The sequence below is a fragment of the Amblyomma mixtum genome, chromosome 9 (genome assembly GCF_055824585.1).
Source record: "Amblyomma mixtum isolate Tamu chromosome 9, ASM5582458v1, whole genome shotgun sequence".
Taxonomy (NCBI): domain Eukaryota; kingdom Metazoa; phylum Arthropoda; class Arachnida; order Ixodida; family Ixodidae; genus Amblyomma; species Amblyomma mixtum.
Genome location: NC_143020.1, coordinates 55,427,902 through 55,499,990, shown reverse-complemented (window position 1 = coordinate 55,499,990; position 72,089 = coordinate 55,427,902). Strand labels below are relative to the sequence as shown.

The following is a 72,089-nucleotide window of genomic DNA, read 5'->3' as shown; positions in this document are numbered from 1 at the left end:
CGTCACTATACAATGTAGTCGTGTGATGATAGTCACACAGGTCGTCGAAAAAATGCTCTGCGTTAAATGTATGGGCGTCAGAAGCCTTAAAGACGATCATGCTTCCGTGAACAGAATTATGTCAACTTTGAGAGAAAAGTTATTTTCCCTGGGTTTTCGTTCAAACAAGAGGTCAGTGCTTTGAATTTGAAAATTAGGAAGGATTCTCGAACCTCTCTGTCATAGTGAGATTTGAAGCCAGATTCAAGTATTGTGGCTGTGATGTTATCAAATAAGTGGCCGGGAGTCGCGACACATCTTGAGAGCGGAATATTAGGAAGGGTATTGGCATGTGGTCGGTGGTTATTGAGTCGCAACCTGAAGGGTAGTTCAGTCTGTTCGATGTACTGCAGCTTACACACACCACATTCGAGCAGATAGACAACATTGGTACTGCCGCAAGCGAAATTCCCTTTTCCCAACTCGAGCACAACACGTGTCATTTCGTAGTATATTGGCATACTGTATCACCTATGCCCCGTGTACTCTTTTGTGTTTAATGTTATTGTTTATAAGTTGACGAAGGGACCAGCCACGTATTTCTGGGCCATGCCTTTAACTCCGCAATGCGTGTTGATTATTGCTTTCTGCATGCCCCAACGCTAATTCTGTATGATATTTTTACTTGCGAAGAGCACGTGTCAACTCCGAAAGTGTGCAAGCCTCGTCGCTGTGCGTCGCTTACGACGTCACGCGCATTTTTTTACGTTGTCTTTAGATATTAGTGGCTGGTAACATGTATTTTCGCAGTACAGGTATTTAAGGAGCAAGCACGGCGCCCTTTCCCCGCACATTGCTTGCTTGGGGACGCCAGGAAAGGCAGATAGCAATGTGAAGCCGAAAGATAGGTGCCGTGTAGAATTAAGTGTAGACAAAATCATGAATGACAGAGGCATTTCAGTGGTCCCGATGACAACAAATTACGCCGTCGAAGGTTGAAGACTTTCACTTTCACCTTAGCATGTATAATCTCCGACCACATGATTTAAAAGTGTACTTTGTAAAAAATATTCCATAACTTCTTTTCATATATTGTAGTTTGTGTATGTATCGGTGTCCTTTTCCCATTTGTCATCAACACACCAATGTATAACTTTCAAATGCATTTGTTCAGTTGTAACCTTTTTCTACTTTCAAAACTAATTATCTGTGTAGCAATCCGTTCAACCGCAAATATTATAATTTGTTTCTATAGTGTGCTCGTATGTGATCTGCCACCATTGTATGTATGTGTTTATTTTATTTATTATTTTGTAATGGCTCTTAGATGAGCCACAGGCATTTTCAAGCTATTTTCTTTAGCTTTTGGCCTGTGGCTCATTCTAAAGACTGTATGCACATTTGTGAAATAAAGTGAACGTTACTACTACTTACTACTACAACTACTTACTTGCAGGCTATATTTTGAGTCTGAAAGTTATAAAACAGCTCAAACTAATGCGCACGGAGTAACACTTTGGATGATAAGTATGGAGCTCTTCAAGAATAGCGCATCATATAGATTTGGAATTCCGCAGTCCATTGAAGCGGTTGCCGCATTCAGGGCGGATGAATGGGGGGAAGTTTGATGATGGACGCAACTCGCTTTGTTCGTAGGGTGTGCCAAACCAGTGCCAGCAGCGCGCAAGGGAGGACCACGTTAATCGGATGTGAGTCTCCTACGTACGCAATCGCTACCATTTGCAATTTTGTATCTGATGAAGAGTGCGAACTACCAGACGCTCATACACGGGAATCTTCATGAAACCAGATGTTCCTAACTTTAGGTCGTTGAGCCCTCTCCCCGTCCTGGACACTGGTACAGTCGGATATAACTGAAGAATGAAGGGAAAGATGTCCCTCGAAGAAGGCCTTCCAGACAATGGCGTCGACCGATTTTCATGACGCCGGGGTTAATCCATTTAAGTCATAGTTAATCTTCCTTCATCTGTCACTCGTGCGGTTTCACTCTAGCAAGTTCAAAGGGATCGGTCGAGGGGGAGGAGCGGCCGACGCCATTGGCTGGAGGGGCTCCTTGGAGGGGCATGTGCCGCTTCGTTCTTGAGTTGTATGCGACGATAGCAGGTCCAAAGGGATTGGTTGAGGGGAAAAGGGGGCAATCAGTCTAGGAGGCGAATCGGTCGACGCCATTGGCTGGAGGGGCTCCTTTGATGGGCGTGTGCCGCTTCGTTCTTGAGTTGTATGCGACGATAGCAGGTCCAAAGGGATTGGTTGAGGGGAAAAGGGGGCAATCAGTCTAGGAGGCGAATCGGTCGACGCCATTGGCTGGAGGGGCTCCTTTGAGGGGCATCTGCCGCTTCGCTCTTGAGTTGTATCCGACGATAGCAGGTCCAAGGGGATTGGTAAGGGGGAGAGGGGGCAATCAGTCTAGGAGGCGAATCGGTCGACGCCATTGGCTGGAGGGGCTCCTTTGAGGGGCATCTGCCGCTTCGCTCTTGAGTTGTATCCGACGATAGCAGGTCCAAGGGGATTGGTAAGGGGGAGAGGGGGCAATCAGTCTAGGAGGCGAATCGGTCGACGCCATTGACTGGAGGGGCTCCTTTGAGGGGCATCTGCCGCTTCGCTCTTGAGTTGTATCCGACGATAGCAGGTCCAAGGGAATTGGTAAGGAGGAGAGGGGGCAATCAGTCTAGGAGGCGAATCGGTCGACGCCATTGACTGGAGGGGCTCCTTTGAGGGGCATCTGCCGCTTCGCTCTTGAGTTGTATCCGACGATAGCAGGTCCAAGGGGATTGGTAAGGGGGAGAGGGGGCAATCAGTCTAGGAGGCGAATCGGTCGACGCCATTGACTGGAGGGGCTCCTTTGAGGGGCATCTGCCGCTTCGCTCTTGAGTTGTATCCGACGATAGCAGGTCCAAGGGAATTGGTAAGGAGGAGAGGGGGCAATCAGTCTAGGAGGCGAATCGGTCGACGCCATTGACTGGAGGGGCTCCTTTGAGGGGCATCTGCCGCTTCGCTCTTGAGTTGTATCCGACGATAGCAGGTCCAAGGGGATTGGTAAGGGGGAGAGGGGGCAATCAGTCTAGGAGGCGAATCGGTCGACGCCATTGGCTGGAGGGGCTCCTTTGAGGGGCATCTGCCGCTTCGCTCTTGAGTTGTATCCGACGATAGCAGGTCCAAGGGGATTGGTAAGGGGGAGAGGGGGCAATCAGTCTAGGAGGCGAATCGGTCGACGCCATTGGCTGGAGGGTCTCTTTTGAGGGGCATCTGCCGCTTCGTTCTTGAGTTGTATGCGACGATAGCAGGTCCAAGGGGATTGGTAAGGGGGAGAGGGGGCAATCAGTCTAGGAGGCGAATCGGTCGACGCCATTGTCTGGAGGGGCTCCTTTGAGGGGCATCTGCCGCTTCGCTCTTGAGTTGTATCCGACGATAGCAGGTCCAAGGGGATTGGTAAGGGGGAGAGGGGGCAATCAGTCTAGGAGGCGAATCGGTCGACGCCATTGGCTGGAGGGTCTCTTTTGAGGGGCATCTGCCGCTTCGCTCTTGAGTTGTATCCGACGATAGCAGGCCCAAGGGGATTGCTTGAGGGGGAGTGAGGCAATCGGTCTAGGAGGCGAATAGGTCGACGCCATTGGCTGGAGGGGCTCTTTTGAGGGGCATCTGCCGCTTCGCTCTTGAGTTGTATGCGACGATAGCAGGTCCAAGGGGATTGGTAAGGGGGAGAGGGGGCAATCAGTCTAGGAGGCGAATCGGTCGACGCCATTGGCTGGAGGGGCTCCTTGGAGGGGCATTTGCTGCTTCGTTCTTGTGTTGCATCTGACGATAGCAGGTAAAGTTTTTATCTGCGGGAAAACATTTGGTCCTGATTATTTCGATTAAATTAGTTAAAAAAATTGACTTTGCAAACAGTTCCTGCTCTCCACCACCGCCTCCTCGCCGCCAAATAGTAACCCCTAGTAGGTGCTTATAATCCACTCCTCCTGTACTAATGTTCCCATTCTTCCAATCGCTGTATCTTCCTGTCTCCACCGCATATGAAGCAAGAGGTAGAGCACCCTGTAATTATATATGTACCAATGTAAATGGGCGAATAAATCTGTCGTCTCTTTTGCCTTCGAGAAGCACTGCTCTTCGCAAAGTTTTCCCCCTTTCTTTGCGAAGAAACAGAAAACATTTGAGTCGGATGTAGGAAAAGCGAGAGATTGAAAGCACAACTCAACGAAGGGAACCTAGTTATTTCGGAGCACTTGTAACGCAATGACGTTATAAGAGACCGCTTATGCGCAAGCAAGCCGATCGCAAACACAGCACAGCAATTTCCAGGTCAATCACTGTCTACCCCACACCGAGTGCGATGAAATACAACCAGCGCTTCAGTGCCTTCTTTGTATGTCTCTCTTATGTCGTTCCGTTCCGCGGCACTGCCTCCTGTTTACTTGTATCGAGCTCGCATCTGGTGCACGTTGCACGTAAGAGGTTGGTGATATAAGCACTGCATAGTCATTCTATACCATAAGCCATCGTATTAATCTCGCGCATGTAATTGAACGGCATATACAGTTACACCACCGCTTCCTATTCTTTTCCATTAAAAAATTTGAGACATTTTTGGCTCATCGTGGTCGCGATGCGAGATATCATTGAAGCCTTTAGAGATTAATATCCGACGGTAAAGTGTTGTGTCTTAACGTTTCTTCCCCGAATCCCATCGCTTCCTGCTGGACATTGCAATGTAATCCTGTCTCGTTAATGCGGACACATTGGTTCCCAAGCAGAACTGTCTATAAAGGGAACGATCCACAATGTCAAATCGTGAAGAAAAAAAAACTTTCGAATTAGAAGTTAGCGATTAATGTCTGCTTACGTGTATAGCTGTGTGCAGTGGAGTTGGAATTTGCGAATAATATGGGAGCTCCAAGTGTATTATCCTAAAATCGAACATGCTGGGGCCATTTGAGACCCTGAACAAGCCTACGGTATCACCAACATCGAATCCTTGCAGAACCGTGCTGTTCGCTCCATATTTTCAGACTACTCACCCTTCACAAGCGTTACAGCATTAAAAAAAAAAGAAAAACGTGCCGAACTGAAAGATTTGTCACATCGCCGTAAACTTGCTCGTTTAACACTTTTCCACGTTGTCACCACCCATCTCTTCGTAGTGATTTGTTTCAGTCACCTCATGCCACCTTTCCACACCATGATCATTCTTTCAAAATTAAACGCGTAAGGTGTCATTCATCGTCTTACGCCAATTCATTCATTCTCCGTACTTCCAATGAATGGAATAGTTTGTCATCAATCATCGCCACAGAAACTGACAAAATTTTCCAAGAGCTTCTTTGCTGTGATAGAAAAGTGTAAAATTTGCTGTTTTTGTGTTCATTTTTCCTTTTTGTGTTATGCCTTATGTTTTAGCGTTTTTTTGTTGATTGCTCTTATTGCTGAAATGTATCGCGTTTATTAATAATTGTATCCCCCCCGATGTCATACCCTCCTCGGGAGGGTCTTCAGGGGTAATGTAAATAAATAAATAGAGGCGCGTCGGCCAGGCATATTTGCACTATAAAGCATGAAGCGAGAAAAAGAAACTCGGCATCCATTTTTGTAAGTGTGGGTTGGGATAGCACAAGGAGCCCATCGAGGTGGTTGTCGTCACTTCCGGTTTGGTGACGTGACTTCCGGTTGTCACTTCCGGCCTGAAGGCCCCACGACGCAGGACTGCACCGCAGTGTCAAGCAGGAAGCGATGGGATTCGGTAAAGAAACGTTAAACTACGACACTTTTCCGCCGAATATTAATTTCCAAAGACTTAAAATTTTTAAATGAAAACGAATAGGAAGCGCAAGCATCACTCGATATGCCCTCCAATTATCTGCGCCAAATTGAAAACATTGCTTATGCTGGACAATGCCTAAGCAGTGCTTACATCACCAACCTCTTACGCGCAGCCAATTTCTCCCGACGCGGACTCAACGCAAAACAACCAGGAGCGTATGCCTCAGGAACGGAACGACACAAGAGAGAGACTTAAGCATCGGTTGCGTTACACCGCGAGCAGTGTGCGGTATGCTGGGACGGGCATCGATGTTGTACTGGCGTGTGGGCGATCGGCTTGCCTGCATGTAATCGGTCTCTTATAACGTCGTTGCGTTACAAGTGCTCAGAAAGACCAAGATACTCTTCGTTTCGTTGTACTTTCGATGTCTGGCTTTTCCGACATCCTATCCAAGTGTTTATGTCTCCTGGCAAAGAAAGCGAGACGATTTTGCATTGCGAAGGCCAAAGAGACGAACCATTTATTCGTCCATTTCCCGCGGTATATCTATATTTAAAGCCTGCTCTGCCTTTTGCTCCACATACGCAGCAGGTACCATGATACAGCGAATGGAAGAGGGGGAAAAAGTATACAGAAGTGGATTACAAGCAGCTTTTAATTAGCGGGTATTAATTGAGAGGGGGGGGGGGAGGTGAAACTGTTTGCAAATTCAATTTCTTGAACTCGTTTCGTCGAAACAGTCTGAACCAAATGTTTGCCCGCAGAAAAAAAAATTTCACTCGCAAAGGGGCAGGGCCGGTCGACCACCCCTTTTAGTACCACGAAATGCAGTAAAGAGGAGTTTAATTCGGTGAAACAGGCTGATTTAGATGGTATTGAAATCTGTTGGGTGGTGGACTAATTTGTGTGGACATAGGAGCTATAGCGGGATAGAGCTCACGAACGAAGCTGCAGATGCTCCTCAAAGAAGCCCCTCCAGCCAGTGATGTCGACCGATTCTTCCCCTTGACCGATTCTTTCCCCTCTCCACCTTGACCGATCCCCTTGGACCTGGTATCGTCGGATACAACTCGAAAATGAAGCGGCAAATGTCTTTCAGACGAGCCCGTCTAGGCAATGGCATGGACAGATTCTTCTTCTTGAGCGATTCTACCCTGCTCGGCTGCCACGACTTACAGGCCCAACAAGCCTTAGTCGGGCGCGCCCGGGCGGCGGCCACCGCCACTGGGGTCCCAAACTAGTGACCTCCACCTATTGTTTATAAGGATCGGTCCCTTACGGACTGATCCAAACATATCTCCTGTCCCTTCTTAGCTGTAGCTTTTTGCTCCTACCCTAGCATTTCTTTTCTGTTCTTCAGGACAAAAAATGCTGAATAAAGTTGGTTGAATAAATGTTTTCACCACCGCCACCACCCCCTGTTCTTCATGATCGATCCCTTTTGACCTGCTATCGTCATTATCCTCATCAGCCGGAATACACCCACTCCAGGACAAAGGCCTCTCCGATTAGCCCTCTCCTGCGCCAGCTGCGGCAACCCTATTCCACCAAACTTCTTAATCTCATCCGCCCACTTAACGTTCTGCCGCCCTCTGCCGCCCTCTGCTGCGCTTGCCTTCTCTTGGAATCCAGTCTATAACGCTTAAGGGACAACTTTTATTTTGCCTTGTTTTTGAAGTACGCGGCACCGCGCTGCGTTCCGCCTACCGCGGCACGCTCAGTGCCTTCGTGCGCGTCGTTGGCGTACCAGTGAACATTGCCATCGCTGACCTGCGCGCTGATTTGGGGTGGTATGACCATGCCGAGAGCATCGTGGACGAGTGCGTTCCAGGTTTTGAGGGCGCGCCGAGCGAGACCTGGCACGTAAGCATGGAGATGAAGACGACCCTGCCGAACTTCCTGCAGACGGAAGTTCACTGTGCACGAGGGTGTCGCACGCGTCTGCCGTCACTGTGGTCTACGTAACCAAATGCGGGTGGTGTGCGACGTGCCCTTGTGCGCACGCTACGGAGCGTTCGGCCACCCCACGTGCTCACCTTCGCGTAGGTTGCAAAGCACGCGATACCACCTGCGGCAGAGCCAGCGGCCACCGCGACAAATGCTCCCGCGACAAATGAAGATGATTACTAGAGACCGGATTTTAGGCAAATGCCTATTTTTTTTTCAACGCTTCGTAGGCGCACCATTTTTACTTATGAGCACGAATTAGGTGTTGACAATATGTTTAATACTCTTTTTATGGTGCCTATAAATGCCTACTTTGGGTGTAAGTGCCTGTAAATGCCTATTTTCGACGTCGGTGCCTAAAAATGCCCTTATTTACAGAAAAGGGGCCTGAAATACACTGCGGTATTGCTGTCAGATTCTGTTTGCTTTCGAATCCATTTCGGTTTTGAGTAGAGCACACACGTGGCAACATTATATAGATGACCTCGTCAGTTGGCTGTGGTGAAAACTGCACCTACGCCGGCTGTGTACACAATACAAACCACGTCAGCTGAAAATATCGAAGCAACCTTTTTCCCATTTTTGCCATTTTATCGTGGCAGCTTGTTGATGACTTTGGCTGTTAAAGAGGTAGTGCACCAGATGGCACTACATTAGGGAAAGTATACGGAGTAAGTTATATGTTCGTCCAAATAATTACAGTTGGTTCCAATTGAAACCAACTGCAAAATGTTCCATAAACCTGCTGGAAACAGTTTAACTGATTAAAATTTCCACCTGAGTAACCTGCCTTATTTTCGTTCCTTGTGCCCCAGATGGTGCTTGTCTGCTACTGCTTCCATTGCTTTAACAGTGATTTCTAGATGCATGATGTTTATTTTACCATGCATCCTCGTGGATGTACGTAGGCCCGTGCAGAACTATGATTCTTTTTGGCATATTCCGCATCAAGCACCACTGTGTGTAACATTTTCTAGCATGTCGTATTTATGGTTTCCAGGCCCTTCTAATGGCAAGCACCAATTGATAGTCGCGTGGCTCCAGACACGTGAAGCCACAAACTATAAAACACTGTTTATTCAAAGGACAACATATTTATTAATGTTGAAGCATCGTGTATGCCTGCAATAAATAAGTTCAATTCCTGTGTGAGCGAAGACTGAACTCATTTGTCAGATGCTTTGAATTGACAATGTTTTTATCAATTTCTAAATACATGGCCTCCTGTTAAGGCGCTCATGGTTTCTACTTTTGTACACGACAAGCGAATTATTTGTTTCAAGGTATACCAAAGTGTTTTAAAAGGGTTGGTAACCGTCCTTTTTGCTCTGCTGAAGCATGTGTATTGCACGAAAAGTTGCGCGACAGCCTTAAAAAAAGCGGCTTCTAATGTTCACACCTTGCTTAAGGTCCCAAATCATTCCTGCTGTGTTTTTGTTTTATTTTACGGCAGATATTGCGCGCTGACGTTCGGAACTGTGTGCACTTTTGATAAAGTTTATAGTGCCTATTTTACTCCGTTAGGTGCCTAAAATGCAATTTTATCCGCCTATTTATGGCGCCTAAAACGTGCTTTTTAGTGCCTAAAAATCTGGTCTCTAATGATTACGTATGTACATAGGAGACTCACCGTCGTTGAACGTGGTCCTCCATTCCACGCTGCCGCCACAGGTTTCACACAGCCCACGGGAACCGCGGTTTGCATCCTCAGCTCCCCAGTCATCCGCCTCGAATGGGGCGACGGCTTGATTAGGCTGCACAATGATAATCTATTGTTTAAGCGCTCTGCATTTACCATTCAAAGTATTACTCCATGCGTATTAGCTTGAGCTGCTTTATAACCTTCAGGCTAAAAACTGAACCTGCAAGAACATCGACGCCGTAATTCGTTGTAATCGACATCACTGAAATAGCTTTGTCACTCTTGACTTACGCTGCATTTAACTCGACACGGCCTTCACTTTTGCGCAAAAACCCTGGAGACAACTTCTAAACGAAGTGTTTAGTTTTTGCTCGCGATATGAACGTCCAGTATTTTTGGACAAAAATTTTTAATATTGGAATACTTTAAGGTATCCTTATGAAAATACTGAAGGTAATGTTTCATTCTTCCGAAGCGCATCAAAATATTTCTTTTAAAGCTTTTTTTCATGGCTCGCTTCGATGAATTAAGACTGGCATAGAAACAGCGGGAACGTTTTTGACGAAACAAAAACGTTAATTACCGAAAAATTCAAGCTTGTAAATGGGAGGTCAGCAGATAAATTGATTATTATAGTGAAATCTTACAATTTATATAAAAAAAACTGTGTTCATAAACTTCTGCCTATTAAAAAAGGCTTTCGCCTACAATTTCTGGGTATAGATTCCGAAGTGTAATGCTTGCATCTTCTTACATGCTGTATCCGTAGTGACAGGGGCTAAATAATTAGTGACATTCTTTGTCAGAAATGAAGAAAAAATAAAAAGAGGCGAGATAAGGATCTTGCGCGGCCGTTTCCTGACCAGACGACTTTCTGGACGCACATAAGCCATTATGTAAGCCATGGGCCATCGCTGCTGACGCAAACGTTACGCAAACGCGGCGGAATCGTTTAACCTCGCTTGCCAACAGAGGATACAGACAAAGGGGCCATTATCGTTCATACGGCGGCGGTCGAGAAAGCAGCTCCAGCGCGGGAAGGGCAGAGCAGCGGCGTTACGCAGCGTAGCCTACAGAGGAACGAGTGTCGCAACGAAATGCGAACAGCTGTTGAACGTCAGTGACCAGACAGGCTGTAGGCATAGTTTCTTAGTCAATGTGGGTCTCTTACGGAATACGCTTGAGTCACTAGTCCGTGCTCTGGTGGGCGTTTAGGACCTCAGGCAAAACGTTAACTTGCCACGCGTAACACCAAACTTATCTTGACGTCGAAATGCAGAAGTTACGACGTCAAGTTCAATGGTAGAGTTTGACGACCCCCACTGCAGGAAAACTGCACTTAATAGGGCCATTTTTTTTTACCTACACTGGCTACACTAGTGTAGCCAGTGTACACTGCCAGTGTACACTAGCCAGTGTATTAGCCAGTGTACACTGACTACACTAGTGTAGTGTACACTGGGTATACACTAGTGTAGCCGGTGTAGACAAAAAAATGGCCCTAGTGTTATTGGTGCGTGAGCCGTTATAGCCAGATTGCATGTAGCCCTCTTGCGAACTTAATTCGTTTTTTTTTCATGACGTGTGGCGCCCTCTTGGGAGCATGCAGAAATTCATCTGGTACACAGAAAACTGGTTGAAAACACATGCACGTGAACACCGCAGGCTTGATCCGATTCCATGAGGGGCCAACTCTGCATGCCTACTATTAAATGTGCGCGCGTAGCCGCTACTTGTGCCTGTCTCCAACACGAGCTGCGCATGCGCAGTTCAAGCTTGTGCTTTGAATTGAACCACCAAAAGGTGGGAGAGGGCGGACTAGGATAGCAGGGCATGTGCAGAGCTGGTGTAGGAAAAAGCGGGATCCAGCCTATGGTCTCGACGGCCATAACGGTGGGGACGGAGTTTTCGCCCAAGATATGCATCTGAACTGCCCGTTCTGTGACTTCTAATACGACGTGGTCCAAGTGAAAGATTCACTCCTTACCCTTATCCTCCTGCAGCCACTCCGTTCTAACGCTGGGCACTCAAAGCCTTCGAGTACTATACAAACGTTCATTCCGCTTGACTGAAACGTTAAAATTTGGAGCTACGTCACTAGACAGAGCGGCAGCACTATCCTAAATTTGCAATTTTATTTTTGACACAAGAAACAGATTGCCGCTCTTAGTCCTAGAGGGTGTTTTATATTCTTCGATGCAGATCATTGACAAAAATGATGTAAGAGCAGCAGAGCACCGCTTATATATGTCAAGAGCATACGTTGCTGAAACATGTAAATATAACTGATTATTTATTTTGAATTTTTAATTAATTTATTTATTTATACAAAATACCTACTGCGCCCCCATTGGGGCATTGTTGTAGGGGGAAACATCCTAAAAGCAACAGATGAAATACAGTAATTGAAGCAAATGATGCAATATGCTGAGAAAACCCATGGACTATAGGGGGAAAGGCAAAAATGAAAAGAACGTTGCAGAAATAAAAACACACCCGCGACAGACGCCTAGAAAATGACATTCAAAATACAGCACGGTTTTAGCAACACAAAACTAGATCACACACTAGGATAAGAGCTGTTGCTACACTGATATTATCAGTGATGCTAACAGTCATTTTAATTTAGTACAATCATATTAGCAGGTGGTTTTGCAAAGCGTTTTAAAAAGATGTGGGAGGTGAAGCAGCAATTTGTGCAGGCAAACGGTTCCAATCGTGTATTACACATCTTTTACACATAATTTGTATCCAATAAAAAAAGCACCATGTATAATTTATACTGACGGCTCCACCCTTACAAAAATGTATTCGACAGTCTATAGAGTGTCTATATACTTCTGTCTATAAAGTATATAGACTGTCTATAGACAAAAGTCTATAGGCAATACAAATGCCATAGACAGTCTATAGACAATCTATAGATTTATGGCCATACACTTTTAGTAGACTTTGGTCTATAGACAGTCTATAGACTATGAATAGGCAGAACGCAATATCTATAGGAAGTCAATAGAGCCTTAAGAAGTCTATAGACTGTCTATAGATCATTTTTATAAGGGCATATCACGCAGGACCACTCATCGGGAGCACGGAGTACAATGGAAGACTACTCGATGCGGGGATATCTGTTACCTACTTAGTGCAAACTGCGGTAACTTCCTATGTTCTTTATTTATCTCTATTCTGCCGCGCGCAGTGCTGAGTTTATGGGCGTTCGTACACACAAAAAGAAGGGCTGTTGCTACCTGCGATTACGTTTGAAGGGGCGCTACGCAATCGCCTCAAGATTGCCGCTGAGAAAGGCCCGAAAATGGCGTAGCACTTGCCTTTATTTTTAGGACGGCAGGTGGAGCTAGATCATCCAACTGCACACCGTCTCCACCCAATCTTGCGACTGCGGAGTGGCGGACAGACGGTGGCCAGGAAATTGATCTGGAAGCGACGGCCCGATACGTAATTGTTTAGGACGTCGGTTTCTTTTCATTTTCAGTCCAACAGCCAAGTAGAGATTCTTTATTGACCGCTACTGATACGGGCTGTGGTCGACGCTGTCGGATATACATCGTTACGTAATCTCTTATTTCGGACAGTTACGTCAGTAGCGATTTTCCGTTACATCAGCAGCGATTTCCCGTTGACCAATTCGCCTTGGCTCTGCCACATGCTAGTCGTCCTGGTTAGCTTAGTTAGTAGAGCGACTGCTCCGTTGAGACGTCGGCTCCGGATTGAAACCCAGGACCAGGACGAGTTTTTATTCGCATTTGAGAAAGCTGCTACTGCGAATGAATTCGGCGCAACGCCTTATGCCTTGTTGTTAATATCACTATTCACGTCCCATGTCATGCAATTTAGGTTATAATCGTATTGTTGCGTGGGCCATATTCATCTATGATCTCTGAAATAATATGCCGCTCTGAAACTTTTTCTTGAATATTGGTTCTTTAGGAAAGGAAATGACGCATTAACTGCCTCACGTACCTCCGTGGACACCCGAACCGTGCTTTAAGAGAAGGGATAAAGGAGGGGATGAGAGAATATATGTCACGTGACTGCCACAGCTCCACCTCTCCTTGAAGGTCAAATTGTGGCACCGTTGACCTTCGCTTGACTACGCCAGCAAAGCTCTCGCTTTAATAAATAAATCAATGATGCGCTGCAAGGGGCCGAGCTTTTCTTTTGACTCTTAAATCCACCTCGTTTTTCGCAAGTGCATTCGGATAACCTTATAGCATTAGCGCTCATGTAAGAACATGAACCATGTTGATTTAATGTGCACTTCGCCATTAATCAATTAGCGAGCATATTTCCCAAAGAACACAAACTTGAGTGCTCAGTTTCTATGCCAATTTATGAAATCAGTAGGCACAAAATTACATCTTAGCTACTTTTATCACTCGTCTGCTGCTTCTTTACCACCGGTCACAAAACCCACTCCCACAGTAAAGAAAATATGTTCCATTTCCGGACAAAGAGATGAGTGAATACTGAGGAAAGGGTCTTACAGCGTAAGAAGACCTTGGGAGCAAATTGGATGTTTAAAGGTTAAAAGTAAATGAAGTCTGTTTCGGTGGCAGGAAATGAAGAGTCTTTGGCATACGTGAACGCCGTTGTACAAAAAGGGGAAAAAAGTAGCGATTAAAATATAAACATACGGAAAAAACAGACAGCCCCACAACTTCGTATTGCTTCGACGCAAGGCTATTAGGCCGAAACAAAGTTTAAAACAAAACGTTAACGAAAACAAGCGACAGAACAAGAAACTCCTTAGTCGGTGTCCGCTTGGTCGCGACCGAAATAACCCGAATTTCGTCGTTCCTCCGTGACTCGCCGGTGTCTCAAAGCGTGATGATGCAACTCCTGCAACTCCGCTCCAACAATCGGCGACTGTTCAATTTGGGCGAAATTGAGACACGGACACGCGTTGGCCGTCGTCCGAGGAGACTCGGTCAGCATCTTGTGTACGGGCCAAATATAAACACCGTCCCCAGTGAAGCTCTTCATTCTTCGCCTCGCTCATCTGTCTTCCCCCTTCTTTCGCTGCGAGAGCCAAGACGCCCACACGCGGCTTCTTCTACGGGTGCAACGCTTCTCGAGCCAGAGTTTCTAAAAATAGCTCGCCGCCCGGCGACCTCGCCGGCCGGCAGCGCATGGTTCCGACGATCGATCGCAGCGCCACCGTCAAGAGCTTCGATTGGTCGCCGCGGCGGCAGTGCGAGACGGCCGTGACGTCATTAGCAGCCGTTGCGTAGAGAGGAGGAAACGGGAAATGGGGGAGAAGTAAAAGGGAAGGATTTGTGAGGAGAGTAATGCAGTGAACGGGATTGGCGCGGCGGCCACTGAGAGAGGTAGTAGGAGTGAAAGGGCTAAGGAGGAGGCAGTACAGGGTGAGGCGAGTGAAATAGGGATGGCTGTAGGGAGAAACAGAATAAGTATGTTCGTAGATGGGGAAGAACATTAGGATGAAAGGGAAGAAAAGAAAGATAATTGCCGAAAGGAGGCTGTAGCGAAAGAGAGACATGAGTCGCTGTTGGGGAACAAGGGGTTGGGAGGGGAGAAGTATTGGCAAGGCTGACGTTCGGGAGTAAGTTAGGGAGGAAATGGGAAGAGAAAAAGGCAGTTCGCATGCGTGCGTGTGTTGGGCGAGGAGGATGGCCGCGGGAAGGAGGAGGAGGAAAACGGAGCGGTCCAGCCGCGTACGCCGCCTTCCCGTTCATGCGGGACACCGTTCCCGAGCTGCACCGCGCGCGTGACATTTTCGCCGGGTGGTATTTAAGTGGCTGGCGCGGGCGGCGGCCACTCAAAGCGCTGTGTTCTCTCCCCTGTGCGGATCTGGAGAAGCGTTCCTTGTTTTCGTCGCGGTTCTCCTACTTTGCTCTCAGTGTGCGGCCTCCCACGCGGTGTGGTACGGGATCTTCACTGCGACGCTTTCCTACGAGGTCGTCAACACCTAATCTTCGACACAGTAGTTTTGGTGAGTGCCCCTCCTTATTTGGAAGCTCAGAAAATTTACCGGGGAAAACTTTACAGATGATGCAAAATTCTGTTTCTTAAGTGACCGACAAAAACAATACAGTGCCTATCCCTAGCATTTGTGAGATAAAGTTTTTGAGGGAGAAGATCCCTAATCTTTGGGCCCGTGTCGCTCGGCGCTCGCGCCAGGACCGCCGCTGAAGCAACAGGTTCCCGTCCGAGGCGCTCTTGTTGGTTACACAACGCCACTAGAGAATAGGCTGTTTTATGAAAAGCCTACTATTTTAAGCCGTTTGAGCTGTAATAGTGCTTTATTACGATGTGGGTTTGTAAGCCAACTTGATTCCTAGGCTTCGGGCGATGCCGCGAAGTTGTTCAGCTTTAGGGATTAATTGCCGTCGTGCCGTTATGTTATAGTAACATCGTAATGCTCCACCCCAACATTGGAATGTAAATTACGGTGCAAGTTGTACGTAAGCGAAACGCAATTTTTGAAGAGAAAAATGTGGAAGCCATGTGAAGACTAATATAGAAATGCGCTAAGGTCTTTTTTAAAAACTTCACGGTTCACGGTTAGACAAGAGTCTTCGTAAGTTACTACGGTAATCCAATTTCTTAGCCATCGTTGCTTCTTCGGAGGAATCTGGTCACTTGTAGAGATTATAAATGATTCACGTATTTAAATTCAGAATGGTAAACTAACGCAATACCCTCTAAATATCTTCTCTTCTTTTTTTACGAATGAAATGCAGCTAACCATGTGGTGCTTGTTCTCTTCTAAAGACAAAAATCATTAATACTCTAGATGATTTGAATGCAGTGAGATTAATGTCGTGGCTTAACGTCGCTTACGGTTGGTAAATTTTGAATTTGAGACTGCCCTTTAGAAATTTCTACTTCGGCTGGGTAGACACGCATGCTGTGGGCTTGTCTGGCCTTGTCCTATATAACCAGGTCCCGATAAGATTGTATATTTGTTTAAGTAAGGTTCTGGCTGTAATGTGATCTGTCTCGCACAAATACAAACGAAGCCTTGCTACGGTTGTCTTCAGAAACAATTCACTGGTAAATACCATCTTTATGAAAGTTTTATGCACGGACATGAGTTCTGTTTTTTAATCGTTTTCGTTTCATTTCTTCATGATGTATTTCTTCTTTTTAGTTATGGAAGCCTTACGAAACGCATAATCGTAGGCTTACTGGTCACAACACACACAGACGTACAATCGTCCCTATTGGCTTGAGAACCACTATCACGAATGTTTTAATGCAGCGTATTAAGTGGTTTACTGATCAACAAAAAATCCACTACAGAGAGAAACACTGAGACCATGAGTTTCCCGATCACAGGACTGCACTGCGCAGTCATCTAATCTGTGAACACATGACACCTCTTTGGGGAGAGCGCGACTTTAAAATTCGCTACCGGCGTCCCCGAGTGCGCCCAGGAATCCCTGTTATCCGGGGATGGCCGTTGCCTTGGCGACGCTTGGCGCTACCGGCCAATGAACGTCGAGGACGTGAACTTTGCGGCGGGCCGGCGGCATCGCGAGCTTTGTTTCTTTGTTATGCAGCCCCTTGCGGCTTTCTGCTGTTGCGCCGAGTTCGAGAGGGGACGATGCCGTTGCTTGGCACAGACGCTCGCATTCAGGGCTCGAGCTGCAACAATGTGTCTCCACTGAGATCGCCCCCCCCTTCTTTTCATTGCGGCGGTGCAGTGAACTGCGCTTGGCGCCTTGTGAAGGCTTGACAGCGCCTGTTAAGCTCAGTGGCTTTGTAATATGGTAGCAGAGCAGAGAGAGCCTTTTGCTTGTGAAAGAAAAGGACTCAAAACACCACATGCCACGAATGACGCAGAATGTTTGTGTTTTATTCAAGAAGAAAGAAGGCTTCAGCTAGCTTACTGAGGAGAAGTGAAGTATTGTAAGGGACCTTGGAATATTGTGGGCATGGTTTCGTACTGAAAGACAGTCATATAACTTATATTAACAGATTTCCGCAAATCGTGTAGCTTAAAAGCTCTGAAGATAATGGCTAAAAACCTAGCTTAAATGTGAAGCCATTGCTCTTTCCTCCAGGCTTAAATGAAGACAAAGAAATAAATGAAGAAAGAAAGATAGCAGAAAAAGAAGAAAGAAAAACAAGGTTCTTTTATGATATTTATAACTATGAAGTAATATTCTGGCAGTTTCAAAGGGTATGGACTTGCCCGATTTCAATTTCTTGTCTAGTTCCCGCTCAGAGAAGAAGGCATTGTAGTTATGTTATAAAAGCCAAAATACAAATAAACAACAAACACTGCCGCATGTAGACAAAATAAATGTAAGCCTTTATGATTTGCTAGTCTATAAGCTCTTACAATGTTTCGAATTGCTTAAGCTTGAGACTGCTAAGTATTTCGATCAACCTCTGAAGCCCACAGGAGCGTCACAGCTTTAGCAGCCGCCTGCAGTAGCACCGCATGTTCTTCGGCAATGATGAACCCCAGTAACGTGCATTTCGTGTCAGAAATGTGCAGCCCACCAGGATTTGCTTAGGGGTCGTCTACTGTGGCTTTTTTTTTATATCGTCAGCGTTCTGGATCTCTCGGCACTGGCAGGAACTCTCGTTCATATCCCTGGAGAGCTCAGGACCATATCAGATTTTATAGAGAGTTTCGCTACACAACTTGAAAGCAATCTGTTTGGGCTGTACATTTCTGACAATGACTTGAAATTCATGCTCCTGCGCCGCTGACTGCAATGGAGGGTCATGAGCTGCAGATGCACACTGTCGGGCGTACGCTGCATTTTCTCAGTGAGCTTAGCTTTCACCTTCACCTGGGGCAACAAATGACAATTCCCTCATCGCGTTCCCCCTCAGCAGATGTTCCCTCTCCTAGGCACACCGGTACCACGTGACCACAGATGGCACAATCTACAGAGGGCGCTGCTCCCCGTCCGACATGTTTTTCGTGGTTCGCTTTCACCAAGGCAACTTAGCCTTTAGGCAGCAGTGAGTGTTAGAGTTTTTAGTCATGACGTACAACAAGCAGCTTACCTGGTAGAGATTCTCTCATGTAGCTATCATTGCACGAAAAATAATACGGAAGATGTCAAACATGAGCACAGATGGCTGCTAGATAAGCTGGCATGGCTTCACTATTATTGCCTCAGAGGGGAACAGAGCAAGTGCGGTTTAAAGCCAGCGTAAACAACGTAAAAGAAAGAACACAAATATATCGTACGCCACGAAATACCGAAGTGTGCATGTTCCCACTGGACGCACATTTTTATGTAACATGCACGACAGTTAAGGCTTCTTTTTGAATGCTTATCGAATGTGTGACGTCCAGTAAGTATACTCGTGACTGGCGACATCTTGCCTGAGTGATTACGCCGGTTGATCTTTGATTTATTGATCTGCGCCAAGGCTTCATGCCTTCGGCATTGACGTAGCTGTTCATTGAGCCCTTTACTTCCAGTTTTAAAACGATTTTGGCTCGCACTGTGAGCTTACCTGAGTGCTTTTTTCTACCTGTGGTTTTCCAATACGTAGAAGAACACATAAATAGCAGTACACTGCTATGTTCTTAACAAGCACCCGTCTCCCGGACAAAGCCTCGCATTTTCCAAAACAAATAGGAACGCCCACGTGAGTCAGCCTACGTAATTGTGCTTACACTGTTCGTTTCTTTCTCCGCCTATTGCAGTGACAGGTGTCCATCGTAGGGCCGCCATGTTGTCGTCTACCGACGCCATCTTGGCCCTGGTCGGCATCGTCTTGCTCGCGCTGGCTGGAGGGGTGTCGTCCTTCCCATCTAGTCCTGTCTACGGTCGGCTCCAGCGAAACGCCGTCTCGTACCCCGAAGGCCGGTACCCACACTCTGACCCCAACTACTACGCGCTGCTCCGAGGCGACGTACCCTTGGGCGGCCCTGCGTCGTCTCCCGACTGGGGACAGTTCCTGCCAGCACCCTGGACCGGCGCCGACGCGTACGGTGGAGGAGCAGGATCCATGGTCGTGCCAGCGGTCGCTCCACAGTACGACGACTACGCCGACGAGTACGACGCCAGCAGCAGTGCTGGTGGAGTCCAGTTCCCACCGTCGTCTAACTTCGGCTACGATTGGTACGAAGCCCAGGGACAGCCCCAACAGTCGCAACAGCAGGAGCAGCAAGAAATCCAGGAAGCCGCAGTCTTCAAGGACCTCCTCGCCAACTACCTGTCGAAAAAGTCCAACGGTGCTCCTGTGGCGAGGGACGCCGAGAAGAGGTCCGAGACGGCCAAGAAGTACACGGCTGCTGGCGTCGCTCGGGGGATGAGCACCACTGCTAGGCCTAACGTGGCGGTCCTCACGGCGCCCCGCGGGAAGGGAGCAGCTGCGTCGGCGCAGGGGGCGCTGTCGTCGCCTCCGGCGGCACAGTCTACGGCTCCTCCGAAGTCTGCGGCTTCTTCATCCTCGTCAGCGACTGCTTCGGAAGCGTTTCCGGTTCCGGTCAGCCAGGAAGGCGGGCAGAAAGAGTACGCCATGTTCCGACCCGTAGGGACGGCTGAGAGCAGACGGCCCACGTTTTGGCGAGGAGGAGCCAAGCAGGCCAGCGGAGGAGCTGCCACTGCGGTGAGTGTCTCTTTACCGTTACTAGAACTACAAAGTCAAGAATGTGAGGTAATTAGTCCGTTCCTACATGTACTAAAATAAACGACAAAGAATTGATATCATAAATATTTACAACATGTTACTCATACCATTTACAAACTACTACCCCGACCACCATTTTCGCCAAATATATATGAGTATTCACTCTTCCTATTGGAGTTTACTACATCTTCATGTGGCACGTATGCGTTTTGTTGCCAGAAGGTAAGGTAGCAGGTTTATTTGAAAAACTAAATGCTCGCATCAATATAGATCGACCCCGAAGGACTAGATGAGCGCAGAAAACTGGAATGGTGAGGTCTGCCGATTATACATGTATAGTAGCTGGTAGGCTGACAGCAAGGAGATACCAGGACGCCAGAATGCGTCACTAATGTGCGTTCAGCTTGAGTAAACATTCATTTTGTCTTATTAGCGAAAAAGGCTTCTGTTTAAGAGGAGCAAACAACAAGAAACGCGCTAATCGACTGTCATCCTATAAAGGCTTAAAAAAATTCACGCTAAGCTTTAGTCATGTGGTGGGAAGTGCAGAATAGTTTTAACTTCTTAGTGTTCGCATACTTTATTAGTATTGTTAATTCATCCAAACATAAACCCAGTTTTGCACCGCTAATTTTAGGGGCTTGAACCCCGGGAGTTTTGTTCACGGCGCACGTTTTTACCCTGATCGTACTAAATAATCGAAGATGAATAATTCCAGACAGTATGCGCTGAAACATTGACTTATAGAGAAAAAGGCAGCATTATTTGAAAGAATGGAAGACTTAAGGCAATACATTTTTTGTTTACAGTAATAAACAAGCTGAGGAGCGATCTAGATAGTAAATAACTTCACTTGAATAGATGGTAGAAAAGACGAAATTTGTCAGCAATGTAACCGCACCAACGACCTTTGCATGTCACTCGCGAGCTCTACCTTACAACAAGTCGAGAAATCTACTTTTGACTTCAGGGACCAGTTTTGAGATTGTTCATAAGCGCCGCACGTAACACAACAATGATTTTGGCTTTGTTTTTGTTAGTTTGGCTTCACCTCAATAAGCGCAATATTGTGGGTGAGTACTTTTTCCAGGCAGAACGAGAGCAACAAGCGGAAGCCTCTTCGGGCCATAGGAGTAAAAGTTTCAGACGGTTGCCTACAGTACAGCATTCAGTGTTTCTAATATAGCAAATATTACAGGATGATTTACTGCAGTTATTTCACTAAAACAACGATCGTGATCTTTTTAAATTCACGTTAAATATTCATTCGAAGAGGAAAGAAAGATAAGATACGAATCCTTAACGAAGGTTCGTGTGCTCGGCATACGAACAAGCTTGTCCCAACTATCTAGCACCTGAAAAAAGAGATGAACAAGGTAACTTGCGCACCCATCTTGACTGCTATTTCAGAGTCAACAGCAATCGAACGGAGCCCATTACGTAAGCAGGCTTCGCTATTTCGCCATTTAAGACGTCACCGTAATATGTCGTCAGCAGTCTTGTTGCAATGGACGTCGCTAAAGAGATGCCAATAAAGTTTTCTAGATACGGGACGCAACAGACACTAAAAAAAAGAGCGTCGCTCTGTGTCAGTTCGATAAACACAATGAGACCAAACCAGGAGGATCAGATCAGAATCACGGGGTGCAAGAGGACTACAGACTTCTCAGGGTACCATTTCCAACATTCTGGGCTAAAAATTCTGAAAATTTTAACACTGCCAGATAATGTCAGAAAAATATTGAAGGTACTGATCCGTTCTTCTGATATGTAGCAACATTTTTCTTTTAAAGTGTTTCCATCGATCGCATCGAATAGTTGAGACTGCCTAAGAAAACCAATAGGGAATGCTTGTGACGACAACAAAAATGTTAATTGAAAAAGAAAATAGAAGACTGCCATCGGGTGATCTGTGGATATATTGATTGTGATAGGGAAGTCTTACATTAGATTAAAAATGACGTTCATAAGCAGGTTCCTGTTCGAAAATGCTTTTGTCCAGAATTGTTGGGTATGGTTGGCGATTACATATGGCGAGGGCGGCTTGAAGGAAGCTGGAGCGTAGTCTCTAACACTGTGCCAGGTAATCAACTAACGCCATGTACTAGAAAACGCCGAACGTATACATAGTGGTAGTGTGTGCATCGCAGTTTTGCGCAGAGATGAAAGATTAGATACTAATCTGCAGGCATCGAGGATGGTGTCGAGCCTTCACGTAGTTTTCTGGCTTGTTGTCTGCGCTTAAGTGCGTACTTAGGTTGTGGGAAGGCAGAAGTTTCACATGACTTATAGGCATCTTAATAAGTACAGTACTGCCATTAACGTCACGAGAAAAGTTACCGCTGTTTTGTGGCATTTATTATTTAACTACCTCGCCCCTCGTACCTACGCTGCCCCTCTTTCCTGAACGTAATCTGTAGCCAAATGTCTTCCTCACATTCCAGCAGTCTTTCCATATATATATGAACACCCATAATCTTATAAGAAACAGCCTACAAAACGGACTCTTCACTACAGGCAAGCCTGGAATGACAGAAGCTAGAAAACATGCACTACTACAAGGACACAAAAATCCTAGATCAGTTACAGCACGATAACTGAAGAGCTCAGCAAAATACAAAGGAAGGGAGGCCCAACCCTTTTACCTCACGTCCGGACTTGGTTCAGGACCATCGACATTTTCCTAGAGGCGAATACATATATAATAATTCGCGTTACTTCACGCGCTTCTAATTTTTTTCCCACAGAACACGGACTAAAACGTCTCGCTGTTTTAAGTTTCAGACTCTGTCGAAACTAGCACAAGCGATCGTCGACATTTGCGTCATCGCAAATTTTCTCCCTAGAAATGCCCATTTAGGGACAAATGAGAAGAATAAAGAAAAAAATTTCTCAGTGACGGCGGGGTGGCGCAGTACGCAATAGAATCCCACCAGAGTTGCGTCCTTTAAGACGTAGGAGGAGCAGTACCATTAAAAATAGGCGTGGGCGACTGGAACGCGGGAAGGGGCTTCCCGAAAAAAATCCCACGGTTACTGCGTTTCGGGTATAAAAAGGGGGCGCACGACGAGTGGGTGGGAGAACTTTATGAAAGAGACCGATACGAGAGGAAAAAAGAAGAAATCTTTACAGCCGCCGTCATGGCCGGCTGCTGCAGCCGACGCGGGTGACGTCAGAGGCGAAGGGTATCGTGCGTCAGCGGCGACGTCACCGCTGCGCCGACCAATGAGCGCGCGGCTCCATTCATGCTTTCTCGCTGCCATCCCCATCCTCCCTCAGCCCTTCGCGTCCCTGACAGAGAATACGAGCGGTTCCTTTCCCTCCATAAAAAAAAGGTCGTACGACGGCGAGCGTTCAATGGACGGCGCCCAGCCTGTGTGGCCCGCCGTGGAGGTTGGGAAGACAGGGAGCCTTGGATGGGGAAATAGGGATAAAGGCAGAAAAAAAAAGAGCAGGGAAGAGTTGAGGCTCGTGGTCTCGGGATGGAGAGCGTGGTTTTCTTGTTTCTTTGTTCATTCGGATGGAAGGTTGAATGTTCTAACGAGAGGCGATCTATTTCGTGTTTCCTTACACGTTATCCTTGTCGTAAACGCCGTCCAGTTTGGAACCAAAATGGCACCACACCCACCTACACTGCACCCCCTCCCCGCCTTCCCCAAAGTTTCCTTCTGACTCCCTCGCGCTCCGAGATATCGACGTGGAGAGGCTATTTTTAGAAAGCGGTTGCGCGCCGTGCACATTCGCCGCCCCTTCTCAGAAAAGTGCGACGCTCACTACGTTGCTGAGGTTATCTGCCTGCAGTCTCAGTTCGACGCTTTCGCATCCTTTAAATTTTCTTCAACGCACAATGCGACAGGCGACCGCGGGATAGCGAACAAGAGAGCTGTCTGATGTTGGGACGAGACCGAGACGTCAAGCTGATAACCTCACCAGCACCCCGCGCTCTTCTCTCTGCTTCTTTCAACCCTCTGCCTTCTCTCTTGATCTGTGTACGCCTCTCGTAACTCTGGTTATGTGACAGCGCTTGAAGAGCTGCTTTTCTCTTTTGGATCTTTCGCTGCAGACGCGTTGATTTCAGGCGCACCGCCGCGCTCTTCACAAAGGAGATGACAAAGACGATAGCGATTTGGAAGAAGCGGCGCGTCGAGGCGTCTTCTAATAGCGTTCCTTTGTTCGCACCAGTGAAGGAAGCGCGCAGACACGTCGGGGGGAGAGGGGGGGGGGGACGATGAATGGAGGTTCGAACTGCGCCCGCTGCGACGAATTGCACTTGCCCTTTCCACAGGAGGCCGGGGACGAGACACTTTTAGGGAAGGTGGAGGAGGGAAAAAAAAGAGACCACTTTTAGCGATTTGACGAGTTCGATCCGAACAGCATTGTGGGGCCGCCCCTGGAGACAAGGTGGGAGGTCTGTGGGCGGCGTCTCTGAAGTGGTCGTTCATTGTGCACGACTAAAAAAAGGCAAGCGCGTTATTCGGAGCGGCGACAACGAACGACGCTATTTCCTGTCTTCCCGGCGGGCTCGTTCGATATACGGTGTGACTGGAGGGTCTATCTATGGAATCGCGTCGCCGCATTAGGACTCGCGTCGGGTTCTAAAGATAGCATATAGCGTCGGAGTTGTTCCACGTGGCGGTGATTTCGCCATGAGGCAGTGGCCGCGGCATTGTCAAGGCCGCGGGTGGAAGGCAACAGCGGCAGTTCGATCCGATTATATGTGCACGTCAAAGGCCGCCGGAGACCGGTTCATGCGCACTTTTAGCCTCGCTGTTGTTTTAATCAAGAATAGCGCCGAGGTTAGGTTGAAAGATACCGGTGACATTGCTATCAGCATGACCCTTGCATGTCTTATGTAGCTATTGTGGAGGTATATGTATCTGTGCACAATAGAGCTCGAAAGCCTAAGTTAATTACTGTAGAGAGGTTGAACATTCAATAGCACGTATGTTTTATTAAAATCCTTGCCGGCACTCTATTGTGTGAAATACATAGCTACTACGTGCAAACATTAAGGTGCTCAGAGATACTGACTTAGTCTTTGAATCACGAGCTGTTTGCTTACGGCTTTGTAATTCTTTCCTAAGGTTTTTGTTATTTTTGGTTTAGAATGGAATTAGAAACTATTCAACAAAGGTGCTTAACCTTCTTCAAAATTTGGTCTTCACTACGGCGTTCCTCATAGCCTGAATCGCTCTGGGACGTTAAACCTCCATAAAACCAATAAAAATTTGGTTTTGCTGCATATAATATTTTTTAAACAGAACTATACTAGTTTCGTTTTGCTGCAGTGATTCTTTATGTTTAGGGGTCGGGCAAAATAGCACTTGAAAATGAAACTTAATCTTTGCGAATAGCTAAAATATTTAACACCACACAGTTTATTATAACCTCTGGTGTTACTTTCCTGTGTCAAAATTATATTCAAGACTTCAGGAGGGCAGGAAAGAGTACTTGGGCTCCGTTGTTAGAGCTCTTTGCACATGATTTTGAAATTTTATATCTTAAGGTTTAATTCTAATCCATTCTCGACGTCAGGCAAATTCCTTCAAAATTTTGTTTCTCTACACGCAATATTCTATGAATTCATCAGTAGAATTGTATCTTGCTTCAAACAAGTAATGCGAGAGCCGAGAGCGAAGCCTAACAGCGAACAGCTGCTCATTTTATGTGCAGTTCCTGTTTTGGCTGCGCTCCAAATGATGTCTAATGGAACGTTGGGACACTGTTTCGGGTCATTCGGATGGCGGAAATAAGCGCCTCGCGACAGACGACTCTTTGTACCCGCTCCAGCCACGCGAAAGTTCCCGCTCTGCTCTAAGCCTAACATAAAGGCCGCCATCTTGTCGTCGTTCCTGCCAAAGCGTCAATACCACGCGTGCCAGGCCTCGGCGAGCCTTCGGGCCCCTCATTTAGGAAATGGGCTTCTGCCGTGACTGAGCCTTATATTCCGTGCAGGAAGCCATGTAGCCCCCTCGAGTTTGAGCAGCCGTGCTTGTCTTGTCTTGGCTTGATTGCGGCTCGTCAGCCTCCCTCTCCAGTCCTCGACGGTGGCGTGCGCGGGGACGCGTACTAAGAAAGGAAATGGGCGATGATGGTGGGATGTACCCCGTAGCGGCGTGGGCTCATATAACGAAAGTAATGACCAAGGTTGGCTCTTCTGCTTTTTTTTTCATTTGCTGAGTTGCAGCATTTATCGATAAAACAACGGCTCAAATTGATTGTTTAATTTAGTGGGAGGGGGCAAACCTTGGCCATTTTTCGGATTGCTTCGTGGGTCGAGGGCTGGGAAACACTAAATTAGGGGCAATTTTTCCCCATCGAGAATTGTTATCGAGTGGTTGTGGGCGCCCGTCGCTTGCAGCTCCGTGTTGCCATGCTAATGGCTTTGGGGCACGTGAACGTATAATTTAATGCGTATTGAACAGCCTCGGTCTATTTATAGCACGCAGGCGTACAAAATGAGAAACGTGACGTTGGCTCCAACTTGAGCGTGAGCATCGGGGATAAGCGAGGGCTTACTTTTATTACAAACTAATTGATTACCTGTCAGTGATTAACGATGTTCAAAATGGTTCTTTTTTCATGGTCCCTCTGCATCCTTGTCTCCTAATAGAAACCTTTTGCGGTTCTGCGGGTGAACAGTGTTTGTGCGTCTGGTAACATATTCGATGTCATTTACTAAATTATGATCCTTCACTGAATAATTTGTTATTCTTTACTAATAATAGCCACGCGATTGAAGTACCTGTACTTGAATGCCTTCGTGTGGGCTAGTCGGTAATTCATCATAGAAAATGGCAGCGTTAAGGAAACAGGAACAACATCGAAAAATATTACACCACAGGATCAGCACATATTCTGTGGTGTGTTTCTTCGATGTTGTCCCTGTTTCCTGTGCACTGTCATTTTATATTATACTTATACTTGTTGCAGCCCTACAAAGCCACACTATTGGTTTAGTATTGCCGCTCGTGTCATGATCATGACATTTTGTCTGAATATTGTCTTGTAATCGGCTTGTTTCTGAAGCAAAGTGATCGTCAACAGCACCATAACTTTTATGAAATAGAGTGGAACAGAAAAATAACTGCTTTGTTTTTGGTTCTTATTACAGCACGGGAAGGTGACAAGGTCGAGGTTCGGACGCTTCCCAGACGATACCCTAACGGAGGAGCTGGACCAGCTCAAAGCACAGTAGTCGGATTGCCAGCGTCATCGTCACAAGTATCCGGAGGCGACACCTCGCGGCCCTGCTGGGAAACATGGTCGGCCGCTGAGAAGAACACTTCATGGCAAGCCGTCTAGAACCGAGACAAGCAGCCGACATAATGTGCGCTGTCCCGCAACCAGACTCAATACGCTCGGTGTAATGTCGTTTGCAAGATGATTCGCTGATAGCGTTGTTCCTTGTTCCGATGGTTGTTGCTTGGAAGAAGAATGGACATCTCAGACAAGAGGTTCCTTTAAGCGCGCGCCACATTTTCTTGTCAAGCATGCAGCACATGCGAATTTTGTCGTCTTTATTGTCGAAAAATGTGCTGAGTGAGATGCTACGAGGTACGCATTGAATCACGTACGTTATTGTATGCGGCTGCGGGCATTTATCTCAACACCTGTAATTTCTTGCCGTTAAAGTGCTGAGTGACCAGCATAAACTATATCTTCGTAGTGCCAGAAACAGCATGTGCTGTGGTGGAGATTTAATTAGACTCTGTTAAATACTGCAGTGGAGTGTTTTATAATCGAAGTTCCTTGCTTTCGATTACTTATGCCCAACGGCTGTTCTAAACGCCTTGACGTGCTGAGATGCATATCGGAGTACGATGCTAGCAGCGGTGATAAGATGACTGGCATATTTTTTCAACCCTCTTGTTTTGTATGCCAGCCATGATTTAGATTGAGGTGTGCAACCGCTTTTTCACTCAGCAACGGCTGTCAGTGTTTTGGTGCGCTAACCTTGGTGAAGGAATGTGCTTTTTTAAATGGCAGGAACTAGAAATAAATCGAGCAACTTGCGGTGTGAATTGAATAACCCACGCATTAGTTCTGGCCTCCGAGGCAGTGGTGAAATTGAATTATCAGGTTTGCTGAAACAAGAAAATAGAAAACAGAGTGTTCAAGAAGATCACTGAACGATGATGCCGCTGACACGACTGTGTACAGTGTCGTGTAGAGCAACTATTCTTAGACGAGTATGTTCACCCCGAAAAGTTGAATAGATTGTATTTTTCCTTTGTGCCAAATTGTTATCTAAAATTGAGATTTATTTCTGTACCTGGGTACAGTGATCTCATGGCTTATATCCTGTTGCGCAAGTCTGATCGGCGCTCAGACTTTTTGTTTTGCTGTCACACAAAATGTCTGACTCTAAGCTCTTACCCTTTTAGACCGCGGAATAGAACATGCAAGACTTGCATGAGTTACCATCCTGAGCATGTTCCTCGACAGACAACTGTGACGGAGTATGCTAAAAATCGCTTGTCGGCTCTCCCGTGTTTATCAAAGTCCCCTGCCGCATTTTCGAAGTAACCTAGTACGCGGAGTACCTCGTGAGAAGCTGTCTTAGAAGTGCCCGGCTAGCTGTGTTTGTTGCACACACAAAAAGAAACATTAACCTTTACTATCTAAGCCCTTGTCATAAGAAGCTTATTTTTATAAACCGACAAAAGTGGCAAATACCGCTCAAAGAAAAAAAAAGACCGCTAAAATTTAGGCGACGAAGTAGTTGCTTCATTTTCAGAGCTTTGCGTACGCTGTCTCAGAATAGAACGATGAATAATTTTATCTCAGGAACTCTTGCCACCAGATCAGGACCGAAACTTATAATGCTGCTCGCACGTATGCATGACCGTGCATTATTCTGGCGAATAATAATAGCCTACAAAGCAGCCGGCCAGTGATGAAATTTTCCTGCGTCCGAAGAGGTTATTGTATTCGACCGTCGATTTGGTGGAAGTATTTCTGGCTTTCACGCGAGTGATGGTTCTTTTGACTGAGGGCGTCCTAATCGTCTCTGACTTTGCAAAACTAACCTCTATTCTAAAAAAAAAGAAACTCGTGATTTGGTGCTGTTAGATAAGCTCCTCCTTTTTGTATCAAGTAATCAAATGTGCCGCCTGCACTACGAAGATAAAATATCTATAAGACAGGATAAACTCCAGTGTAAAACTGTTAGCGGTTCCTTCTTTGGTTGGTTTGCAACCGTTTCTGGATTACTGAAAAAAAAAATGAGTTGTTCATTCATAGAGTCCTAAGTTAAGTTTGCCCTTGGTATTTCTTACCTCAGTAATGTAGGCAAGCGAAATGATAGCAAAAGAAAAAAACCCTAGAGCAGAAATGGTTGTGACGTAGCATTTAACAACAACAAAAAACTGTGTGTGTCTCATGTCCTGCAATTACTGAAAGAGGCCGCACTTTAGGCGTAGCTTTTATTTTCGACGCGAATCATGTAAATAGTTGACGCTGCATTCCAGCTGCGCGATACAGTGCGTTAAATGAGGCATGGTCAAGTCTTCCTGGAGAAAGTTACAGTTATGTCAGCTGTGGAGAAAAGTTACTTAAACTCTCCAGTTAAGTTGGAAGAGTGACACCTGATTCACTGAATCATGTTTAGGGCGAGACTTTGCCGCGTAGTTTAGTAGACATACGTCTGGAGAATATTTTACCGTGAAAAGTGTAAATTTATATGTCATAAACTTAATTGTTTGAGAAGAAAAGAAAAAAGTGGTAGTTTTTGAGGGCTTCTAAAATAATTTCGGTTTCAGTCACTAACGAAAAAGCAAGCTAGTGCAGAAAATGAAAAACATAATATACCCCGTGTACTGCCGGCATTTATTCCTTCGCCTGCAGTTCACGTTTCCTTACCACGGCTTACAAACTGAATTTGAAGAAAACTGAATTTCCGCGCAACCCATTCCAGAAACACCAATCTACCAATTTTATGTCATTAAAACCTGTAAACCGACTTGTGTAGATCGTAATATCAATCAATGTGCCCAGCCTTTACAGTAGTGACCAAAGTGAGAAAAGAATAGTTGACTAGTTAGCGACAGTACCAGCCTTTTCTGCTGGCGTAATCTGTCATGCGAAGGTGATATTGTAAATACGTGCAGTGTGTATATCGTGCAATCCTCTGTAAGCGCGGGCAGAGGGCCAGTCACTATCTCTCTGAACTCAAAGTGTTTCCCTTACCGTTATCCTAGAAATTCAGTAGGCTTGTAGATAAGGTTTTATCTTCGGACATCAGGGATTGTATGCGCGTGCTCACGATGAGAGTGATTAATGCGATGGTAATTGATATGTTGAATAACGAACGCGTGGCTTCTGCCTCACACGTATTAATCGCAGGGAGAGATGCCGTGTGATTATACACGGCATTTCTCCTGTAATCGGGTACATTGCGCAAGAAAATAGTTACTGGGACGTGTTATCTTACGGACAAGGATGATCAGAAGCCGCATCATGATGTAATGAAAGATGTGAAGCGCGGAGCGACAAACGTGTGCTTTCTTTTCGCACTGGTGCTATAAAAACAGTTTAGGATCAATTAGAAACAATTAGAACGAACAACTCAGTACGTAGTGAAATTATTGGGAGCGAATTCAACCGACCTAAGAAGACGAAATGTAGGAGAGAAAATGTCTGAGAAATTATCGCTGATGGATAAGTCGCTTTGCTTTATTTTCTGCCCATCGCTTACTGAGGATGTACTGTGTGTATAAACTTAAAGCATCGGCATCAAGATTGCAGTGACGTTAGTGTTTGTGTTTGTGCTGTTTGTCAGTTATGTGGACATGCTGTTGTGTAGCGTTCTGTCACAGGCACGTTAGGTGTTGCTCCACTCTAGTGTAGGGCACACGGGCCTTGAAATGTGTGTTACGGTTTGTTTGATGACGCAAGAAAACCCACGAGGGTGAACATGATGCCCATGATGTCCTGATGGTCAGTGTGTGAGAAAGAAAAATGTGTGCATTTTTCATATCGATAAGCTCAACAGTTTTCCTTCTGTGTGCATGTGTTATGCGTGAGTGTGTTCGTTGGCGTCTGTGTACGCGACTTCGGCTTGAGATAACCGCAGATAAGAAAAGCCGGTTGCTATAGCCAGTGCTCGTGGTTCACTTCCATGGGCATCGAGGACAGTCTTACATTTTCTGGGGAAAAAAAAGCGTGAACATTCGCATATTAAAAGGAAATGAAACCAGATATGGAAGTCTGTCAATACTATTTGCAGAGCTCATTCTTATAATGCGCCGGAGAATTTATTTAATATGATTGTTACTCGAATTTGTCAACTCCCTGAGCATGCTTAACGTCTTGAAATCTTCTAAAAATTTAAATTCCTAGCAAATTCGTTTTTCACTCGCAATTTTTTTTTGAGAACGTGGGACCTGCTTCGAAAGAGTCATTAAACTTGGTTATGACACCATGACAAATTTAAAGAAGCTTCGCTAAACCATTGAGAAGTCAGATATAATACAGCTTAAAAAAAGTCTAATTGCAAAGAGAGGAGCAATTTTCAAACTCCATGAAACAATGTTAAACAACCGGCAGCCATCCTCTATGTGAGACCGAAATTGATAATTGATAATGTGGCCGGTAGTAACTGTTAAGGCCGCCTCAGAGATAAGACTGTCTGTATCTTGCTTTTGCAAGTGAACCCTGAACCGCACTATAAACACGGCCAAAGCCCACTCCTCAAACTTGTACAGCTCGAACTGTTCAAGTACCGCTTGGCTGTCTTTATCTTCTCCTATCTCTCCTTTTATCTCTTGTCGAGGACTCATCCGAGGACGGTGTGATATACGTGTGCTCGTCTTTGCATCTTTGCGCCTCCGTCTTTGAGGCCAAGAATCTTTCTCTCTCTCTCTCGACGTTTCGCGGTAAGACACAGGAGATTGTAAATTCCACCAAGGTGTGTTCACGGAACCACAATCTTTTGCCTCTTCTCGACTCAATGAGAAGTTGTGTGAATACATGTTTCTCCCTATCTTTCACCTTTGGTCCACAGCCGGCTGTCCTAACTGGCTGTTTTGGATCACGTGCTTGCGTAGAAAGCCCGTATTGATTTTTTTTGTTAGATTTTTAATGGTGGATAGAGGAATGCGGAGTCATCACTTTCTCAACAACTTATTGCGCAGTGCCAAGAGACTGCCTCGGAAATGGGCATCATGGAGGAAAAGTTTTGAGGCCTGAATTGTTGCCAAAAAACAAACAAACAAACTGTCATGCGTGGCACAGCATGACCTAAAATGAAAGCAACATTGTAGTCAGTGCTGAAGTGGTTTGACGGAAACACTTGTTTCAAATGCTATTGGCCAAATGGCGGTCGGTTTGCTCCTGGTTATTTATCACTCCGCAGTCCTGCTACCGCTATGACAATTTCGTACCATTGTACTAGTTTGCTTTAGAGTGTAGATAAGAAAAAAGAAATACTAAGAAGTGGCTGATTTGCCCTGAGACACCGTGCCTGCATGTTATCTTGTCATCTCTGTGTACCAATCAAAAACCCCACCTGTGGAAAGTTTTTAGTGGCACCGCGCTTGGTGAAACAGCGCTCCTGAGAGGTGCCCGTAGATGTGTGCTACCTGCCGAACCATCTGTACATAAATCGAGGAATTATTTTCAATAAAAAACTCACACGCGCGTAATACTCGTGTCAAAGCGTCGTTCACTGCAGCTCCAAGCTTGAAATGACGATCAAGTGGGAGTCCCCATGCACGACTACAAAGATGTTGGACATCCTGTGGTAATGCTTGAAATTCTTGCCGTAACCGCGGCAGCGACAGAACATGCAGATGTGTTGCGGCAGTTATATATGCAGAAGTGCTCTCGCTTCTAGGATAGGTTTTGTAGTTACCACAGTGCGGAAGAAATATTTTAGTGTAGAGAGAGCTATTTCGGTAGTACTTAATGGCTTCTGGCTTTTCCACAGACTGTGTTCTGTCTGACTTACAACCTTTTGTGTAGTCATGAGAAAGGCAGTTTGGTCGGGACAACCGGAACACATGCACTAGTAGAATCCCTACTAAAACGTTCTATATGAGCCGCTATAATGGAATTATAGGAATATGGAGTCCCTATGATAATGCAGACTGTATAGGAATACATAAACCTTCTGCATGATTTCCATGTGGACCCAGCATACTATAGTTTGTAAATGATTTTCATATAGGATGCAGGACTTTATATGAAGTCGGGTGTGTTTCTACAGGCGCTGTTTACATAGTCCACATCGACTCCGTAGGATCCATGTGGACTCCACATGAGCCATATTAAAAGCATATGGCACTTTGGGACTCGCAATATGGAGCTTTACGGTAGGATTGCAGTACCGAGAAGAATTTTGGTCATCATGACAGTGTTATCCCCCGAAATACCATGAGACGGTCCACCGCAGTGCCGCCTCGAAGAAATGAAAGCCTTGCATGTCTTCTGGATTTATTGGTCAGAGGGAGTAGCGCAGATGTCTCGGGCAAAGAAATCTACTAGTATTTCGAGAGCGTCTTGTGGGCCCGGATTCGTGCTTCACAGCAGCAGCCCGGTTAAAGGTACATACCGAACTCGTGCGTTTGCATTATAATCGCACTTAACTGGTTAGAAGGTTTTCCATACATTCAGACAAGGAGTGTCGGAGGAGGATGATAAAGAGGCCTACAACAAAACCTCAATACACAGGGCTAGAATGCCCTTGGTGTTTGCATTCTGGCTGAATAAGGTCCATGCATGTTTATCTCACAACGACATACTAATACACACAGGGGTAAAAACCAAGAGTGCTTTGTGTCGTATGTGCAAATTGCGCATAATGCATTGAAACCATTGTCACAGTCATGACCACGAATAATTGCGATCTTCTACTCTAATGTTGCCATTCTAATCACTCTTGCGACGACAGAAAGTAAGTGACCGTATGAACGCGTCTCTATGCTGTGTAAGTTGCCTCAACAGAACCGTTGAGTGTGCAAAGATAATTAACAGAGCCAATCGTGATACGGCCAGCCCTTACGTGCAAAGAAAATTTTACCAGGAGCTCAGCCAGTGTTTAGGTGTGTATTGCACTTTTGGTAATGCGAGTGTCTAGTCGGGGACAAAAGTATCCGGACCACGTGTTCCTCTAACGAAGCCGATAGCTCTGCTATTATTCGGCGGCTGGTGACCACACTTGTGGAGGTTAAAGTTAGGTTTTTGTTCTTTCAGCTCCACAAGTGCGGTCTCCAGCCGCTGTCTGATAGTAGAGCTAAAAGCTTAGTTTGAGGAACACGTGGTCCGGAGACTTTTGTTCCCGACTGTCTCTTATGAGATAAGTGTCGATGTGTATGACAGTATTTGATACCCAACAATTCTGTACAAGAGCAGTTTTGAACGGTAAAGAGTTTATAAACATAATTTTTTTCATATATCGTAATATTTCACTATAAAAAACGATATATTTGCAGATATCTCGTCGGCACGCTAGCATTTTTTGCTATTAACGTTTTCCTGTCGTCAAAAGTGTTTCTACAGGTTTTCTGTGGCAGTCTTAAAGGCTGGATACGAGTGACGGAAACGCTATAAAAGAAAAATTTTGCCACATATCGGAAGAATCGACCATTATCTTCAATATTTTCATACCAGAACCTTACAGTTTCTCAATATTAAAATATTTGTCCAAGAATATTGGACATGACATGGTTTATTGAAACCAAAGTCTCGGGCGCGTTCAAGGTATTTTGCGGAAAACTCCTTAGGCCCGATAACTTTTAGTACTAGTTTGCCATTTGAGTTCCTCGCAGCTGTGATAAGCATTACTGAACGGTATCAGCATCTGCAACAGCAGAGAATAATATCTGCGGCTTCCACTACGCTGCAATGTAAAACTTGCCAGGAAATTTGTAGTGAGAACTGTATTGTTATTGGTTTGGTTTGATTTATCGGGGCTTGACGTCCCAAAGCGACTCAGGCTATGAGAGACGCCGTAGTGGAGGGCTCCGGAAATTTCGACCACCTGGGGTTCTTTAACGTGCACTGACATAGCACAGCACACAGGCACACAGCACACAGCCGCCGCGGCCAGAATCGAACCCACCTCTTTCGGGCCAGCAGCCGAGCGCCGTAACCACTGAGCCACCGCGGCGGGGTGTGTATTGTTATTTAAATAATGATTCGTCGTACTTCTGTGAATGGGTGACGCCGTATTTTAAAACCCCAAATGTGCCATGCCATACGTATAGCTCAAGTTAGCTTTAGAATGGAGAAAATTATTCGAGCTTATAGGGACTTTAATAACGGACTACAAAGTAGACTAGTGTATGTAAAATTAGTCTAGTTTACAGGAACTATTACATCAGCGTACAAAAGTAATTCAGCTTACTAAAAACACATAGCTTCAGCTGGTGCTTTCCTTGCCTCCGATGTGAATACGATTCCGGCAAAAGCTATTACATATAATTCAAACAGAAATAAAGCAATTGATTTCGAAAGCTAAGTGGTCATGACTGCAGCTGAGAAACATGCCGATATACACAGGCCTATGGAAAGCTATGCAACATCAGAGAGGCATGAGCTAAGCTGCTACGACTGAGGCAACTGCGTTTACGTCGTCTTTCATGATGCATTGCTTCGAAGTATGTTGAACTGTCGCACAGTTGCGTCATGCGTTGGAAAGGTTGGTCCGTAGGCAACTTCGACAGATACGACGCCAACGCTTTGTGCGTCCCATGTTCCACGTGGAGAATCATTTCGAAGGTGACAGGTAGACAAAGGAGACAGTACTTGTTGCGTAACAGTGACCGTCATCTTCGAGAAAGGGAGCGTCATTGAGCGCTTTGGTTTATAGGATGTTCAGGCTCGAAATGATTTTAGCTGTCAATTTCGAGGATTCAGCCGAGAGACAGCAATCTTGGAAGGATTTTGAGTCGATCCGTGAGGAACGAGCAGACTTATCCATCCATTCTCCTGGCAACGTTTCTGTAAGTCACGTGTTAAAAGGGGGAGGGCGGTGGAAGAGGAAAGGAGGGGCATGGTAACGTTCACAGTATACGTGGACACAGGAACCATGCCGGGGGGGGGGGGGGGGGGGGGGGAGCGAGGATGTAGGGAATAACAAAAACTGACTAAACTAGGCTGTGGCTTACTGAAACGTTCGTCCAAAGCAGTCACTGGTCGTAACTGGCAACTTGCAACGTTCTAAAAGTCTTATTAGTCCAAAGATTTTTTTTTTCCTGAAAAGCAGTCTCGTTCAGAGACTCGTTTGGCCGCGATAAGCGATTTTCGGGGTTTACCTGGAGGGGAGATGCTCTGATCCCATTCGTTGTAAGTTTTTTCGAAAAGGAGAGGGCCTAACACCTAGAAAAAAAATATTTCCTTTAATGAAGACCTTTAACTTCAAAAAAAATTAATAAATATGTTTTAAATAATTATAATGACATTAAAAGTTTAAAAGTTTAGACAGAAATGTTATTTAATTAAATTTGAAGTTAAAATGATTGCAATGCATCATTTGAAATATTAAAGTTTAGATTAGAAGGAAAGAAAAAGAAAGAGGTGTTTGGAGGTTGGGGGAGATAAGTAGAAGGAAAAGGGAATTAAATCTTGATTGGGCTGGAACAAAATCACAGTGGCTTTATAGGCATTCCAAAATTAGGGAGAACGAAGTGAATGACGCTTGTAAAGGGAAGAAACCAAATAAATTTGCCTCCTGAAGCTAGCGACAAGAACAATAATAGCTTAATCGATAAAAGAGAGAAGGAAACGACACTCAGTGGTAGAATGATAACCAAAGCATAAATAAAAAACGAATGCCAGCTAGAATAATGGCAGCTAAAAGGGACAAACCTTGTTTTCCAGTCGAAGGAAGGTAGGCCTGATTGCATCGTTTTCAGTGGGCTGCCTGGTATTGATGGTTTTATATTTAATATTTCAAGTATAGCTTGGCCAAAGTGCTCAATGGCTCACGTGATTGTTTTACTACAGGTTGAGTTAAAGACCCATTTTATCCTAGCATTTCAGCCCGAAGAAGCCGAGCCCAAATCCACAGAAAGGCATGCACGTACCCGTTTTCTTGAAAAGCGGAGAGTACCGCTTTTACTGGAGGCACTGGGGAACAAATCTCGCGCCTCCCGAGAGGCTTTCTATCTTTGTAATAATAGATAAGAGTATTTTTCACACAAAAGAGAAGCACGGCTAAGCCAGCAAAATAATGCAAAAATAGAGAAAAGGTGGCTTTCTCAACGAAAGCCCTTTACGCAATCAATTAACGGTGCTGTGACGCCATTATCAGTCGAAAAACAGAACTATGTCATAAATACGCGATATATTTTAGTTTTTTCTTAACATTTTGTGTCGCACTGTATTTTTTTCGGTACAGCTTTGCTGTCGTCTGCAGTATTTTTCTGTCGTAACATCTTAAAATTCTGATGCTACTACAAAAAATCTGTTGTTCCTACAAGTTTTCTGTCAGATACATTACAGAAAGCTTTTGTGACGATAGGAACTCGCCTGTTGTGCTTTTCTGACTGTGTCCTGAAATTCAGCGCTGCCGCGCGTTACGACCTACGTGTTGAGCTGGCCAGGAGTTCGAAGCTCCGAGAACATCGACCTTAATATCAAGGCTCGTACATGAGTGCGCGGCGTATCGGTCTTGACGAGCAGGCAGCGACGTTATCACCTCGAGTTTCCGCACCGTTAGACGGCATCCTCTCCTTCAGACACGACCGCGTAGCGAATGAGGCTGGAAGCGTTACGCCAGCGCGATAAAGGTCAGCGACTGAGCGGCTGGCGTAGCCAGCGTCGCGTCAAAAGCTAATGGGGCGGCTTTTTTTCCCCCTCATGCAGGGGGGTGGGGGGGGGGGGGGGGTAACGGCCTGCACAAGGCTGCGGCGTAGCGGGTGCGGACAGCTGACGCCTGTTATAGCGCCTCATCACTAAGTGCTTTTTGCGTAATGGCGTCGAGGATGGTACGTAATGAGCGACGCGTAATCCGGTTTACGTCAAGAAAACACGGTTGGATAAGTGTCGTCATGCCCTGCTGGATTAGCTTCCCGAACAGCCGGTGGCGTAAAGTTCTTTGCTCTTTATAGTTGCAGTCTGATAAGCTTCTTAAGAAGAGAGCTGCAGTAATCTTCAGAGCTTCGAGTAATGTCTTCAATAACGGAGATTAAGACTGCCATCCCCAACACGCCACGATGATACAGGCTGTAAATATGCGAACAGTTTTCATTTATGATCACCAGTGCACGTGTACTAGTTAGTGAAATTATTGTAGAAGCACCTCTTCCTGAAATCTGTGTAAAAGCAAAGTAAAAACTCAAGGCTTTGTGAAAGATCATTCACTAGGGTCACTCGTGAGTAATGATATTTTAGGGTCGGATTCACATTGAGTGATTGAATGATTTTCACCCGTTGAAGCAACCCTGCAGGTCATGAGGCGTACGTTAGTGAATAGCTCCAACTAAATTCGAACAACTGACGTTTTATACCATGCACCTATTCTGAGTACACGAGCGTTTTCGCATCCCACCGCTGAAAAACTGCGACCGCCGCTGCATGGATCGATCGAAGTCAGGCTATGAGGGACGCCCTAGTGGAGGAATCCCGATAATTTCGAGAACCTGAGGTTATTGCACGTGCACTAACATCGCACAGTACACGGGCCTCTAGTATTTCGCCTCCATCGAAATGCAACCGCCGCAGCTAGCATCAAACCCGCGTCTTTCAGGTCAGCTGCTGAGCGCCATAACCACCCACCTAAGGACAACAGGTAATCGAGCCAATATTAGAAACGCATTAGCAAAGGCTTGTCCTACAAAGGCCCATAGTGAAACCATCGTATTGCAATATTTTTTGCGTGTGAGGTCCTTGTTTATGCCAGTCCAAGCAGTGATCCTTAGAAGAAAACAAGAAAGGGAAATGTGATGTTCAAGGGAGCAGTCAAGCAGAACACTGAGTTCTCTACAAATCCCATTGGGGGCGCTGAGAACAAAAGGGCGCCTGGCTTTCAAAGTATTGACTTGTGATGACATTTGGAAATAGCCTCTCACACTAATCATGTCCGACGTTCCAGTAAGGTTGCTGTGCGGTTACTGGGAAAGGCAGTCCCCATCGGTCCCGATGGCGGCGCAGACAGAGGTTTGCAGGCACGCGGGCTTTCCATAATCACCTGCACGGAATGCAAATGAATGCCAACGCAGGGCTTGCTGCCGTGTGGTAGCATTTGTGCTTGTGGGAAGACAACTAGTTGGCGTGCTTGGTTAGTTTTGTGTTTCGCTGACCCTTTTAAGGGCATGGTGCGGATGATGCAAACGTGGCTGCCCTGGATGGATGAATGATAAGAGCGTGCCTTTTGAAGCTGAGCGTCTCCAGTGCAATGATTTTTTATACTCATTTGTAATGTTACGAGCCTTAAGTAAAGCTAAATAACGACCCACGTAGCGACAAGGAAAGACACAGCTATAAGCCTTTGATACCACTTTCTGCAAGCTTCGCTAACTTCCTCCTCTGCGAGAACTGCTGCGCCATACTCTTCTACTGAAGCTGCGCAGACTATACTCGCTCGTCCGACCGTTTGTGCACGCCGCTGCACGTGGTCCGAGGGAACCGTAGCCTCCGCTGGCTTAGCGCGACAGTGCAATCTCATGCGCACATCCAGACTGCATCTGATTCGCCGAACCGGGTCGCTGCTTAATATATGTGCCCGGCCCTCATCTACACCACTACTGTTATTGAATTACTGTTAATGCTTTAAAAGTCTTTAAAAGATTTCTTTACTGGGAACCTGTACTCATATTGTAAATTGTTTATTGCTTGGTTTAACGACCCCAAAAAACATATGGACTGTGAGGGACGCCATAGCAAAGGCTCCAGAATAATTTAGACCCTCTCGTATTCCTTTACTGTTACTACAGGGTGTTATTTGTGGCTGCATATACGTAAATACGTATAACTTACAGTCCTCTGCAAGCAGAGGATATCGCCTCAGCAGTCATCTGCTTATGTTATGGTTCTATTTTTAAAAGAAAATATATGCGCATAAAAGCGTGTGTACAATCGCTTAAATTCCTAAGTTACCCAGCGGTTTCCGCATATCCTCAGCGGCCGTGCTTCATACAAGATTTTACTCGCCATTTCCTGAGATTTAAACGATGCCCAACCCATGGAACCATGCACTGTCTCATTTATGGTTTTGCAGTAGGCACCTAATGCTAATTTTACCATTATCTCTGGTTTATTTCTAGCGTCGCTCGTACTTCAGGCCTCAGGTACCAAACAGCATTTTCTGAACATTGTCAACAAGCACCAACTGTCGGCCGCCTGTAGCGAATAGCATGTGACTCAATGGGGATTTTTTTACCTACTCCCACCACCGCAGTGGCTCATTGGTTACGGCGCTCGGCCGCTGACCCGAAAAATGCAGTTTCATTCCCGACCACGGTGGTTGAATTTCGATGTTGACTTAACAAAAAAAAAAAATCAACTACAGAGATTGTTTACTACACCGGAGTCAATGCGAAAGCTCAGGTTTTTTGCTACGTATAAGTTAATGAAATCTCAGTCGAAATCAAGTGGAAGAAATGGGCTTGGGAAGGACATGTAATGCGAAGACAAAATAACCGCTGGTCCTTAAGGGTAACGCAGCAGATTCCAAGAGAAGGGAAGCGTAGGAGGGCGCGGCAGAAAGTTAGGTAGGCGGATGCGATTAAGAAGTTTGCGGGTGTGCGGTGGCCGCAGCTGGCAAAGGACACGGTTAAATGGAGAGACTTAGGAGAGGCCTTTGCCCTGCAGTGGGTGTAGTCAGGCTGATGATAATGAGAAGACGACGATGAGAGGCAGTGTCACGGGACTGAGTGCTCGCGCTAGACCAGCTGCGGACACGGAAGAGACGATTTTACTAGGGTCAGAGCCGCCGGGTTCGTGCCGCTCTTACCCACATTCTCTATTAATGCCCTGCAGACCGTTCCCCACGGGGCCTGGAGCTCCTGACCACTTGGGAGGAATGAGAGATCCTACTGCACTCGACAGACCGGGCCAAGCAGAAGATCGCCACTGACCAGGCCGCACACGTCGTGAAACTTCATGAACTCATGAACCTATAATACAGTGGGGTCGTGCGGGTACCCAATGACTTACGTGTTCCAAATCTCTTGGTCGTTCTCTATGCCACGTAGAAGACGACGAAAAGCGGGCAGTGCGGCGGGACGCACGTGTGTGTCCACTATGCACCCTGGCCAATCCCCCACCGTGGGTATGTGTTATTAAGCCTGATGACATCATCATCATCAACGAGAAGAGACAACAGACGATTTTCCTTGGGGTCGGTTCCCATCGGATTAGTGCTTGCGTACTAAAAACTCTGCTGGCGATAGTGATGTATTGTAAGATGACGACTTACTTGTGGGGACCACTTTGATGGCCCTACTTTACCCCCCTGGTTCTAATACTGAATTTGCGCGCCGCCCTGCGTCCGTTTGGGAGGATACTTCCTGCGCTAGAGGAGAATTTGCCTTTACATGGAAAGAATTTGCATCCCGCTTTTGAATGATGGCTCGCTGACCGCTCTTCGGGGACAGTGAAGAGACACTGTGGGCTCGCGCGCTTCCTTTTTCTGCTTATCTTTCGTTCCTCTGCTGTCGCAGGCGTGTGGCTTCCAAGATCATTTTGCATGGCGCATCGTCCCTTCTTCAGCGGATGAAGAGGAAAGAAGTTACGTCATGATAGCAGAGCCGTGATCGGGGCTCTTCGTCGTCATACGAGGGAGGGAATGGGTGGTGGGAAGTTTGGCACTGGCCTTTGTCCGATGAATGAGAACAGCTATAACTGATCGCTAGATAGCTCCGTTATAGGCTGACAGAGCTTCGCGAGGCGCGAGCTCTGGCCTGTCGTTCTGAATCATTGTGAGTTAACGCAGGTGTCCAGGCCAATCTGTAAAGTAGGCTCAATGTACAGTGTATTCATGTCGCAATAAGCATCCTCTTCCGTCTGCAACGTGTCACGCCCAAGAAGACCGAACATAAAGTATACCATCGAGGACACTTCTGGAAAAGCATGGCTACAAGAGAGCTGCTATGATTGGCTGATGCGAGAAAGTGCCGCAAACAGTGGAAGTAGTGTGCGGGAATATAACACTAAGGAGCGGGAAGCATAAGAAGAAGAGGCTTGGCTGGTGTCGATTTACCCACCTCTCCTTGCGTTCTCTGTATTCGCTGCTGACTTTTGTTTCTTTGTTTTCTTGTTTTTTTTCTTTTTGTTTGCACCTTGGAATGATTACCTGGTGGCTTAAACTTTGGGGTCGTCTGTTGCGTTATGTTTTTTAACAGACCTATTTTGCTTTAAACTGTGTTGTTTTCGTAAAGGGAGCGCTCAGAATATTTTCGTGTATCTTGTATTGACTTGAACCCGGTAAAGCTCCGCTGATCGAGGGTCTTTCTCTCATTAGTTTATGTTACAGTGCTAACTGTATTACAGAGGTAACTATACTAAGGGCTTTGATCCCTTTCATGAACTATACGTTTTCCGCCCAAGTGAAAGATGCACGTATTCACAGTATAAGCGCCGCTGTAGATTACGACTCGATTGAGACTCATAAATATGCACATGTGTTTAAGAAGAAAAAAAAAAGCGGAGAAAAATGAATGGACAGGAAGCAAGCGGAGAAGGGGGGAGGTGACACCAATAAAGCGGCATCGTCCGAACCACAATAGTAAGACCGGATACAAAAAAGTCGACATCTAAATATAACGCATTGCATGCATTAAAACACAGAGGACAGTCAGAGGCAAGTGGTTTGACTCGCTCTGACTACGCATTCACGCACTATACCTGGCGCTCGGCATCTGTGAGCACTCATTTGTCTATACTTTGTCCAAGAAATTGTTCATCCCCTGGTGATGTTGTTTTACAATTGTAGACCTTATTAAAAATAATTATAAGTAAAGCGGACCTAGTGGTGTGTGCCTAATGCACACTGGATCATGAATGTTGTGCATTTCTATCGTCTTACGTAACAAGTCTCCGTCTGTAATCCTTCGGAAGTCACTAATCCTTCCTTCTACCAATTACGAGCTGCAGGTAATCCACGGGTCTACCTTGCATTCCTTCTCATTAAAGCCATGACATTTAGCCGCTGAAAACACATGTTCTTGGCTGCTATTTTCGGCGGCGCACGGCGAGTTCATTAACATGATTCCTCCGGAATCGAACTCGTACCCATTTCCTTCAAGCTGCTGATGCTTGACGTTTCCGATACGTACGCGTCATTAGCGAAGGCGCCTGCTCGCAAATGAGTTGACTTAATTGGTAGAGCGACTGCGGTAGTGCCGTTGGCAAGGGAAAGTCAAATATTGATTGTTTAACAAAAATAAGTAACTTAATATTTATTTATTTGCAAAGTACTAATCATAATAAAATATGATGTAATCTTTTACAGCGTTATCTGTTAGTGCCTCTAACCCCGGCTTTCCGGCATCGTCGCCGTCCGCACCGGAAGCGAAAAATGCTCACAGCAACAAGCTGAGAAGAAGTTGCCGTTTCCGTACTGTCCCACCTCGCCCTAAATAAAACCCAACTTTGTGAATTTATTCCCTTCCCTGTGACGGTAACGCTGAACATGCGCTTTACGGACTCGTAACCATCGAGTAAGTTTTCATTTTTTTTCCTACATTGTCCCCAGGACGTCCAAGGCAGATGTTGCAGTGCTTTAGCAACGTTTGGATTTGGAAAGAAAAAAATTAATCATCGGATAGGCAGTGTAGCCACGTATGCACCAATGCTTTCACATCATCTGGACTGACTTTGCCCGCCTATGTTGTAAAAGGCAAAGCAAATTATGCCTTTTGGAAAGTTTTAGAATTAAAAAGGAAGGGTTGTTTCACTGCTTGTTAATCTGCTGGTAAGACAGAAGTCCACTCATGTTATTACTCCACTAATACATGACTGCGAAGTAGTTTTTCATCCTTGATATTTGAAAAATAAATAACCAAGGCCTGCTCCTCTGTCGTGCGTGCTTTTAAGGGGACAGATATTCTGGATGCTCTGGTGGTTCCATCCTTCACCTGTCATGCGAACAGATAATCGATGGTTTATTTGAGTAGCAGAGTGGACACATAAGATAAGAAGGTACAGTTTGGTTCATTGCTTCAGCAAAGAATGAGGCGTTGTGCTTAAACTAAGCACAATAGAACGTCCATAATTCGTTAATTTAGCTTCGTCTCTCAGCAAGTTGCCCTAATCATGAGGATAAAGTGCTGAAAATACATTTCATTACTTCAAAGGGTACATGTGGCGTTGTCAAGGGAACCATGTGAACATATTCTGCTTCATGAAACACATAACCAGAGGTCACATTTGGATTTAAAAAATTCGCTGTTTGGCTGTTAGTAGCGCACAGTGGTACACTTACCTTAATACGACGTGGGCAATACTGAGCAGTTAGAAAGTTGCTAGGAGAGGCGGTTATCATACGTGGAATTCAACTGCAGGAATAATCATGGCGATGATCTACTTTCAATATAATCCTTTTGGAAGGACAAATAAAGGATAACTTTCTCCATCTTTGCTGCACTTCCAAGTGGATCTTCGCTTGAAATCTAAAGGCACACCAGCATCCTGACTTCAAATGTAGAAGTTGAAGTCAACACTGTGACTCGAGGTTGAAGTCAGCGGGGCGGCGAGAGTGCCTGTTTTGCTCCCTGGTCATTTTTTTTTGCGCTGTTGTTCTGTCATTTTAAACAAATCATGGATGACCAACTAGCCAAAGCAATCAATCTTGCATGTCAAACCTTCGCCACAGGAAAAAAACAAAACAAAGACGGAAACCTTCGGTTGAATTTCCTAACATTTCATGTCGGTTTCACTTCATTTGGTCCTTTTCCATTGGCCGCTGTTTCCGGGTGATGTAAGCCGGGGAGGATTGCGTCACAGTGGTCAGGGCAGAAATACGCCCACGATTCCTCTCATTTGCATAAACCAATCTTACGGCCATGCCGCAGTGGCGGAAAAGCACCGACGCCAACGAATGACGAAGGGGAGCATGGCTATTCGGAAACAGAGACAGAATCTCACCCATAAATACGGAAGAATGTGTGTCATTTTGTCGTAACGACAAAATTTTCTGTTCTATTGTACTGTTTTTCTGTTGTTCTCGCGCTACAACAAAGGACAGCACAACACTACAAAAAATCCTATTGTTAGTACGAATAATCCTGTTGTTACTACAAGTTCGTGGCCAAAAGTACTGAAAATCCTGTTGTTCGTAAGAACATTTTTGTTATTACCACAATTTCATGACCAAAAATACTGAAGAGCATGTTAGTAGGAACATCTCTGTTGTTACTACAATTTCATGGCCAAAGTACTGTAAAAAATTTGTAATAAGGGAGTAATTACTCATTGACATCTACCCAAGTGCTGCCGTAGGGCTATAAAGGAAAGGTATACAGCTTTCTCATGAGTAATTACTCCCTTATTACAAATCTACTCCACCTTGGGGGATTCCCCTAAGCATATGACCAACACTGTAAAAAATTTGTTGTGGCAGAAAATTTTCTGTTGTATTTTTTTTCGACTGGGCGATAGCGTGTCTGACGCATGTGTAGAGCTTTACCGGCGCTGATCCCGTTTCGAGACACAAACTGGGCCGGGATTGCGCGTGGAAAAGGCGTGACCCAAAATGGCGGCACAGTCGGAAATTACATCCACCTGCGTGGCGTTGACGAAGACGGAATACTTCGTACAATGGTCTCGTCTTTGCTGCCTTTATCTGCGCATACTTTACTGCGTAATTTCCACTCCCTGCCTAATATAGCCAAATAGAATAGGAGGGTGATAATTTCGGCTAACTTCGTTATCATTAGGCAAGATGGCTGCTCAAGGTCTCGTGCGCTGAGCAGATAATTATATAACAACAACAAAACAGATGACTGATGACATGGATATGGTTTGACAGTGGGACGAAAAAAACTAAAGGGCAGTAAATCAATCCGAGTAGATGACGCAGGGAGAGGCTAGATCTCGGGTGCTCTCTGGGCGAATATACGTCACGAACCCGAAACCAGACCCCTAATTGAGTTGCCCAATAGAGCTCTCCTAATTATCTGCGGCACCTCCCTTCGCTCCCGTGCAGCACGTGCGGGATCGCGTAAACCGAGTTCCCCAGAGAGGGGAAGAAAGGGGAAAGAAAAGCGGGAAATAGAATCGTGGACTAAAAGGAAAAAAAGAAGGCGCCAGAGGAAGAGAGGAAAGAAGAGATAAATTAGTAGAAACGCTATAATGGCGCTAACCTTGTCGGCGCTATCGCGATGACATTCGCTTCCTATTTTTTTCTCTCTGCTGGAGCTTAATTCATTTAGGAGCAGTGATAACTCTTCATGGAGCTGACGTCGGAGTTGCAGCAACAGGCAGCCAAGAGTGGGCGTTCAATGAAAGGCATGTAGTGGATTGGGCCTTTTCCTTTTTGCTTTCTTTTTAATTGAAAGAATAGAATTACAACATATATATCACCCATTAAAACGTCCTTTTGAAATTCTCTTAAACTTTTAGCTCCATGTGGAAGCTTTTTAAGGATAAAAGGTGTCGCGTAAGTGTGGTACGCAGTAATTAAAACCTTGAGCCTACTCCTGTCTTCCAAATATGGGGCAACCTGTTGTTTAAAAGAGCGTATGATACGATGCAATGAATAAATGCAAATAAGAAGCGCCGAACTCTGATTCGCTAATTAAAAGGCACATGAGATATATAAGGGTTATCACCCGTATATTATAAGGAGGGTGTCTTAAAAGGAAAGCTGCACTGCTTGCATGTACTATGGGTCAAGTACACGGGAAACCAACCAAGTGGTAAGAGCCATTGCATAACCCTGAGGTGGTATTCACGAATACGCCACACCTTAACCAAGTTGAATCAATGCAACGAGACAAGGAAGCTGAAAACACATGTGCAGAAGCAGCAAAAAAAAAAAACAGCATGGGTAGCCCGCGAGTACATCGCCTACTTCAAAGCTATCGAACCATACCGGACAATCCCACCAAATGGCCGCCCTAGTCCACACACTAAGGCACCTCAACGCCGCAGGACGGCCTTCGAAAGGTAGCGAAATGAAACATCTCAGGATTACTGATCGCTTCGTCGCTTGCAACCACCAAGGCTCTTGTGCGAGCCAGCCCGAGGTCAAGAACTCTCCCTGAAGTAGAAGCTCTCCTAGCACCACACATCTCAGCAGTAGTCATGGCTTCCACAACGACAGCCTCAACTGAACTAACTATTCGCAACATTTTTCGTTCATCCACCATATTCCATTACAACGAACACCGTTTGGGCTCGAAAGTTTCAGATTTCTGGCACCTGATGAGAGTATACACCTTCCCTTTCATCGACATCTCAGAATTTCGCGTCGAGAAACATTTTCAACTGCAAGGGTACTATCTTCACCACTCACAATGACTAGATAACGCCCGCAGATTAGTGATTACGTTCCGCAAGAATATTTCGACTTCTTTTGTTCATGTCCTGCCTCGCAGAGACAACGAACACGTGTGCGCCCTAATAGTGATTGGCAGGCAAGAGTACACTCTTACTGGAATAAACCTAAAGCTAGGCAGGCCATTTCACTGTTCAGGGCATCAGAACTTGATAGCCTGACGCCTTCACCACATATAATTTGTTGAGACTTCAATGGCCGTAATGATATTTAAGGCAGCTCGCACACATGTGCGCGAGGTGCAAAACTTGCAGACCTTTTTTCAACATTCAAATGAACCTCTGATTGAGGACATCGTTACCTATCTCGAGGCCCGACGACTGCCAGTTGCATCGACGTCACCTTTGTAACAAGTTCAGTTGCACAAAACTTTGCATGGTGGAGTGACGTGGAAACACATGGAAGGGACCATTACTCAGTCCTTGTATGAGCTGCCCATGCGCAGTTGTCACCATAGAAATTGCTTATAAAATCTACGGATTCGGACGCATACAAGGAGGCAGCAAGCAGGGGAATCACGACTGCCATCAGGAACGAGGGATTAGTCGCGACAATAGTCCACTGCCTGGAAACAAGTACGGTTGCAGTTTGCGGCCCTTGCGAGCCTGTCCTCGACAAAACGTCCAAGTTTCGCCTCCCAGAACCTCCTTCTGTACGGAGATGCTTGCGGATCAAGAGGCACATTGCTCTGTAATCTATGGCCCGCATTGTCATTCGCACCGACGCCGTTCACGTCATTCGCCTACTACGACGCATCCATCACACCCCAGAAATTTGCCAAAACATCTGTCGTCTAGCGGCACGCATACCGCAGCCAATCCTTATTGAGTGGGTCCCCCGTTACCACCTGAGCTCACAAAGCCGTGCAGATTCTGATACCTGATTTGCGACCCCAACCTCGCCTTTGCCTCGAGTCTTCACACTGGATGACACCACCCTCCTTTTAATAAGAAAGGAACACCTCCGGTGCCGCACACATGCCCTAATACCTACGCGTGCGGTAGAAGGAAAAAAGCACTTCCTGCACTGAGTTCACCACTAACTCGTCTTTGGCCAAGTGTGCAAGCGCTTAACTTTCATAATATTAATCAGACAAAGAAACTCCTGTCTCCAACCTTTCTCCACTGGACACTCTCGCCTCTCAAGACAAATCAGAGTATAGCAGGTGTAAATAGGACGAGACACATGCCACAAGCGGCGCTACTTCAAGCTGCTCTGACTTTCTTTTGCTGCGAAGTACTCTGTGCACATCCACAGCTTCAGACATGGCTGGACTTCTTAGGAGTCTTCCTCTTGCAGTCCTTATGTGCCCTAGACAGGCAAAACGTTTCCTCATCACCTGCAGTGGAAGCCATCCTCCACGGCAGCAGAGCCGCTCGGTATTAAAGAAGCTGTCTCCTATTCTCGCGTCAAAACCCTCGCCGTTGGGTTGTCTTCAAGGACTTTGAAAGAATGCTACAATCTCTTTCCAGCCTATTGAAGAAAAATAATCACCAGTAAATTTCTTTTGACATTAGTTACCGACATCACCAGGCTACTGCCGCAGGCTATTCTATTACATTTCAATGAATTCCAGCTCACTGTGGAATCACAGCAATCGAAAAAGAGAATAAAGCAGCTCCGAAGATGTCATCAAAACCGGAATTACACGCTGATTTACTTCACGAGCTCTGAGGCATCCCAAACAGAAAAAAAAACGCTAACGAAGGAAAAAAAACCGGCTGTGGAGCTTGTGGACACATCATAACCAGTTTCTGCACTCTATCGACCCACACCTCAGATCAGGACCGTCACCCATACTTTCTCGCCATCTGGGAGCTCCTTATGAGCTACTTCTCCTAAATGTTGCGTTCACCAACGCCTCACAGTTGCGTTCAGGTCAAGCGAACCGTCCGCACTGCGTCAACTGAGGCTTAGTAGAAACTGTAGAGCATATTTTGTTAGAATGCCTCCTATTGTCAATTAGGAACAGAGCTGGACGCTCTCTTTAGAGGGAAAGGAAGAAAGGTGCTCTACGCCATGAACCAAATGCCTAATCCCGGGCTTCCACGGCGCATGAGTCAACTTGCAACTGCCTTGCAACTTCCTCATTAGCGCCGCTATGTGTGCCCTCTGCATAATCTAGGGGAATGCCATTATTGCTATGACAACTCGTTAGTAATCTGTGACGTTAGCGCAGTTATGTTCCTTCCGGCGGCAGAATTAAGAGTGCGTAGGAGGCAGTGTCTTCAAGCCAATATGCAGAACGTTTTTAGGTACAGCGTATGGTGAGGAGCGCACACATTAAGGACATCTTATGGAATCACTCACCGAAGTACCTCTATAACTCGACTGTGTATCAAGATCCTTAGCCTGTCATAGGCAGCAGACATGCGCTATGAACTTTTTATTCCATTATTTAGATGTCATTGATCATCTAGACAAACTTTTATCCCTCCATTTAGCACTCTCAATGCACATTATCTATGCCGCGAACTTTGTGGAGCCATTTCCTACACCACTCATTCCATCTTTCTCTCGCCGAATTCCTTCCCCACGCAGAGTAGCAAGTGAGCGGATTTAAACGCCGGCATAATTCTCTGTTTTTTAATTAAAGATCTTCTCGCTCTCGTTACAGAGATGCACATATAGCGGAGAAAAATATAGCACACTCACAGAAGTCCCCTAAGCGTTAAGTGTGCGTGGTAATCTGAGTTCTCTCAGGGTTTTGTGGACGAAGTATACTGCGGAAGATGTCGCGTAGCTTAGAGGCCAAATTAATCCGGAGTCGATAACTAAGGCTCCCCTCATTGCCAAAACCTTGGCTTGGTTCATAACACTACACCACAACGGGCCCTTCATTTCCCTACCGTCGTCTGTTCAATAGCGCAACGGGGCCTCGGTTCTGGTAGTCTTGATACCCTAGGTAGCATAAGAGGGTTCTCTGTAAGCTTTCACCCTCATCTTTCGATTACGTACCACATGATATTTGCTGTAATACAGGATGCACTACATCTGCCGCTATGGACGAGGGGCACTGGTGTTGCGTTACGGTTACGTTACGTTAGGTTACGTTACACGCAACATACATACCCTCGAAAGTAGATGGGACAGCCGACACCGTAGCTCAGTTAGTAAAACACCGTACGTGGAATTCGGACGTCTTGGGTTGGGATCCCACAGACGCCATAGGGTTCTTTTGTAGCGTGAGCTACACTGGCCGAGGTTGAGCAGTTTCGCGCGGCTCCAGGAGAGCCATGCTGCTCATGCGTGTGGAGCAAGTGACATCACTACGTAAAGCTGGAGTGCCTCGGCCGCGCTCGCTCACCTTCCTTTCATTAAAATGTTCGGAGCGTAAAACGTTGACAACGCCAAGGCCAATGAACACAACGAACGCCGATGGCCTATGGCTTCAGCGCCGCGTTTCTGGCACAACCCTGTCAATGCCTGCAGCTCACATCTCTCTCTCATCACCCCACGTACCTATAAGCACGATTCAGGCGTCCAGTGACCCAGGGAGCCATTATGCGCACTTCCTTTCCTTAGAATGATCGGAGTGTAAAACGTTGTCAACGCCAACGCCAATGAACACAACGAACGCCGATGGCCTATGGCTTCAGCGCCGCGTTTCTGGCACAACCCTGTCAATGCCTGCAGCTCACATCTCTCTCTCATCACCCCACGTACCTATAAACACGATTCAGGCGTCCAGTGACCCAGGGAGCCATTATGCGCACTTCCTTTCCTTAGAATGATCGGAGTGTAAAACGTTGTCAACGCCAACGCCAATGAACACAACGAACGCCGATGGCCTATGGCTTCAGCGCCGCGTTTCTGGCACAACCTTGTCAATGCCTGCAGCTCACATCTCTCTCTCATCACCCCATGTACCTACAAGCACGATTCAGGCGTCCAGTGACCCAGGGAGCCATTATGCGCACTTCCTTTCCTTAGAATGATCGGAGTGTAAAACGTTGACAACGCCAAGGCCAATGAACACAACGAACGCCGATGGCCTATGGCTTCAGCGCCGCGTTTCTGGCACAACCCTGTCAATGCCCGCAGCTCACATCTCTCTCTCATCACCCCACGTACCTATAAGCACGATTCAGGCGTCCAGTGACCCAGGGAGCCATTATGCGCACTTCCTTTCCTTAGAATGATCGGAGTGTAAAACGTTGTCAACGCCAAGGCCAATGAACACAACGAACGCCGATGGCCTATGGCTTCAGCGCCGCGTTTCTGGCACAACCTTGTCAATGCCTGCAGCTCACATCTCTCTCTCATCACCCCACGTACCTATAAGCACGATTCAGGCGTCCAGTGACCCAGGGAGCCATTATGCGCACTTCCTTTCCTTAGAATGATCGGAGTGTAAAACGTTGTCAACGCCAAGGCCAATGAACACAACGAACGCCGATGGCCTATGGCTTCAGCGCCGCGTTTCTGGCACAACCTTGTCAATGCCTGCAGCTCACATCTCTCTCTCATCACCCCACGTACCTATAAGCACGATTCAGGCGTCCAGTGACCCAGGGAGCCATTATGCGCACTTCCTTTCCTTAGAATGATCGGAGTGTAAAACGTTGTCAACGCCAAGGCCAATGAACACAACGAACGCCGATGGCCTATGGCTTCAGCGCCGCGTTTCTGGCACAACCCTGTCAATGCCCGCAGCTCACATCTCTCTCTCATCACCCCACGTACCTATAAGCACGATTCAGGCGTCCAGTGACCCAGGGAGCCATTATGCGCACTTCCTTTCCTTAGAATGATCGGAGTGTAAAACGTTGACAACGCCAAGGCCAATGAACACAACGAACGCCGATGGCCTATGGCTTCAGCGCCGCGTTTCTGGCACAACCCTGTCAATGCCCGCAGCTCACATCTCTCTCTCATCACCCCACGTACCTATAAGCACGATTCAGGCGTCCAGTGACCCAGGGAGCCATTATGCGCACTTCCTTTCCTTAGAATGATCGGAGTGTAAAACGTTGTCAACGCCAAGGCCAATGAACACAACGAACGCCGATGGCCTATGGCTTCAGCGCCGCGTTTCTGGCACAACCTTGTCAATGCCTGCAGCTCACATCTCTCTCTCATCACCCCACGTACCTATAAGCACGATTCAGGCGTCCAGTGACCCAGGGAGCCATTATGCGCACTTCCTTTCCTTAGAATGATCGGAGTGTAAAACGTTGACAACGCCAAGGCCAATGAACACAACGAACGCCGATGGCCTATGGCTTCAGCGCCGCGTTTCTGGCACAACCCTGTCAATGCCTGCAGCTCACATCTCTCTCTCATCACCCCACGTACCTATAAGCACGATTCAGGCGTCCAGTGACCCAGGGAGCCATTATGCGCACTTCCTTTCCTTAGAATGATCGGAGTGTAAAACGTTGTCAACGCCAAGGCCAATGAACACAACGAACGCCGATGGCCTATGGCTTCAGCGCCGCGTTTCTGGCACAACCTTGTCAATGCCTGCAGCTCACATCTCTCTCTCATCACCCCACGTACCTATAAGCACGATTCAGGCGTCCAGTGACCCAGGGAGCCATTATGCGCACTTCCTTTCCTTAGAATGATCGGAGTGTAAAACGTTGACAACGCCAAGGCCAATGAACACAACGAACGCCGATGGCCTATGGCTTCAGCGCCGCGTTTCTGGCACAACCCTGTCAATGCCCGCAGCTCACATCTCTCTCTCATCACCCCACGTACCTATAAGCACGATTCAGGCGTCCAGTGACCCAGGGAGCCATTATGCGCACTTCCTTTCCTTAGAATGATCGGAGTGTAAAACGTTGTCAACGCCAAGGCCAATGAACACAACGAACGCCGATGGCCTATGGCTTCAGCGCCGCGTTTCTGGCACAACCCTGTCAATGCCTGCAGCTCACATCTCTCTCTCATCACCCCACGTACCTATAAGCACGATTCAGGCGTCCAGTGACCCAGGGAGCCATTATGCGCACTTCCTTTCCTTAGAATGATCGGAGTGTAAAACGTTGACAACGCCAAGGCCAATGAACACAACGAACGCCGATGGCCTATGGCTTCAGCGCCGCGTTTCTGGCACAACCCTGTCAATGCCCGCAGCTCACATCTCTCTCTCATCACCCCACGTACCTATAAGCACGATTCAGGCGTCCAGTGACCCAGGGAGCCATTATGCGCACTTCCTTTCCTTAGAATGATCGGAGTGTAAAACGTTGTCAACGCCAAGGCCAATGAACACAACGAACGCCGATGGCCTATGGCTTCAGCGCCGCGTTTCTGGCACAACCTTGTCAATGCCTGCAGCTCACATCTCTCTCTCATCACCCCACGTACCTATAAGCACGATTCAGGCGTCCAGTGACCCAGGGAGCCATTATGCGCACTTCCTTTCCTTAGAATGATCGGAGTGTAAAACGTTGTCAACGCCAAGGCCAATGAACACAACGAACGCCGATGGCCTATGGCTTCAGCGCCGCGTTTCTGGCACAACCCTGTCAATGCCCGCAGCTCACATCTCTCTCTCATCACCCCACGTACCTATAAGCACGATTCAGGCGTCCAGTGACCCAGGGAGCCATTATGCGCACTTCCTTTCCTTAGAATGATCGGAGTGTAAAACGTTGTCAACGCCAAGGCCAATGAACACAACGAACGCCGATGGCCTATGGCTTCAGCGCCGCGTTTCTGGCACAACCTTGTCAATGCCTGCAGCTCACATCTCTCTCTCATCACCCCACGTACCTATAAGCACGATTCAGGCGTCCAGTGACCCAGGGAGCCATTATGCGCACTTCCTTTCCTTAGAATGATCGGAGTGTAAAACGTTGACAACGCCAAGGCCAATGAACACAACGAACGCCGATGGCCTATGGCTTCAGCGCCGCGTTTCTGGCACAACCCTGTCAATGCCTGCAGCTCACATCTCTCTCTCATCACCCCACGTACCTATAAGCACGATTCAGGCGTCCAGTGACCCAGGGAGCCATTATGCGCACTTCCTTTCCTTAGAATGATCGGAGTGTAAAACGTTGTCAACGCCAAGGCCAATGAACACAACGAACGCCGATGGCCTATGGCTTCAGCGCCGCGTTTCTGGCACAACCTTGTCAATGCCTGCAGCTCACATCTCTCTCTCATCACCCCACGTACCTATAAGCACGATTCAGGCGTCCAGTGACCCAGGGAGCCATTATGCGCACTTCCTTTCCTTAGAATGATCGGAGTGTAAAACGTTGACAACGCCAAGGCCAATGAACACAACGAACGCCGATGGCCTATGGCTTCAGCGCCGCGTTTCTGGCACAACCTTGTCAATGCCTGCAGCTCACATCTCTCTCTCATCACCCCATGTACCTACAAGCACGATTCATGCGTCCACTGACCCAGGGAGCCATTATGCGCACTTCCTTTCCTTAGAATGATCGGAGTGTAAAACGTTGTCAACGCCAACGCCAATGAACACAACGAACGCCGACGGCCTATGGCTTAAGCGCCGCGTTTCTGGCACCACGTTGTCAGTGCCAACACATGTCGTGCACCGTGACACTGGAAAACCGGCCCATCCCGGAGGTAAACACTCTCCGGGTACTTGGCCTCCACATCCAGAACAACGGGAAAAACACACTCACCATACGGAAACTCAAGCAGACAACTGTGTCGATATCACACCTAATCCGCCGCGTTTCTGCACACCACCGGGGCATGAAGGAGCATGACCTATGTCGTCTCATTCATGCCTTCGTCCTCAGCCGCTTTATCTTCACGCTCCCCTACCTGAAACTCCATGCCGGGGAAATCTCCACCCTGGATGCCATGATTCGAACAGCATTTGACAGCATTACACCTACCCCTAAATACCTCAACCGAAAAACTCCTTCAACTAGGCCTGCACAATACGATAGGGGAGCTTATTGAAGCCCACCGACAGACACAATACATACGTCTCGCGAGAACCACCACCGGGAGACACATCCTACACACCCTCGGTATACGCCTACCAGTTACCGATCCCACACAGCTCCAGGTCCCCCGCCTCATTCACCGCGATTTATTTATTAAACCTCTCCCCAAAAACATGTATCCCACCTACCACGAACCCCGCCGCAGAGCTCGCGCACGGGCACTCCACAAATACTATGGCACGGAACCGTATGCCGTTTGGGTGGATGCCGCATGCACGGGCGAGGACGCGGTTGTCGCCATCACGAACCCCTCCCTCCAACCCATTGCCACCCTTCACATAACCCCTACTGCCACTTCGGAGGAGGCCGAAGAGGCCGCCATTGCCCTGGCCATCACCCGCACGGAGGCCCGATATATACTGTCAGATTCCAAAACTGCCATACTAAATTTTGCTCGCGGGAGAGTTCACGTCCCTGCATTTCGTATACTGGACTCCCTCGCCGCGCACCCGCCCCGCCATGTGGAGCTGATATGGGTGCCTGCCCACTCCGGGAATCCCGGAAACGAGGCCGCCAACGCTTTAGCTCGAGCTTCTCTCAACCGGGCACCGGCGGCCTCCGACCTGGGGTTCTCGCGGGAGCGCATGCACTCATTCAGTGAAATGACGCAGGCCTACAAAGCCGAGCGTCGGCTCTACCCCCCACCTCATCCTTCCCTCGACAATTACCATCAGACACTTTGGAGGCGGCTCCAAACACGCACTTTGCCCTCCCCTTATATACACTCGCGATATCACCCAGTCCACACGAACCCTTCCTGTACCCTCTGCCACCACCCCAAAGCCACTTTCGACCATATTCTTTTCCTCTGCCCGGCGGATCCTCCCCCGCGGGGCCTGGAGCACCTTACCACTTGGGAGGCTTGGGAGACCCTACTGCGCTCCGAGGACCCGGCCATGCAAGCCATCGCCACCGGCCGGGCTGCCAGCGTCATGAGCCTCCGGGACATGAACGTTTGAGTGCAGTGGGGCCGTGCGGGGGCCCAAGGACCGACGTGTCCAAAACTCCCTTGTTACAATAAAGTTTTCATCATCATCATTATCGTGCACACCTGTCATTACCGCCGCTTAGCTTAAAGCAGGGTTGAGGAGTCTCTTCCAAGAGGGCAGTTATGTGCCTTCCCTCTGTTTCAGGTGTCCACCGAGATGTGGACACCGAGATGTGGCCACCTCACGCTACGTATATCGTGGCACAGCAGAGCTATACCACTGCCAAATTTGATTGCGAAAGCAATACTACGCTCATGAACGGCCTTTCGCGTAGCGGCGGCCAGTAGCCACGTTTGACCTTTAGAATGACCTCTGACGTCATACCAGGGTGAGAGATGGGCTACTAAGTCGAGTCGTCGCGCAGCGGCGGCCGGTAGCCACGCGTGAATTAGAATGACCTATGATGTCATGATGATGATGATGATGATAACTTTATTTTCCGCCAGATAAGGAAGCCCCCTACTCCCTGTCCCCGGCACGCAGGCCTTGGTGACGGGGTCCGGGACCTCCGCGATTAGAAGCAGGCGAAGTGGTCTCGATTCCTCGCGGCTTCTTCCGCCAGGCGGATGGCTTGTTGCTGTGAAGCAGGGGCCTCGCTCCGCAGCAGGGCTTCCCAGGATTCTCTACAATTTACGTTTTCGTTAGCCCCTGGGGAGCTAGCGCATTCCCAGATTATGTGGTCGAGGGTCCCTCTCGCCTCACAGTGCTTGCGCTTATCGTTTTCTTTATCGCTATGAACATGATATGCCCAGACCTTCCCAGCTTGGAGGCGTCGCCATGCAATTGCCTCCCTATTGTTTAGACTTTTATCCGATGGTGGCACCAGTCTCCTCTGTAACCTATAGTTTTCAACAATTTCCGTATAATTTTGCAGACGCTCGTCCATGTTCCGGCCGTCGGGCGGCTCCACAGCTACCCGGAAGTAGAGAGCTCGGGCTAACTCGTGGGCCGCGTCGTTGCCAGGAATGGACGCGTGTGCGGGAGCTAAAATTAGGCTAACTTTTCTGTTTAGCTGTCTACTGGCCAGAATCCTTGCAGCTTCCGGCGAGATCCTACCCTTTCCAAAATAATAGATGGCCGTTTTGCTGTCGCTAATTATAAAATTGGCTTCCGTTCCAACGCAAGCGAGCGCTATCGCAACTTCTTCAGCTGTTTCCGCGTTGCGGCTTCTAATGGTGGCTGCCGATACGGGGGCACCGCGGCCGTCGACCACTGAGGCGACTGCCGCACCCGACTTGCCACTTGCTGCGTCCACGTACGCAACGAACTTGCTGTTCATCGGATCGAAGCGTCTGATAAGTGCTTCTGCTCTCTTCTCCCTCCTTTCAGTGTTGAATATGAGATGCATGTTACGAGGGAGTGAGGGAATGATTAGATTTTCTCGGCAATCCTGCGGAATGCTCGATTTCACTCGTAGCCCCCTGTCTGTTTGCAGGCCTACCATTTCAAGGAAGTGTGCAACACATGGGCCGACGTCTGCCCGGACCCTAAAAACGGTTTGGTTTGGTTTATGGGGTTTAACGTCCCAAAGCGACTGAGGCTATGAGAGACGCCGTAGTGGAGGGCTCCGGAAATTTCGACCACCTGGGGTTCTTTAACGTGCACTGACAACGCACAGTACACGGGCCTCTAGAATTTCTCCTCCAAAGAAATTCTAACCGCCGCGGCCGGGATCGAATTTCTTTGGAGGAGAAATTCTAGAGGCCCGTGTACTGTGCGTTGTCAGTGCACGTTAAAGACCCTAAAAACGTAAAGTGCCGCGGTTGTGGGGCGTCCTATGATGTCATGCCATGCCTAGTGACGTCATAGCGTGACGTCTTACAAGGGTAGAGATCGGCTACCAAGTCGAGTCGTTGCTTAAGGGCGCCCGGTAGCCACGCGTGACCTGTAGACGCGGCACACTGCATTCCCTCTTTAGACATGGCGCGCCGCGTTCCTTCCGTTAGAGGCGCTGCGCTCGCTTTCGCAACCTACCAGGCTTAACCAAAGCTCAGCCCCCGCCAATTTTTTCGTTGTTGCTAACTTCCAAAAGTTGCTGTATAGAACATGGACAAAAATTAGGAGTCACTTTGGCGACTAAAGTGGTGCAAGGCGAAAGCCTGAGTACAGCATTCTGCCACGAATGTGGTTGTGAATGATGATTCAAGTGCTACCAGCGAATGACGCGTCCTTTGGCTGTCTGCGTGTGTTACTGATGTGTGGTTAACATGTTAAGCTTCGCCTGTAAGAGTGGAACGCGACAGCGTCTTGCAACGCTGCCAGGGAGTCCACAGAACGCCATCGCCAATTCGGCTGTACGCGTTGCTGGACGGTAAATTTATTTTTTGAGGAAAGGAAATGTATCTCTCTCGCATATCTGGGTGGACACCTGCACCTCGCTGTAAGGGAAAGGGGGAAGATGGGAGTGAACGAAGACGCCGTATTAGCTAGACGCGCCTTTGTTCATTCCAAACCATTCAGCTGGCATTACGGAATGGCTAGCGTGCTCGTATCGCACTCCGGAGACCGTGGTTCGATTCCCCAACTCGACCAATTTGGTTTGGTTTGGTTTATGGGGTTTAACGTCCCAAAGCGACTAAGGCTATGAGAGACGCCGTAGTGAAGGGCTCCGGAAATTTCGACCACCTGGGGTTCTTTAACGTGCACTGACATCGCACAGTACACGGGCCTCGAATTTCTCCTCCAAAGAAATTCAACCGCCGCGGCCGGGATCGAACCCGCGTCTTTGGGGAGAGCAGCCGAGCACCATAGCCACTGAGCCACCGCGGCGGCTGACCAATTTCGTTCTCGGTTTTATTGATTTATGCGGTCTAACTAGAAAGGTTAATTGGGCTATTTCATATTTATATCATTGTATTTCTATCCATCGTGTTCTGTCATTCACCTGTCAAATGTTGGAACTGTCTAGGATGTTCGACACAACGTATATCAAACGAGCAACGTCGAACTGAGTGGGGAAGTGCGTGGTGGTGGAGCGAACGCGGCTGTGCTGGTGGACGCTTCGGTGTGTGTTCCGGCCGCCGGCTTGCGTCGGTGGCCGGTGTGTGACCTTTCCACGTGTTTTGTTAAGGTGTCCTTCGGCTGGCGGGCGCCTCATTATGGTGAGCCAGCCACCTACAAAGGCTCTGGCCTTTGATGTTGTCGTCCCTGAGGGGGCTAGTCCGGAGGATGTCGTCGATGCGACAGCCTCTGTAGTTGGATTGGAGGAAGTGTACTGCGTCCAGCACTTCGGTGGACGCAACTACCAAGTCACTGTGAAAAGTGAAGCCGCCATGGCTAAAATCGTTGAAGCTTCCTGCCTCACCATCGGCAAGGAACGCGTCGCCATCGTTCCCCTGAGCCCGCAGGTGACCCAGGTGACTGTTCTTTTTCTGCCCGCACGTGTACCCAGTGACGCCCTTGCCAAGGCTCTCTCCCCTTTTGGCAAGGTGCTGCACATTAGTCGCGGCGTCATGGGCTCGCGTCCCACTGTCACCACCGGGACCCGCTACGTGCGGATTGAAATGAAACCAGAGTCACCCGTACCCAACTACATCAAGGTCGCGGGCCACCGCGTGACGTGCGACTACAAGGGCATGCAGCGCGTTTGCCGGCGTTGCGGGTCCACTGCGCACTTCAGGGCACAGTGCACGGCTCCTTTCTGCGCCCGCTGTGGGGTCTTTGGGCACCAAGGCCAGGGTTGCGTGCTGCCATGTCGTCGTTGTGGTGATCCGCACGCTACTGTGGCGTGCGCTATCAAGCCCTCGTACTCGGAGGCTGCGGCCCGCCCTGCGCCCCCGCAGGCCGCTCAGGGAGCGGTTGAAGCCATCAAGGAGACCTGCGGATCCAACACCGCCGCCGTTACGGGTGCTTCCACTGCGTCTCAGCGTCGCTGCGTGGAAGAGCCGGAGTCTGCTGTTGATGCGTCCAGTGCTGCACCAAGCGAGCAGACAGTAAAGGTTCCTGCTGCGTCAGCCTCAGTCTCTCCGAGCGTCCCTGATAAGACAGGGGCCGAGCCTACTGTGTCCCTGGAAAAATCTGAGGCTGAGAACGTGCCACCCTCGGAGCCCGCGCTAGAGCCCGCGGCCAGCGTTGCGGTTTTGAGCAGGGACGCCGACATAGCTGAGGTCGACGGTGACGACAGCAGCTTGACGTCCTCGGCCTCTTCAGTCAACCTCGTCATTGACGAGACTGCCATCACGCCTGAGGAGGACCCGACGCCGCCATCGTCGTCTTCGTCATCGCTTGTACGAGAGCCAAGATCATCTCCAGACGCTGACCCTGTGCAGTCGCCGTCCTCTTCAACATCGAGGATCAGCGCTAGCACTTCTAGCGAAGAGTCTTCGGATATTGAGATGGTCGCTTTAAGTTCGAGCTTAAAGCGTCCACGTGCGTCGACTACGGACTCGGACAATTCTGCCGGTCGGCCAAGGAGGCCTCGTGCCTCCTCTGGTCCGACCCTCCGCAAAAAGTGAGGTGGTTTAGCGCCGTTCGCGGCGCGCTTTGTATTGCCTAAACATCACGACTGTTCAGGTTTCATTTTTCATTTCCAAAATGACTAACCTTCAAATTATTACTCTTAACGTGCAGGGGTTCCGCAGTGTTTTGAAGCAGGCAACAGTGGTCGCATTCGCTCGTTCCTCGGGTTGCGATATCGTCTGCCTGCAAGAAACCAATTTTTTTCGTCTCAGTGACGTGTTGAAATTCAAGCGTATACGTTTGGCGTCGATGCCTTCTTTTCGTACGCCAGCACGCGTTCTAGCGGCGTTGGCGTTCTTGTTTTGAACCGCTCACTGTTGCGCGATCATCATGTTACCTACGATGCGCTTGGACGCGTGTTGGCGTTCGACTGCACGTTTAACGCACTTCACCTGAGAATTCTTTGTATTTATGCGCCTGCGCATTCCAATTTGGTAAACGCATTCTTTAAAGATTTAGATGTGTATTTTCTTGGAGGGCGTAATGTTGTGATGTTGGGCGATTTCAAATGCGTGCTCGATACGGTCGCCGATGTACAAGGCCCTGGTAGGGGTAGGCCAGGCTGGAATGCGCGTGAGTTGCGCCGCTTAGTGAATCATTTCATGCTCACGGACGCGTATGAGCTCCTCTATGGCAACGTCTTTGTGTGGACTTGGCGTCGCGGGTTATCGTCGAGTAGGCTAGACAGAGCGTACGTTCCGGCGTGCCTTTCGCGGTCAGTTTGTGTAGCTAATGTACTGACGCTGCCATCCTCGCCGGTGCACATATCAGACCACCGCCCTTTTCTTCTATCACTCACGGTTCCGGCGCCTGCAGTATCACCCCATAGACCATGGCGGTTGGATGTACGCATACTTCACGACGCCAGCACTAAAGAGGGGCTCACACGGGTCTTGCGTTTTTCGGTTGTTGGGGCGGTGCCTGGTGACTGGGACCGTCTGAAGGAGCAGTGGCGTCACCATTGCGCCGCATCTGGTCGAGCCCTTAGGGCTCGCGTGTCAGATGAGGTGCGTGTGGTGACGGCGAAGCTACGTATTGCTCAACGCACCCCGTCGCCTTCGTCGCTTATGTGCGCATGGAAAGAGGAGCTTTCGGAGCGCCTACAGCGTCTTTTACGTGCCTCCTCTTTGACAGCGGCTGCATGGCGTTGTCGACGCAGTCCAACTGCTCATCCTGAGGTGCTTCGGTTGGCCCGCCAAGAGCTGTTGTACACTCAAGGTGCCCCTGCGTTTACATCTTCCGCCGGGGCTACGTCCCAACCAGGTGGCAGGAATTTCAGTGCGTTTTTTAGCCATTTCAGGGGTATTGCTCAGTCGGTCATTCTAGTTGATCGCAATGTCGTTTCCGCAGCCCCATTTTTAGCAGGCTTGCCGCAGGTTTCAACTGAACTCCATGACGGCCTTATGGCTGTGCCAACAACAGATGAAATCAAGGAGGCGTTGGACTCCATGAAACGAGGCTCAGCGCCTGGTCCAGACGGCCTTCCTGTGGAGTTCTATTTAGAATTTTGGGATATTGTGGGCCCTATTTTCTCGGAAGTATTAAAAATATGCTTTACTGAGCACGTATTTCCTGAATCATTCAAAACAGGCCGCATTGTCCTTATTCCTAAAAAGTCTCCTATGTCGACATGCCCGGCAGATTGGCGCCCTATCACCCTGCTAAATTCAGATTACAAAGTATTAGCAAAATTACTCGTTCGTCGTCTACGAGCTCTCCTCCCGTCACTTATTTCCTGCCACCAGGTTTGCTCCATCCCAGGCCGTGAAATACACAGTTTATCTTCTGTAACGCGAGACATCCTAGCGTATACTTTACGACGGCGCGCACAGGGTCTTCTTGTTTCCCTTGATCAGGAAAAGGCGTTCGACTTCTTAGAGCACGAGTACATTTACGGGATGCTGGATGCTTTCGGCTTCCCACCTTCATTCGTGCTTCTCATTAAAGAGATGTACAGAGATATTTCAAGCACTCTGTTCCTCGATGGCCGGGAAAGTACCGCATTTGATGTTCGCCGCGGCGTCCGTCAAGGTTGTCCGCTCTCCCCCCTTTTGTTTGTCTTAGCATTAGAGCCTTTCCTCTTGGCAGTCAATCGCCACTCCTTTATTAGAGGTCTGGCTTTGCCAGGCAGCGAAGCGGTACGCGTCACTGCTTATGCAGACGACATCACTCTGTACTTAGCTGATGAACGCAGCCTGCTTGAAACTTTAAATGTTTTCCGTGAGTACGCCTCCTTGTCTGGGGCTGCTCTTAATTACTCGAAAAGTTGTTACTTTTTTGTGGGGTCTTCCCAGACTCGTATTACATCTTCAATACCTTTGCAGTGGTGCGCGCAGATGCGCATTTTAGGTGTGACCTACGACTGTGCTGGAATATGGAATGGTGTGTGGTCTTCGGTCGTCGAAGACATTACAGCTCGTGTGCGAAGGACGCAGACATTCGAGTTGCCTCTGCTTGAGAGGCGCTACCTGGTTCAGTCCGTCATACTTGGTGCCTTCTGGTACCTCTGCTACACTGTTAAACCACCCCTCCGTGTCATAAGGCGAGTGCAGACTACAGTTTTTTCGTTCTTTTGGTCAGGCGGAACCGAACTTGTAGCCCGTGCTGTTCTTGGACAACCACGGGAGAGAGGAGGGTTTGCCTTTCCAAATTTGTCCGTCACGTCCTCGCTGTTAGCGTTGAAGAGTATTTTGCGTATCCTGCTAGGAAACGCGTCTCCGGCGCGAATCCTGGCTCGGTACTTTTTGGGCCCTTCTTTACGCTTTTTGGATCCGGCGGCCCCTGTTAATCATGGACCCCAGTCAGAGCAACCTACCGCTTTCTACGCTTCATCAGTGGCCTTTTACAGACATGTAAGAGCAGTAGCACCTGCTGTCAACATCGTTGCAGACCGTGTGGTGGACATTATGGGCACACTATTGTTACCTGTTGTGCCGGCGTCTCGCCGCTCACCTATGCGCCGCGTTCAGTGGGCGCGTTTAGCGTCGACACCTCTCCCAGATCATCTACGTGACTTTGTCTGGAAACTTGGCTGGGCAGTGCTCCCTACTTGTGACCGGTTAGAGCGGTGGGGTGTGTTACGCTCCAGTACCTGTCCGAATTGCCCGCTCCCGGAATCTAATCGCCACGCTACAGTCACCTGTGTTGTAGCGCGTGTCTTTTGGCGCGCGGTTCATGCGGGATTTCGTGGGCAGGGCATTTCGTGCTTCGTCTCCCGCGGCCGCTTCCCCAGCGGCCGTTTTGCTCGCCTGTTAATAGTTGCAGGTCTTTTTAGTTTATGGCGCAGTCGATGCGCCGCGGTCGCTAGTGGCTTTCGACGCCGCGCTGTGTGGCCAATTCTCGGCCGTCTCCGACGGGAGCTGATTAGTTTTTTGTCCGAGGAACTCTTTTTCTTGGGTGAGGAAGAGTTTCTCCGACAATGGTCATGCCCATTTATTTCTGTTAATAACGGTCGTCTTGTCTTGGTTTTTAGGCCAAACTGGCGCTAAAGTCTCCTTTTCAATGTTTCAATGACTAATTATCGACTTTTCACTCTTCTGTCAATCGGTATATGTGCATTCTTATTTTACATTGCCCATTCCTGTTAGTTACTTAGAAATGTTTACGGTACCTGTTTAATTGGCTCACCTTACATGCTTAATGTCATGTGTTTTTGTTAATGTGAATGTATCTTGTAACCTTGGCATGTGTACATATGTAAATAAATTTTTTCTAAACATCGTACTGTTTTTTCAGCGCGGACGCTGTTGACGCTGCGACGCGCGTCTTTCATTTCTTTTCCCCTGTCTTCTGACCTCTTCATTCTCCTCTATCTTAATTAGGCTAATTGATTAATTAAGCAATTAACTAAACTCAGTCCTACTTAGTTGGAGCATCACTATACGATCCTTTTGATTGGTTGCATGGTTACTAGCCAAAGTACAATTGGCCCCATTTGAAATTCGCGCACTGTGACGTCACGAGCATTTCGACCAATTGAAAAGCGTGACATTTTCTGTCGACAACTCCTGCTTACAACGATGAGGCATTAAAGGCTTCCGCCTTAAAAGTGCCCAACGCAATGATTGGACACCGCACACCACTCTCCTCTAGTTTCGAAACAGAAACGTAGCGTTGCGCGGCGGCCGACCAATCAAAGACGTGGAGGATAGAACATCCAGGGGGCGCTTTTCGCATCTTCACCCTTTACCTCCACGTTCCGCGCGCAACGAACGTATTGACAGCGCTGGTGGCTGACGAGTTGGTTCAGTCAATCAGTTGAATGGCATGCTGAAGCACTGCGTTCGTTACCGTTCTGATCTGACGTGCTCCGCAAGAAAGTGCCAGGTGCAGCCTTTTGCTTCTGTGTAAATCACTGCGACTACTAAAGCCACAGAGGAGCTTGCGAAAGAACTTGGTGACGTCAAGTGAGTGATCCGCGCTTTGCTTGTTGTCAATAGTGCCTCTACCAGATATGCTACCTTCTGTGAAGGACTACCGTGCACAGGAGGCCGGCACAGTACGGCACAGTACGGCTTCGCCTCGATGGAAGATTGCCTGGAACGGTTCCGATCGACGGCGCAGAAGGAGACAGCCCTGCCACAAGCCACTGACAGCACGTTGGCGCAGTACCCGGAGGGCATTTATGTACTGCGCTTCGCGGAGTCGTATGTACGTGAGTAGGGCCGTCGGTCGGCATCGAGAACCGCACAGCTGCTGCGCCGCTGGGCCCGAGTGTTATTGCGTGCAGAAGCCCGACTCTTCGGTCGACTTCATCCTTCAGCCGGGCGTCTGTTCGGACGCCGTGTTACTGCCTCCCGGACCTCTACCCGCCCCGTCTTCTGCGCGTGTGGCCGAGGTGTGTGGCAGCCCCGTCGTACTGACGATGGTTCTGCTGGCATCGGAGAAGAAGTCACCGTTCATTGTGACGGCGTCCTTGGATCACATCTACGGGCCGACGGCGTTTGAACCACCTTTTGACGGGGAACCATGGTCGCCCCTGTGCCGCACTGTGCGCGAAGACTTGGCTCCGCGCCCGTGTGGTCACCGTGACAGGCGATCACCGGTCGCAGCTGGGTGATCACCGGTCGCTCACGCCACATCGGCTGCGGCTTCTGGCGCCACGTTGTCCCGAGCTGCCCGCACTGTGCACGGTGGCGGCAGTCACGTTGCCGCTGGAAACGAGAGCATGGTGCGAGACGGCCGGCGAACGCCTGTTCCAGCTGATCCAAGGTTGCCAGCTGACGTGCCTCTTGGATGGGACGCGTGAAGCTGCACAATGAGCAGGGACTGTTGCTGACGACACAGCTGGCCGGCGAAGACCTGTGGAAACGTGCCTGGTGACCTGTGATACTCGAAATCAGCGCTGTGTGGCTGGAAGAGCAGCGCCACATCTTTTCGTACGACCTGTCACGGCTGATGGGCTCGGAGAGTGACGGTGGAATGGAAGGACTCCAGCGCCGTAGAATCCGCTTCTAATGCGTGTGCCTGTATCGCGACACCGAGCCATGGCGTACCCTGGTGCCGGTGCTTGGAAGCAGCGTACAGTGCGCATCCTCCAAGCCACGAATCTTGCTGATGCCGTGAATGTGCTCAGCTATCCACACACTATTCGCATTATTCGCACTTCGGTACTATGATAGAAGATAAATAATAATAATTATTGTTGTTATTATTATTATTATTACTTGCTAGGCTTCAAGACAGCTAATTAGAAACGGGAAGTGTTGTCATATTTCTGACGGAACGTAACCTTGTTCCGGGACTAGACAGTTGGGCCATGAAGTCAACTTGATGTTTCAGGTTACATACTGAAGCAGCATTCGAGGTATTCATTTCACCGTTTTTTAAAGAAAATGTGCAGTGTACATTCTTGCACGGTGCCTTGTTTTTCATCCCAATTTCTTCAATTTTTATTGCCTACTCTCTTCTTCCTATGCTGTTTCCGTATTCCTGCCACTGCACACCGGGTGCCCGCATACGTGGTTTTTCAGCTAGACCCCAGATCATGGCTCATTGACGCGATAGAGTAAGCTGCCATGAACGTGTCAGCAAAGTTTCATGGTATTTACTGCTTATAGTGTGCGAAGTGAACTCTACTTCATTCCTTGCAGCGCGTTGTTGCATATGTATAGCGCTGCCATCGTTGTCATCATGGAGCCACGGTTGCAACGTCAGTCCATGCACCACTGCTCGAGAAACAGCAGGCTTATGACTGGCAACGGTGCCACAAATCGGCATTTCAGAGCTTTTGCATTCGTTTTCTTCAAAGCGAAAGGTTTACCAGCCAAGTTACCGCACGGTCATCGGCGTTGCTATTTGACGAAGTGGAGGAGAGGTGTTGCTATGGCAGCCAAGTAGCATCACGTCACTCGCCGCCGCACCGCGGGCCGCCGGGCCGACTGCTGCGCCGACCGCCACTTTAGCAGCTGTGGCAGAACCAACTACCACTTGTCTAACCACGATTCTCGCCGTTTGCTGGAATAGGGAGCCGGCGAATCACCAATTTTACCGCTCTCGCGGTTATCGCATTGCAGTTCTCGCTGTGGACGGGTCGAGTTGGCCCGAGCCATCTACATCGTCGGGACGATTTCGCTAAACCGCGTATAGCTGAGCTAAACTGCAACCATTTTGAGGCCAAAGCTTCGCTACGCTAGCTAAAGCCAGTTTCGCCGTGGCCATAAGTTTGGCCTTCAAATTACCTTGATAACCGGAGCCTATGCAATGTTGCCAATAGGTAAAGCAATTGAAATGTGAATAAATGGCCCCCTGGGACAGTGGACACCTTAGTCGCACCTTTAAGCTACGAAACCGATGAAGTGCGGCAGCTTGAAAGCAAAGGAAATGTGCACAACTGGCCACCCTGAGACATGTACATCTCAGTCTTGCTTTAAGCTAAGTGGCGGTAGTGACAGTTGCGCTGAATGGGTTGGAATTGACAACTTTGTAGCAGAAACGCAGCACTGAAGCCATATGGGATATTGGCTGTCGGCGTTCATTGTGTTAATCGACGTTGGCGTCGAAAAAGTTTTAGACTCCGATGATTTTAACTAAGGGAAGTGCGCATAACTGGCTTCTTGAGGCAGTGGACGGTTCAATCTCGCTTTGAGATACGTGGTGTGGTGAGGGATCGATGTGGGCTGCATGCGTTAGCGCCGACATCTTTGTGGCAGAAACGAGGCACTGAAGCAATAGGCCGTAGCTTTCATTGGGTGAGAAGACTATCGCGATCAACGATTAATTTGCCACCTGCCAAGGTGGCAAGGTGGGCGCACTGCCTATCCAGTGTCGGAACGCACTCAACGTTGCAGACGCCAAGCCGCGTCTAGTTGACCGATACGTCATAGCTTTCGCTCTCTAACCAGGTTCAACAGGGGTTAAACCACAGGAATGTTTAAGGCGAAAGCGGTTAATGGTTCATACTGTCGTGACCAAGACGTGTTAGCAAATTTGTCCGCGTTTCAGGTTGGTAGAAATGGTCTTGACGTCACTGCGAGAAAATTTCGTTAGGTGCCCACCGAAACATGCGAGACAGTTACTGCGCAATTTCCTTTCCTCAAATACAATTTTCGACTGGTGGCCACCGCGATATGTGAGATAGTTACTGCGTAATTTCCTTTCCTCAAATACAATTTTCATTTTCTTCATTACGGCCACTGTTTCTCTTTCTTCTTTGACTACACTTTCACCCTTCCGTGTACGGTGCGGTTCATGTGTCCACTGAGATGACAGAGAATAACAGGGGCATATCCTTTCCTCGAAGGTCAACGCTTCATATGGCCGACGCCGCTGCCTTCCCATCCAGCCACAGCGGGTCGTGCTCGCTGTCCACGCCAGCGGAGGGAGTCCACGAACTTGCCGACATGGATACCCAGGACGCCATGCCCGGAATTTCTACCACCGACACAACGGAGGGGGGCCTACCGCACGGGACGCAACGAGACAGGACTGAAGCCTACCCGAAGGCGACGCCATGGTTCAGGATTATCGACGCACGCAAAAAACGATTCAAACCTGTAACGGAGGCAGAAGCACACACACCTGCCGAAAGATCGCGACCCGCACGCCCCATCAAATTACCGAGGCTGCCGCATGATGACTACAAGGTGGTAATACGTCTACGTGGAGGGGTGACGCTGCATAACAACTCCGGTAGGTCACTTCTTGCTGCTTTGCAATTCAAGCTCAGCCGCCAATTGACCCACGAGGCCAGAGTCAGGATCAAGCCAGAGCAAAACATCGCTATTCTGAGCACCCCAGATCCGGACCTCACGGAACAGATATGCAACATCCAAGCAATCAATCTAGGAGGAAAGGAATATTCAATGAGCGCTTATGCAGCCTCACCAGATAACTCATGTAAAGGCATCATTACCGGCGCCTTACCGATACCTTCAGAAGAGGAATTACTAAACTGCACGGAAACATATCCCCAACAAATCAACATCATTCAAGCGAGGCCTTTCGGCACCAAGGGGGCATGTCTATATACCTTTGAAGGCAAAGCAGTGCCACGGTTTGTCTACCTCAGCGGCATCGAATACAGGTGCAAACCATTCCGACCAGTGATGCAGGTTTGCGGATGCTGCCTGAAAATAGGGCACCGTGCTGACATTTGTCCCACTCCGCAGGAGAAAAGATGCTACAATTGCGGAGTACGCAATCCTCCACCAGGACATGTCGATTGCAAAAAGTACTGCATCGTCTGCGACACATCGGACCACTCCACCATTGACACGAACTGCCCGGCAAGACAGAAGAACTACACCACAAGAGGGAAAAAGACAAGCAAAGCTGATGAAGGCGTAATCCGACGTCATCATTATAAAGACATTGCTGCACAGAGCCAAATGCAGAATAACCAAAAGCCTGAGCAGAAGCAAAAGAATGCGCAGAAGAACAAGACTGAACAGGAGCACGAGACAGAGCATCGGCCCAAATTTAACCAAACCCAAGCCGACCGGCCGGGAGAACTTCAAGGATCTAACAACAGCACAACACTTCCCACGAAAGGGAATCTGAAAAACGGTCCAAGCAAGGCACTCGCCATCCATCCAAAGAAAGCTTGGAACAAGAGCAGAGAACAATGGCCACCCCTCCCACCACTGAGGAAGGAAAACCCAGTGGCCACCACGGGTGTCCAGACACCTTTGGAGCAGACCATGGAGACCGAGACCTCAGAACCGTCGGACAACCAAGATAGCAAAGACCACACGGAAAAGCGCAGTGTGGACACCGTGAACGCTGGATATAAAACTTCACAACGCGATTTCGCACAACTTCAACCCCTTCGGGTGCCCAGTGGTACCGAGACAGACGCCACCGAGCCACGGGCCTGTACCTCGAAAGCCAGTGATTGCGCATCCCACATCCAGGAGACCCAGGAGACGCAGTCACTCCGGAACGCTACACCCGAGAAAGAAGCCGGCTCTGCTAAAAGCGGTGAGTTGTCCGTCCAAGCAGCCTCCACTCCCACCTCTTTTCGAAACCCTGACTCCCCTATTACACCTCAAGAGGCGGTTAAACAGTACATACGTTCCGCTGAATTTCGCTCAGAAATCACTACCATAATAAATACTATAGTTGCTGAACAACTCGGAGCGATGCAGCAACAGCTCATACTAGCCCAGGCACAGTTGATACAGTCCATGGCTGACAGGATAGAAGCTACGATTAACACACGCTTGGAAAAACATGAAGCCGGCATCAACAAGCTTTTCGAACTTGTACCGCATCAGGAATTGCCTCGCAAGCAGCGCGCAGTTGAACCCGCTGCCTGTCCTCATCCACTCAATCCAGACCAGCAACATGGCGCAGAACAATAACACGCGAAAACGTCGGCGGCGACACCAGTCCAACACACCAGCAGAAATAATTATATGGCAATGGAACTGTCGCAGCAATCGCCGAAAACAAGCACAACTAGCCGCATATATAGCAAACTCCCCTAATCCCCCCCATGTCATCGCTCTGCAAGAGACGGAAACAAATCGCATTCATATCCGCGGTTATCACACGGCAGCCCTTACACCACGTACGGCAATCTTGACACTCGCATCCATGCCGGTACTAGACCGCACACCGACAAACACGCCCCACAGCAAGGGCACTCAATATACCGCGATAGAGCTAAGCTCACCAGGACACACATATGGCCTCACTATTATTAACATATACAGCAATCCTAAAGATAAAGGCAGTTATTCCGGGTATCCTGGGCTCCTTCCGTTCCTCAAACCTTCTTGTGGTGGGTGATTTTAATGCACGTCACACGCACTGGGGATACAACTCGGATACCCCCAAAGGTAACCTGATTTCTACCGCAATGGCTGATTACAACCCCCACCGTACCCACTCGCATTGGCACAAGCGTCACCCGCGACACCACACCCGATCTCACATGGGCCACACAGAACATAATCGTTAAATCTCACACGGTGCTCCAGGATAGCCTTGGAAGTGACCATTTTCCAGTCTCCACTATTATATCTTATGAATCCAAGATTTTCAACCCTCGTTCGCAGCTTCTCACTGACTGGGATAAATTGCGCTCATATTTGGCAACTGATTCGACAGAACCCCGTACTGTCACTGACTGGACAGACCGTCTGGTGAAGGCCATCCAGGCGAACAGCAAAAGCATTAAAAATACCCCTAAGGCACCGCAGGTTGATCCGCATCTGGCTCATCTATGGGAGGCCCGACAGGGACTTCTCAAGCGCTGGCGTCACCAGCGACACAATCGTAAATTGAGACTCCGCATAGCCGCTCTCACTCGCGAGGCAGAAGAATACGCGAACACGCTAGCCCGCGCAAACTGGGCAACCTTTTGTAACGACCTGAAGGGTACATTAAGCACTAAACGCACGTGGTCCCTCCTACGCGCTCTCTTGGATCCAACAACCACTAAATCTCAGACACAAGTAAACACACAACGTCTAATACAACTAGAGCTCCAAAAGGGCACCGACGTAATTGGCCAACTACGGGACACTTATATACCCACATCTCTTCAGTCGGCAGATCCACCCAATCTACCTCCACCTAACCCAGAACTTGATGCCGACATCACCTTAAACGAAGTCCGCCGAGCACTCTTTAGTATTCGCCGCTCTACGGCGCCGGGGCCGGATGGCATAACGTACTATCAGCAACGAATGAAACGCGAACACGAAAACGTCGGTGGCAACACAACAAAGCCGAAGTATTAGCTCGTGGATGAGAAATACAAGCGAGGTTGAATAACACTTCTAAAGAAAAGTCTTCGCGCCTTCGAAAATAAAATAGTAGAAGCCAGTATTCAACTTCCCCTGGCCAAGAGCTGCGTATATTG

The 72,089-nt window shown here is 48.0% G+C and overlaps 1 protein-coding gene and 1 pseudogene across 1 annotated transcript; both read left to right on the top strand.

Moving 5' to 3' along the window:
• The first annotated feature begins 15,136 nt into the window (after positions 1–15,136).
• LOC149329103 (uncharacterized) lies at positions 15,137–32,587 on the top strand. The gene is made up of 3 exons (XM_089560104.1): positions 15,137–15,321; positions 19,012–19,919; positions 27,055–32,587. Exons 2-3 carry the CDS (start codon positions 19,038–19,040, stop codon positions 27,136–27,138), a joined length of 966 nt encoding a protein of 321 aa, XP_089416230.1. The 5' UTR covers positions 15,137–15,321; positions 19,012–19,037; the 3' UTR covers positions 27,139–32,587.
• Positions 32,588–46,276: 13,689 nt separating this feature from the next.
• On the top strand, positions 46,277–66,396 carry LOC149329102 (uncharacterized; annotated as a pseudogene).
• The last annotated feature ends 5,693 nt before the right edge of the window (positions 66,397–72,089 follow it).

Bases quoted from the DNA above. Each gene is read 5' to 3' on its own strand.
- LOC149329103 (XM_089560104.1), top strand. From the start codon at position 19,038: ATGTTGTCGTCTACCGACGCCATCTTGGCCCTGGTCGGCATCGTCTTG. The intron at 19,920-27,054 runs GTGAGTGTCTCT...TTCTTATTACAG, and splicing joins GCGGAGGAGCTGCCACTGCG to CACGGGAAGGTGACAAGGTC.